This window comes from Felis catus, chromosome B4, assembly GCF_018350175.1.
Source record: "Felis catus isolate Fca126 chromosome B4, F.catus_Fca126_mat1.0, whole genome shotgun sequence".
NCBI classification, from domain to species: Eukaryota; Metazoa; Chordata; class Mammalia; order Carnivora; family Felidae; genus Felis; species Felis catus.
Genome location: NC_058374.1, coordinates 132,751,435 through 132,807,616, shown reverse-complemented (window position 1 = coordinate 132,807,616; position 56,182 = coordinate 132,751,435). Strand labels below are relative to the sequence as shown.

The 56,182-nt window shown below is 53.0% G+C and overlaps 1 protein-coding gene and 1 long non-coding RNA gene across 4 annotated transcripts; one reads left to right on the top strand and one right to left on the bottom strand.

Annotated features, from left to right (window-relative positions):
• Positions 1-1,683: 1,683 nt before the first annotated feature.
• On the bottom strand, positions 1,684-34,347 carry TAB1 (TGF-beta activated kinase 1 (MAP3K7) binding protein 1). 3 transcript variants are annotated; one of them, XM_003989272.6, is made up of 11 exons: positions 34,225-34,347; positions 19,784-19,920; positions 19,275-19,428; positions 13,213-13,299; positions 12,533-12,671; positions 11,614-11,727; positions 10,909-11,020; positions 8,611-8,755; positions 6,824-7,046; positions 5,611-5,773; positions 1,684-3,502 (listed from the first exon to the last, which is right to left on the bottom strand). In XM_003989272.6, exons 1-11 carry the CDS (start codon positions 34,255-34,257, stop codon positions 3,295-3,297), a joined length of 1,515 nt encoding a protein of 504 aa, XP_003989321.1. In that variant the 5' UTR covers positions 34,258-34,347; the 3' UTR covers positions 1,684-3,294. The 3 variants fall into 3 exon arrangements, with proteins under 3 accessions (XP_003989321.1, XP_006934115.1, XP_044918323.1); XM_006934053.5 differs by having other exon boundaries at positions 5,611-5,767; XM_045062388.1 differs by lacking the exons at positions 1,684-3,502; positions 5,611-5,773 and adding an exon at positions 5,799-6,635.
• Positions 34,348-34,356: 9 nt separating this feature from the next.
• LOC123386745 lies at positions 34,357-37,291 on the top strand. Its single transcript, XR_006601136.1, has 3 exons — positions 34,357-34,490; positions 36,084-36,261; positions 36,601-37,291. It is a non-coding gene; the product is annotated as an uncharacterized LOC123386745 (long non-coding RNA).
• The last annotated feature ends 18,891 nt before the right edge of the window (positions 37,292-56,182 follow it).

Here is a 56,182-nt window from a genome sequence, read left to right as displayed (position 1 = left end):
AAAAGATGCATCGTGGAGTTGGCTCTGCGGTCCAGCTGCAGGGCCAGTCGGTGAGAACTCGAGGGACCAGATGAAGGCTGGAAACAGGAGAACAAATCCTAGCGAGGATGGCCCAAGACAGTCCACGGAGCTCCTGGTGTTGCCAGGTGTCCCCACTGCCTGCTCACCTGCTTCGGGTCCCGGGATGGACGGCAGCTCGCGAAGGCCTAGCTCTTCTGGTCTGATCCAGGCCAGAGCCTCAAACAAGCCTCAGTTCTGTCCTGTGAGGGGACCAGATGTCTTCAAGGGACAGGTGGACACAGGCGGTGGCTGGGCTTTCTCTGGTTCTATTTGATCCAGGCCCCAGGGAAACAGTGCTCTCCCCAGTGAGGTGGTGGGGGGATGGTTAAAGGTCAAGGCTGGAGGGAGGGGGGGCCCTGCTGGCTTGGCCCAGCGCCGGCCTTGGCCGTCTGCCTGCCTTGTGCATCAGCGTGGGCCTGTGGCCTCGCAGCTTTGCCTGGCTGCCCTGGTTCTCCTCCCGGAACTGACCCTTGCCGTTTCTGAAATCCTAAAATTCCTCAGCTACCCCTCTCTGCTTCATGGCTTAATCCACCAAAGGGAACCAGGAGGCTGACCCGGTGCCCCTTTCGGCCCCAGCAGGCAGGCTCAAGTGGACTGAATGACACCGAGGGTGGGGAACAGGGAACACAAAGCCGGCAGAGGGCAGTGCCTTGCCCCCACTCCTGGGACGGAGCAGGTGCTTCGAGAGACCCAGGGGCCTAGGGCTTGGCTAGGGCCACTTGTGGCAGGGATTATGCCCACCTGTCTGTGCCTCAGTCGCTCTGAGAGAAGGTACACACACCACCTCCCTCTCAGGGTGCTGGGCTGACACCGGCCTCCAGAAGGACTCGGGGGCCAGCAGTGCTACGGGCCTCCCGAGGGACAGCTGGAGAAGCCGAGGAGGGGGAGAGAGCCTGGAAGACGGTTCTGCAGGCTCTCGGCCCAGAGCCCCTTCCCGGCAGAGGGGCGGGGGCACTGGGAGCCTCAGACGCCACCATCCAAACCCTGACCTTTTGCTTTTGTTTCTAAGCAGACGCTCTTGTTAGAGGGGGAAGTTCTTAATTCCTATAAAGCAGGAAGAGGCCAGTATTTATGGAAAGTCCTCCACCCAAACAAAACCAAAACAAAGCAGAGCAACTCCCTGGATGTCCACAAACTGCTGACAGGGGGAGGGCAGTGTCCTAGTGACCTGCAGGTCTGTCGGCCACACCACTGCCCACAGGGCCTAGAGAACTATCACCCTCTCCAGATGTGCGGGGACAGGGATGCCGGACAACCTAGCGCTCTCCCCTTGGGCGGTGAGGCTGGCAGGCTGGATCCCACCAGAAGGCTGGGCCTCGCATCCGCCCAGCAAGCGAGCTGGGGCCTCCGGCTGCCGACGGGGACGGGGAGGCTCCACCTCCCGAGGCCGCGGCGATGGGAGGCCTCAGTAACTGCACTTTTTTTTTTTAATTTTTATTTTTAGAGAAAGAGAGGGAGGGAGCAGGGGAGAGAGAATCTCAAGCGGGCTCCACGCTCACCATGAGGCCTGATGCAGGGCTTGATCCCACGGCCCTGGGATCAGGACCTGAGCTGAAATCAAGAGTCAGATGCTCTACGGACGGCGCCAGCCCGGCGCCCCCGAAGCACTGTGAACGCACGTTGTGCAAGACCACCAGTTATCCTTCCTTTATTGCAGTAAAAAAGTGATTCTATTTCTAGAACCAAACAGCATCACAGAGACATTCCTAGGAACCTGACAAGAAAAGAACGTTCTTTGTTCGCAAGCCCTTGTGTCACCTGCGCAACAGACACAGCTCCATGGTCAGGGTCCCCGCCAAGAGGCGCCGGTCCTCCTCGGGCACGGCCCCCTCGGAAACTGTCCCCCGCCCCCCAGCGCAGCACCCTGGGCCCCGCTCGGCCGCGGGGAGCACCGCAGAGCGAGCAGGGCCTCGGCACTGGCCTCCGATCATCCGGAGTCTGGGCACCCTGGAGGCCGCACGTGGCGGTGGCCCCTGGTGAGCTGGGTCTGGGGCGTCATGGGCCAGGGGCCTGGGAGCCGGGGCGGGGCAGAGGGGCCCAGGGAGGCCTCAGACCCCGGAGAAAAGGTCTGAGTGCGGCTCCATCACCCACTGTGGGAGTCAGGCGGGCTATGGGCCTCCTGCCTCCTCTTCCCCAAGCGGGGGGCGGCACTCCCGGCCCACAGCCCTGGCGGCGGCCTCTGCCCACCGACAGCAGAGAGCACGTGTGATACGGTCTCAGGGCCTGGGCCGGTCTGCTCCTGTCCCCAAGTGTATGTCAAAGCGGTGCGTGTCTCTGAAGCCCTCGGTCACCCGTGACAGCTGGTATCCAAAACCTCTTCCCTTCTGGAAGTGTTCCCCACTGTTCTTTCAAACGAGCCCCCAGGCCTGACTCGTGACCTGTTTTTTCCTTACAGCCGAAAGAACTTGTCGTTGGCGGTAAAGCCGGCTAATTTTAGCAGCTCCCCGGTCCGGGGCCTTCCTCGGCCCGGGAAGGGAGACAGCAGAGCCAGCTCACCCCGACCCAGGGCCTCCCCGTTCCTGGAGGGGCCTGACGAGAGCGGCCACCGTCCCCGCTCGGTCTGCGCGCATCCTGCCCCCTCTGGGGGGCTTCTGTTGGATCAGTTCCCTCTCGTTCCTTTCCGCTGGACCTGCCCCTGTGCAGGCCACCCCAGGCTCCCGGCGCTTCCCCTGGTCTCCCCGAACATTTGCCGCTAAAAACCACCCGGGCAGGCCCAGGGACGGGGGCAGGCTTTGAAGGTGCAGATGCCAACCAGGGTTCCACGCCGGAGGCTGAAGAAGAAAGGGGGGGGACACCGCCCACTGGTGAGGGGGCAGTCGCAGTGGCCACGGGCTCTTCCAGGGGAAGGTGGTGGCCTTGAGAAAGCCATGGCTGCCGGGCTCGTGGCATGCAGGGTCGCAGGAGAACTCCCCACGCTCCGTCCCAAGTGGCGGGCTTGCGGGCCAGCGCGGTTCCTGCACTGAGCCAGTGTTCTGAGACCACAGTGGTCCTGAGTCTGCCCGAGGAAGTGGCCTCCGGCCCTCTGTGCGGTGACAAGTCTGCACTGGTGCTCTCTCAGAGAATGTTCTCTGCAGCACCAAGCACTGTGGGCTGAGAGTATGGTGTAGGCTCAGGACCGGGCACACCGGCCCCCACGGGCACAGGCAAGTGGTAGGAAAAGGCCCATCCTGCCCCAGCGCTGGGCCCCCTTGTCCCCATGCAAGGTCCTGCGTGGGCCACATTCCGCGGTCAGGGCTATGGCGCCGTCATCACACTCTGCTCGCCATGGTCCACGCTCCAGAGACGGTAAAACTCGGCAAAGTCCACATAGGGCTCGACCCGGCCATCCTCCCCGGGCGGGAGCGAGTGGGCAGGCCGGGAGCGGAAGAGGCCCCCGTCTGAGCTGGAGCTGCTGCTCTGGGTGTGCGTGTTGGTGGACTGCAGGGTCAGGGTCGGGCTCTGGCTGTGGGGACAGGGGAGACTCAGTCAGGGACCCTGGCTTTTACCCTACGACAGAGAGGCCCCTGCCTCAGCCGGCCCCTCAGGCCACAAGAGCCAGACCAGCCAGAGGTTCTTAGGAGCTACTGACAAAAAAAAAAAAAAAAAAAAAAAAAAAAAAAAAAAAAAAAAAAAAAAAAAAAAAAAAATCAAATGTCTTTTCCAAGCTCTAGCTATAGGCGGCTACTTAAGTTAACTAGAATTTGGGGCACCTGGGTGGCTCAGTCGGTTGCGGGTCTGACTTCGGCTCAGGCCTGATCTCACGGTTTATGAGTTCAAGCCCCAATCAGGCTCTGTGCTCACATCTCGGAGCCTGGAACCTTCTTTGGATTCTGTGTCTTCCTCTCTCCCTCTCTCTGCCCTTCCCCCACTCGTGCTCTGTCTCTCTCTCAAAAGTAAACATTAAAGGGGCGACTGGGTGGCTCAGTCAGTTAAGCATCAATTTCGGCTCAGGTCATTATCTCATGGTTCCTGACTTCGAGCCCCGCGTCAGGCTCTGTGCTGACATCTCGGAGCCTGGAACCTGCTTCAGATTCTGTGTCTCCTTCTCTCTCTGCCCCTCCCCCACTCACACTGTGTCTCTCTCTCTCTCTCTGTGTCTCCGTCTCTCTCTCTCTCTCTCAAAAATAAACATTAAAAAAAAAAAGTCAAGTTAACTAGAATTTAATAGAATGGATCACCCGGTTCAAGGGCTTGATGGCCATGCACCCTAGTGGCTCCCGTATAGGACACGGGACATTCCCACCCTCAGAGCTGCACTGAGCTAGAGGGGGTCCATTCCAGCTTCTCCAGATCTCACTGATCACAGCCAGGAAGGATTCTTCTCCCAAAAAACTCACTCACTCCTTCTCTCCCTCACACTGGCTGGGTAGGGACAGGCCCCTGTTGTCAGAGCTCCCTGGGCACCCCCCCTCCCCCCCGTTACAGAACGCCTAACAGCCGGGTATCACCTGCCCACCCGCCCTCCTGCACACTCCCAGCACTGCCCAGCCCCCAGCACCAGCCTGCCCACAGTGGGCCCTGACTAGTGCTCAGATGCAGGGCCCCGAGGAGTCAGAGGTGCGGAAGGATGGCTGGCTCTCCCGCCTGCCCTGTGACCACTGCTATCACACTCTGCCTCTGTGGGCACCGCTCACCCTGCAGGGGGGGGGGGGGCGCTCCAACGCACTGCGATGCCTGCCGCTCAGCAGCCCAGCAGGACCCCTGGGCGCACAGGGGTGGGAGCCCAGGCACGTGGGGGCAGGGAGATGAGAAGGCCCCCTGGGAGGCAGTGGCCACTCCCTCCCAAAGGGCCTTTCCGATTGGCCACATCCTCCGAGTGGGCTGGCTGTGGCATCCCTGTTATTCTGTGCCGGGCTGGAATGTGGAAACCGGAGCCCTGGGTCCCCTGGCGGGGTGAGGGGTGGGGGGGTGGACATTCCACGGAAGTAGAGGGGGGGGGAGGGACACCAGACCTGTGAGGCAGGTCTGGGGTGAGGAGGGGCCAGCCCACTCACTCCTGGGCTCCCGGCCTCCCGCTGCCTCCACCGCTCCCCCTGCTTTCAACTAGACAACTCCCTTTAAAGCTAAAATGAGACACTTCAGTCAGAGCACCGGCTCTGGCAAGCAGCAAGCCGGGACAGGCCAGACAATGTCCCCCAAGCACGACGCCACCGGGGAGGCAGACCTGCATCGCGTGCTTCAAGACGGGCAAAGATGAGAAACGAGAAAAGAACAGAACCTTCCCATAAGTGAAAACTAATCTGTGGGACCCACAGGAAAACACGACCAGCGGGCTGCCTGCATTGGCGGCCCGTCTCCTCCCAGCCCCCCTCATCTGCTCTGCCCCTGAACCTCCACCCCTCCTAGGCCCGGCTTCAGTGAGCTGTGGGAACCCGCAGGGCTGCGTCCTCCGGCCTCTACATCTGGGGGAAGCCTGAGGAAGGGGCCGGGGAATTTGAGAGGGACGGGGCACTAGCGCACCCCACCCAACGTGGCTCGGCCGGGACTCGGCCCCACGGCCGTTCGTGTCCAGGTCCGAGGGTCCTCCCGGGAGGTGGGCCCGAGGGTGCCCGGGGTGAGGTGAGGGCTTACTTGGTGAGGGTGGGGGTGGCCTCATCCAGGGTGGAGGCGCTGTGGGCCCCATTGACCAGCTGGCCCTGGGAGGGCATGACGAGGGAGAGGGTCACGCTGGTCTTGCTGGTGCTCTGGGCGCTGGAGTACGGCACGGACACGGGATACACGCGGCCTCCTGTAGCTCAGGGAGAGAGAGAGAGAGAGAGCAGTGGGCTGCAGGCAGCAGCTGGGGGGGGGGGGGGGGTGGTCCCTGGGGTGGTGGGAACAGGGCTACTGCAGGGCCTAACAGGGACAGCGTCTGAGGTGCCGAGGAGGGAGGCATGGTCCTCTGCCCCTTGGGACAGCGAAGGGACGTCTGTCTCACGGCAGACTCTTCTAGGCGGGCAGGGAGATCCTCTCGGCAACAAAGCACGGCCGCTGCTCAAAGCGGGAAGAGTGAGTGCCGAGCAGGCTCAAGGAAAGGGTTACTGCCTGGCTTCCCACGACGCTTTCAGCCAAGGGGTAGGCTGAGGTCGGCCCAATGAAAATATGGTTGCAATAACAACAAGCTAGAGAAAACTCCAGTAACCCCAGTGTCCGTGGGAGAACAAATCCATCTGTGCTGCCTGCGCGCTAAGGCTGGCTCGTTTGAAAAAAGAAAAGGAAGCGCAGCCCCTAGGAACCGATGGTCGTGACACTGAGCAGCACTGGGAGAGACACAAAAAAGAACCATCGCCCCTCTTCCCGAGCAAGCCGACTGCGGAATTACAAAGGCAGAAAAGAAAGCGTCTGGCCCCACCCCCGACACTATCCAGGGTCAGAGCCAGGTTTCGGGGTACCCTCTGACCACAGGCCTGACCTCGCCTCTGTCTCTTCCTTCTAGAACCTCAGTTCTTCAGTAGAAGGGATGCCATCTGTCTCTAGGGTTTTAGGGACTAAAGGAACTACATGGGTAGAGTGCCAGGCACACACCAGTGGCAGCCGTCACCCCTGTTATGTGGCTTCGAGGCTTGGCAAAGTGCTTGTCCACACACTCAGGTCTTTAGGAGGTAGGTGGGCAGGTGCTATAATCCACATTCACGGGCAAAAGGGAAAAAAAAAAAGCTGAACTCAGCTCGGAGAGGCTTAAAGGCAGAGAGCCCGGATTGTAGCCAGGCCAGGCCCCTGGCTCCGTGTCCACTGCCGGCAGCAAAGCCCCCCACAGCCCCGGCCGGCTTCCTCCCACGGCCTCCTGTCCATGCTGTGCGCATACCTGGGGCCGGGGACGCTGCGGGCTGGCTCATCTCGCCTAGTGGGTAGCCGAAGTTCCTCACCAGCAAGGTCATGTCCTCGTGCCTGGGGCAGAACTTGGCACGCTCCCCGCCACTGGCAAAGGTGTCACCGTGGATGCGCTTCACCCGGTCCACCACAGCCTGGGCCACCGCATCCAGGGAAGTCTGCTTGGCGAACTCAGTGTCGATCATGGCGGCGATCTCCTGGAGGAGGGGGGTGAACCTGGTGAGGAGTGGGGTGGGGCCCCTGGACTGTGGGCCACAACTCCAGAGCCTAATCAGGATGCTTACGGGGCATCAGCCAAACAGGTGAAGGAAGTCACCACCAGTCAAGCCTGTAAGCCGAGCTTTTCAAGGTATTCAGGATAATTCTTCTGGAACTTTCTCATTAGTAAAGGTGTGACCTTGTGATTTCTCCGAGTATTGGCCTCCACACCAAAACAATGGGGGCTAATGTCCACCTCGCTACGTTATTAAGGGAATTAAAAAACACAATGGATGGGAGGACATTCTGGAGACCACCAAAAAGTGCCGAATGAATTGTCGTTATTACTAAGCTTCCTTTCCTGGAACTTACTGTAGACTACGATATGCCGTTTATACTAGAAAGTGGGAATACAGAGTGAAGATGGGCCCTGTCCTCAGAGAAATCCACTATCCAGTTTTTTCTAGAACCCAGCAAAAGCCACTAGATAATTCTATGGCAAAAACCAAAACTAAAAAATCACACTGACAGTAAGATCACAAACACAAACTCCTCTACGGGATGGCTGGCCAGAATCTCTTAGAAGTAAAGTAGGGGGGCTGGGGCAGGTCACAGGAAGTGACTGAGCCCCATCCGGGGTGGGCTCGGCTCTGTCGCTGTCACTTCAGGCAAGACCCTGAACTCTGTGAGCCCCAAGTTCCTTACCTCAATGTGTCAGTGAGCCCCTGCCTCCTGTGTTACAAGGCTAGTGGCAGGGACGATAAGATAAAACAGGTGAAAGATCTTGAACACGGGTTATCAGGAGACAGGCATAAGTTTTCCGCGTGATTTTTAATTAGAAAGGACAAAGTAGAAAAGGTTACCTTCCTACAGGAATTACAAATGGAAGGAGAAACACAGCCTGAATTTACTATCCAAGGTCAGGTAAAGGCAGCCTCCCTGCAAAACCATCCTGAAGTGACTGTCTCAAAGCCATGCTTTAGTGACAACTATCTGACACGTGTGTTCCAAGTGCAGCGAAAATAAGCAGCTCCCGCTGGCTGGGGAACCTATCACACCTGGCCCTCAACACAATCCCCAAAAGCTAGGTGTTATCACCCCATCTCGGAGATGAGAAGCAAACTATAATCTGGGGGCACAGCTCAGAGGGGAGGGAAGGGGAGGGAGGGGAGGGGGCCGAGGGAGGCTGAGGCACAGACCACACCCCTCTGGGCTCTCGTCCTCCGTCCAGGGCCCTTCCTAGACAGACTTCACAACAATTTGCCCAAGGACATTCGCTTCCTTCTCTCCCTCTTCCCTTCCGGCTGTGCTCAGCGCCGTGGGGACTGACCCTGCTTCAAGCCCAGAACAAGCACAGCTTTGGGTGGGATGGGTGTTCTTGGAGCTCTGAGCCTTTTCTCCCCCCGGCTTTGAATGCAGAGAAGCTGTCCAGGGCTGGCATTCGAGAGCTAGAGCTCTGGGTCCCGAAGCACTTTGGAGCCAAGCAGAAGGGCTGGCTGGGCCCCCGGGGGAGCTTGCCACCCTGCGGGCCGGCTGGCAGGGCTCTGCCCAGGCCCGGCTCACCTGGTTGGCCTGCCCAGGCCCGTGGGCTGCCTCCAGGGCCTTGTACAGCCCCTCCGACATCAGCACCAGGAAGCCGGTCACCCCCTCCAGGGGCTGTGCACCGTGGATCTCGGGTTCTGCAATGATAGGCTTGGACTTGGCGGCACTGTAGGAAGAGGGTTGGGGGAGAGCCGTGCTCAGAAGGGCCCCCAGAGGACATTTTTCTGCTAAGGGCCAGAATCTACCCAGAATGTAAACTAAAACGCACATCTGACAAGAGGAAAAGAAACAGGAAAGAGAAAACCAGGAAAACAGACCTGTCTCCTGAGGGTGTCTTAAAGGAAAGCTCTGAGGGCCAGGAAGCGAGTGGGGCAGCTGGGTCAGGACAGCGAAGGTCGGGCACCCACTCCCAACCCTGGTCGACATCTCCTGTCCACAGAGCCTGTGCAGTGGCAGTGAGGACGGCGAGAGGGGGTGGATCACTTTCAGAAGCCCACTCCTCCTGGGCTCTTCCAGAACAAGTTATCCAAGCCGACTCAGATGCCACGTACGCGTCCCCCCCGCACTGGGACCCTTAACGGAGGCGCTGGCAGAGTCAGCGAATGTCACAGAACTCTAACACGTGCGTGTGCGCACGGAGCCAAGCGGAAGGGTTCCCGGCAACAGCACTCAGAGGAGCAAAGTCTGGAAACGTACTGGGAGCCCGTGAGTAGGGGCCGGTGAGGTGAGCGCTGATGCAGCCACACTCTGGGACTCCGCAGCCCACACCCTGCCCTCAGGGACAGAGGAGCGGCACCCGTCAGGGAATAAGTGAGGTGTGGCACTCTGGAAAGCAGATGCCAGCACTTGTGGGTGCTTTAAAAAGGATGCTTTCGGGGCGCCTGGGTGGCTCAGTCAGTAGAGCGTCCGACTTCGGCTCAGGTCATGATCTCACGGTCTGTGAGTTCGAGCCCCGCGTCGGGCTCTGTGCTGACCGCTCAGAGCCTGGAGCCTGCTTCCGATTCTGTGTCTCCCTCTCTCTCCGCTCCTGCCCTGCTCATGCTCGCTCTCTCTCAAAAATAAACATTAAAAAGGATGCTTGCCCCGTCCATGCACACGCACACACACGCACACGCACACACACACACACGCACATGTGCACGTGGACACGATACACAAGAAACCAGCAGCATCTGGGGAAGGAGTCCAGCCTTGCGGCGGGAGGAAAACTTACTTTTCATTGTGTATACCCTTGGCGCTATTTGAATTGTTCTAAACTACATGTGTACCTTCCAATTAAGCAAACAGAACTCCTAAGCAAACAGAACCCCACAAATCAGAGACAAAAGTTTCCAAACTCAATTGTCTAAATTTGGTGAGAGTAAGGAGTTTTAATTCCTGCTTTCTGGGCCACGACGAGCCTGGCTCTGACGCCAGGGTGTTTGGTATGATTCCCCCATGGCTCCCCCATCAAATACTGCGATGGCAACCCACACACAAGCCTATTTTCCCAGTCAATGTTAAGGATGTTGCTCTGGATTCAGGAGGCCTGGGTTCGAGTCCTGCCTCAGCCCCCTGCTAGCCCTGTGACCAGGCAGACTACCATTTCCTCACAAGAACACAGCTTTGGGACAACAAGCTCACAAGACCTGAGTAGGGACTGAGTAAGAACGCACGTAAAGAGCTGGGCACAGGCTTGGTACAATGAAGGCCCACGGTCATCATCACGGCCCATCTGCTGCTACGAGCACTGGGTGGCACCCACAAGGGCAGTGTCCTCCGAGGGCTGTGTGCAATTTGTCTCACACCTCTGCCCCGGCCCCAGCCACGGACAGCACTGACCAGCAGGTCTTTGGTCCGTCCCTATCCACACCAGGCAGCTCGTGCCAACGCTGGCCTCTTGTGTCAGGCCCTGTGGCACTGGTCGCCACGCTTGGCTTTGACCCAGCTCCCCAACATGACCCAGTGTGATAACCCTGCTCGTAACCAGAGTCCGGACACCAAGATAATGGCCTGAGCTTAGGATTCCCACCGTAAGTTCCCGCTTTGCTGCTCCTGGCAGCACCTTTTAAAATAACCACTTAGAATTAAGGCTTCCAAAAGCAGTGACCTCCACCCCAACCACCTTGAAAGTAATAGGTGCTTGCTACCCTACGCTAGAACCCCAACTCCTGGTTCGTTGGGTTTAGGGCCACACGCCAACATCGCTGGGAGGAAGAAAGGTCTTCTTGGGCTCTGAATTACCTCAAACTACCTTTTGTCCCTAGAGCCTAAAGTCTGCTTTTGCCCAGGCCCTCTGGCCTTACAAACAGACAGGGGGCAGCTGGATGGGCCACCTACCTCAGTAGGTCGATGTCAGTGTAGCCGTACTTGACCTTGTAATCCCCGATGCGCCTGGTGCTCTCCTGCCCACAGATGACCCCCACTTGCTTGATCTTTCCTGCATCCAAACCTGCCAGAGGGAGGACAACAGGATCCCAGATCCTGTCCGTCATGAGAAACTCAAACAAGGGGATCCAGACACAGCCACAAAAACAAGGCAACGAAGACCCAGCGAACAGAGAATGAAGTCACGCCAGGACGCCCTGGAGGGCGGCTACCCCGAAGCGCCCCGGGGTCCCCAGAGCCCAGCCCCATCAGAACGCCCCCTCACTCAGCGGCCTGGGCTGCAGAGCTCCCCGGGAAGTTGGGGGGAGGGGCAGCTAGGCCGAGGTGGCTGCAATCCTGGGACTTCTCTGGCCTTTTAGTCTCCACCGGTCACAGTACCTACCGCACGTTCACTACTCTCGCGAACACTTTACACATACGGACTCTCGACCCTCACAACGCCCCAAGACAGGTGTTACTATGATTCTCATTACACAGATGGGGAAACTGAGGCACAGAAAACTTAGGAAATTCTGCGTATCACCAGCTAGTAAGGGGCAGAGCTGGGATCCACCCCCAAGGTTACGGCCCAAGCAAGCCCTTCACGCCTCTCTCTACGTGGACACCGGAAGAGGACGCAGGGGGAGCCGCGGAGGGGTCGGCCCGACCCTCGCTCACCCAGCTGAGAGAGGCGGAAGAGCTCGTCCTCGTTCTCCGTGGTGTGGTCCACATTCAGCTGGGTCACCTGCAGCCCGTCCACCGTGGATTTGCATAAAAGGGCACGGTTTGTACCTGCAGCGGAATTGGAGCGGCTGAGCAAAGTCTGGGTGCAGCGAGGGGCAGGACACGTTGAGCAGAGAGAGAAAAGTCAGGCATCTCACACAAGGAAATCCTTGAAACGAGCAAAGAAAATAGGCTTAGACCACTGGGGTGAGTCACCAGTCAGGGCGTGCTGATGATATTAAGGAATTAGGTTAAACTTTTCCAGTGTCATCTTAGGATGATTGGGATTTTAGTAAGAGACCTTTTCTCTAGGGAGACATACTGAAATATCTACAAAGAGAAAACGACATGATGTCTGGGGTTTGTGGGGACAAAGGGCTGCAGAGGAAATGAGACTGGCCCCAAGGAGGTGATCGCTGTGGCCGGGGTATGGGCACACGGGGGTTCGCTACGTGCTTATCTTTTTACATTTTTTAATTCTGTCCACAATGAAATCCAAATGTCCCTGTGGGCCCTCACCCAGCCCGTCTCGCCGCCCTTTGTGGGATGCCGAGTGGGTGTTCTAGAGCCAGGCAACCTCTTCCTGAAGAGGAAGCCACTGAGGCGACCCAGAGAGGGGGCGCAACTCGCCCAGAGTCAGTTGGGGCAGGGCGGGGACTAAAGCCGGGACGCCTGCCTCCTAGCTGGTACCTCCAGCTCCCCGGGCTGGGACTGGGACGCTCCTGCGGAGAAACAGGGAGACATACCCAACAGTCTCAGGAGACGCGGGCTGGAGGGCTGACGTGTCTGGGAAGCGGACAGTCCAAAGAACACACAGACCTTGAGGCTACCTCTTGCCCAGCACTCCCCGCCCGGGGACGGGTAGGCGGCTCACCGACATTGGCGACATAGAGCCTGTTGTTGAGAAGGACCGCCACAACAGCCATGGCTCCTCCCGAAATCTCCCTCTCCAGTGCCTTGAGTCTTTCGAGGATCTTCTGGTACTGAGGAAGCAGCTGGTGCTGAGGGACACCCTACAGGCCGTCATCAGGGGGTCAGAGCAGGCCGGGTCCTCGGAGACCATCTCACCAGCCACCCCCTCCCTTCGAAGGCAAGGATCTGAGGTCCGGGCCAGGATGAAGCCGCACTGTAGCCCCAGGCAGGCTTCTTGCGGGAAAGCCAGACATGGCCCGACTTGTGCCGTCAGTTCTGAAAGTGCCGGTGGCTGATGTGAGCGGGTGGGTGACGAGGCTATGCACAGGGTGAGGTCGGGGACTGAACCGGAAGGGCCTTTCCTCATATTCTTCACTGCCCGCCCCACGCTGGGCCGGAGTGAAGCTGCCGGCATGGGCCAGGGAGGCCTCTTGCAAGGGCCCCTGCGAACGCATCGTCCCCCAGTCCCTCAGGCAGGAATGAGTCTGTCACTCAGTCCCCTGAATCCTGCTGCTCTGGCCCAGTCGTGTCAGTGGCCTGACAGTGACATGGAAGGTAAGTCCTTGCTCCTAGCAAAGCCAGGCCTTGGCGGGTGTGCTCCCCCCCCCACCCCCCCCGCCGGGGAGCAGGCCGGGGGATTACCTCTGGCAGCTGGGACTGGAGGCTGGCCTTCTCAGCCAATGCGTCATCGATGGACTCCAGGAAGCTCCTCTCCACCACATCAAAGGCCTGGAGGCAGAGGACAGGGAGGGGTGTCAGGGCACAGGCCAGTTCAAAATATCACCGTCACCAAATACTGAAATGCGTCCTATTAATAGTGACAAACTCTGTATTAACTGCAGGTGGTCACGTGATGCGGGCTTCACAGGGGGCTCTGCAAGGCTACGTCTCCTAGAGAGCAACCTCCGGCAGAGACATCAGCTCCACGGGGCTGGTCGCTGCTAAGGTGGCACCGTGGAGACCAGAGAGGCAGGAGGCGGCGCAGGAGTTACCAGCAAGGCTGGGAATCCGGTCACCGGGGGTGAAGCCCACGTCCCCCACCCGCCCGCTGGGCAGTCTCCACCTCCTCGTCCACATGGGAGGCAAGCGCTACTCTGAAGGTGACGGAGACAATCCACCCTGTGTCCCCAAACCCCGGCTCAGGGTAAGTCTAGATCAGTGCCACCTAGTATCGCTACTACGTCCTGCCAGTCCCTCGACGCCGGTCACATGGCTGCCTTTGAGGGGGGGAGGGTGCAGCCAGAGTCACTGGCGCGGGGCCCTGAGGCCACGGAGGCCTCTGGCCCAGGTGCTGATGCTGGAAAACGGCCGAGAACAGTTTTCGAGGAACAGGAATCCATCCTTCTCGTCTTAAAGTAAGTGCCTCTGGACGAGCTTCCAACAAGAGGTGCCAGGAACAAGAGCTCCAGAACGGCCCACAGACACCAGAACCGGCCAATGAGCACCCGCGAGGAGCAGGGCCCAGCGGTGCCGGCAGCCACCGGAGACTGAGCCCCCGAGCCTCACCTGGAGGAACGGGATCGCCCTCGGTTACCCTGTTTCCGCCCGAGCTCAGCCCCCGCCCACTGCACCCGTGGGTCTGAGGCTGCATCCCTAACGCCCCTCCCCCAGGAGCATCTCCTCCACAGCCCACCCTGCAGGTCAAGGGGAAGGACCGCAGCTGGCCGGCTGCCCGGTCCTGCGCTCTGGGAAGGCGGGGAGCCCCTGTTCTCATAAAACAACTTTGTCTTTCTGAGTTGCTGCCTCGGCGTCTGACAGTGTGATAACCCTGCTCGTAACCAGAGTCCGGACACCAAGATAAGGGTCTGAGCTTAGGATTCCCGCCGTAAGTTCCCGCGTCGCTGCTCCTGGCAGCACCTTTTAAAATAACCACTTAGAATTAAGGCTACAAAAAGTAGTGAGCTCCACCGCGACCAACCTGGAAGTAATAGGTGCTTGCTACCCTGCTCTTTATCTCCCGCTGGCTCTGGACTCAGGAGGGAGGACTGTCCTCCTCCCCAGGCCAGGGGCGCCCCCTTGCTTCGGGATCTGTAAGTAATAATAAATCTGTGACACTACCTCCTTTCTGGGGCGGTACTGAGACTGTGCCTTCAATCAAAACAGCCCCCACGGGTCTCACATCCCCAGAGGGGACATGTGCTTGGATGCTGAGGGAGCTACCTGCTGACCCCGTGTCATCAGGTTATAATCTACGTAATCTTAATTCAATATCCCAGCTCTGGCTTCTCAATACCATTGGTGACAAGGAGAGGATCTCCTTTTTTGTTTTTTTAAATTTAATTTGAGAGAGAATGAATCTTAAGCAGGCTCCATGCTCAGCACAGAGCCCAATGCTGGGCTCCATCCCACAACCCTGGGATCGTGGCCTGAGCTGAAATCAAGAGCCGGCCGCTCACCCAACTGAGCCTCCCAGGTGCCCTGCAGTCTGTACCCTGTACGATGCCTCGGGGCTGTGAATGGCTCACAAACTTCCTCTCCCAGACGGACAGGGCTCTCTGGGAAGGAAGCACTGCTTGCTGGCAGTCCGTGGCGTTGCTTGGCACTGCCTCTGGGTGTTGCCACAAATCCCCACCCTAAGTTGTTGCGCTGTAAAAGATTGGACTCCCCTGCAGCGGCCGACCGGCAGGCCCCAATCTGAGGTGGCTGTGTTTCCCATTAGTCTCTAAATGAGACCCCACTGGGTGTCTGGTCTGGAGGTGACTGGTTACCATCGCACGCAAAAGCTGAGCCACAGTGAGCTAACTAGGACAGAAGGACTCTGCCTCCTTCCCAGCAGGGGCGCAGGCCGTATGGCCCTGGAAGCCAAAGAGAGTTCCCCTAGGTTAGTGCTGGAAAGGGAGGCTGGCGGCTGGGGCCACTGTGCTGGTGGTTGGGGCTGGGTGTTAAGCTTGGGTAGCCGGCCCCAACCCGTGACAGAGGCAACTCCACCAGGGGCATCCCGGCACCCCGGGCCAGCGCCTCCGGTGTTGCTGCCTTCCCTGCCGCTGTCGCAGATCATCCCCTAACCCCACGGGATACTGGCAGTCCCACCCCTGGTGTGGTAGAGCAAAACGCACCCTCGCTACAAGCAGGACCCCCGAGCACACGGTCCCAGCTCCTCCCAAGTCCCCAAAGGAGGTTGAAAATCGACTAGACTCTTGTAAGAACCCCGCTCACGTGGCTTGCGCCTTACTGGGCACAGTGGCATATTGCACCCAACTGCTCTTGCTACATTCCCGGGGCCGGGGGCCTCTCCCAAAGGCACTGGTGAGCGCTGCGCTGGTTGAGGTGGACCTAACTCCCGGGAGATGTACCGGGGCACCCTAGGGCAGGACGCAGCAGCCCCCATCCCAGGCGCTCCCTGCTACCGTCTGTCGAACTGAGATGTCCAACAACGACCAGTGTGAACCAGAAATGGAGACAGGGGACTATACCACGCTAGCAGTGCAAGGTTTTCTAGAAAAATGTGCCCAAAGTGGGGAGGAGAAGGGTGCTGATTGGCTCTTCTGGGACTTTGGAACAGGCTCCCACCTGCTGTTTGCGGCGGCTGAGATGCGCCAGTTGGCTGGGTGGCCCAAGACTCTACAATTCATACTTCGTTAAAAACACAAAAACAAGATAAAAAAACCCAGGGTATTGAGGACCCATTTCATCAGAGACACCCTGGAGGACCCCTGGACTTGTCACCACAGCAAGGGGGCCAAATGTGTCAGGCCACAAGGGCAGGAGACAGACGAAATAAAAAAGGGGGTGGGCTCTGAGGAAGAGATCCCCGCAAGCCTGCAGAGCCCTTGGAGATAAGGAGAAAGAAGGTCCCGTGTCCTGACTCAGATTTTGGCACTGGGCCTATCCCTCCGTTGACATCAGAGTTCAGGCTCACCGTAAGCGGACAACCCTGGATGAGACACCTCCTCTCAGCCAGAAACCGGGATGGGTCAGCGGGTCCGTCATTTTGCTAAGGGGTATGTTTCCACACTCCCTGACCGTGTCCAACCCAGAGGAGGCACCCCGGGGGCCAGAATCTCAAGAGTTTTACTTAAAGGGTAAGCCCCCCCCCCCAAAGGCCACGCTGTTACAACTTATCGAAACGTCAGATACAGTACCGCAGGCATTAGGTGGTACCAATGCCGTAGCTGGACACGAAAAAGAATTTTTCTGAAGCCCAAATCTCGTTTGCCGGTAAAGGTGAACAGGCCCCACTCCTCCTACAGCCAGGAACCCGACGGAGGGGCCCTAGGGGATACAGGGACTTCTGGGCCCCTTTTAGGTCCCCACTGAGGGGCGGCCTGCAACGCGGCTCCCTCCCGTACAAGATGACCCACGTGCCTCTCCATACTGGCAGCTCTGGAGATCAGGGACCCTGACGACTTCCTCTCGGGACAGCCAGGACCCAAGTTAGAGGCCTCTGCTCAGGTGCCGCAGACGCCGTCACCTCTTGGCATGGCCCAGCCCCGGCAGCAGGATCTGGGTCCCGTACCCTGACTTCTGAGAGGGGCGGCTACAAGGCCCCTGCCCAGGAACCCAGCAGTCTCCTGGAGCCTGTCCCTCCTCCAGGGGACAATTACCCGTATACTTCTCTGATTACCCACTGGGACACGTAAAAGAAATTTTACCGCTCTTGTCGATGCCTTCTGGGAACCCCTCTAAACATCAGTGAGGGGCACGCTTTAAATTACAAGGCGTATAAGGCAGGCTACGGAAAGCGTTCGACCTCCATTGGATGTGACCCACCCGCAGCACAGAGGTTGGGCTATCGCCCCACATAAGATTCAAGGGCCGCTCACAAGTGTTAAATTTCTGGGCCTCAATTGGTCCTCTGAAGGCTGGGAAACTCCACTTGAGGTTAAACACGAACTGTCAACGCTTCAGCCCCCACCATGCTGCGGCAAGCCCGCCACGGCCTTCGCACCGCGGACGCATACCTCGCTCGCCACTACCCTCTCCGCAGCCACACACGGAGCCCCCACGCTTCGGCGGGGAGGAGCCCAACAGCAAGCTCTGTAGCTGGCACAGAGGTCAACTCATCAGGCCCGCCAGCTCCTTCCTCCAGGTGGAAGCGCTGGCCGCCACGGACCACGCGTCCCAGGACTACGGCCTAACCGCGGCTCCCCCTGGCTGCCCACGGGCTTCCAGACCGGAAGGCTGCACTCCACAGCCACCCGCTTCACCCCCAGAACATCGCAGTCTGGCTCCTTAACGGGCTTTGCTAGAAACAGGGGCCCTCGCCGACCGGAGCTGCCATCCTCACACTTCTAATCAGATCGCGGGCAAGGGACGGCTCCCCACGTGGCTCCGCGCAGCCACAGAGGCCCATTCCCGAAAGCGGACAGGGCACCCCCAGGAAGGGGCTGACTCTGCGGAGGCGGGTCTTTCCGGAGGGCAGGAGGACATGGCTTCCGAGGTCCTCGGCCCCCTGCCCACGGGCCGTGAGGAAGTGGTGACGGAGGCGCCCCCAGCCCCGCCTGGGCCTCTAGCAGGCCGAGCCAGCCGCCGCTAAGAGCGGGCGTGCGAGAGGGGAGTCCGGCTGCTCCGTGCACCGCAGCGCCGCCACCGTCCGTGGCAGGGCGGGGCCAGCTCAGCTGGCTGGGCTCACGGCAGCACAGTTGGCTGTGTAGAGCACTGCTGCCCGTGGCCGGCCTCTTGTCCGTGTCTCTGCTGACTCCCGGGCAGCTGCTGACAGGCTCGCGGTCCGGTCAGGCCGACGGCAGGGGGATGATTTTCACATCCCGTCTGGGGTGCTCCGTGTGGAGGGTACCGGGGCAATCAAAGCCTTTCGCACTTCAACACGAATGCGACCTCGAGGTGTTTTCCCTCGCCCGAATCCCAGTCACCATACACTGGGGGCTCTCGACCGGCTCCACCCACCCCTCAGCCCCCCGCAATCAGTCTTCAGCTCCACCGCGCCAGCCTTTCTTAGTTACCGCTTCTTCACTCTTTATTCCTCGGTCTAATGCTCCCCAAAGGTCCTCTGTCTCTTTGGATCACGGGGTGGCTACCGCCACAATGGCCTGGATGCACTGGGCGCAGGGCTGTCCTGCTCTGGGGGCGCCTCTCACAAAATGCACCGCTTTGAATCGCAGATGACGTCCCCAAACCAAACGCTGGAAACTGCCGTTCTTTGGTCCCGGGAGGGGACGAGCCTCTTAGCTGCCGCCAGGTTGAATTCACTGGGCGGCTCCTTCCCTCCGTCCCCACTACCCACTTCACTATGACTTGTGTGATACTCGCACTGGTTTACTGCCTGCCACACCCACCCCGAGCACCTCTGCGGGTAGGAGCCTCCCTGTCTTTCTTTTCTGAGTACACCCCGCTCCCATTCAGGCCTCCCAACACCACGGACTCGGATCCTCAGAGCAAGGATCTCATTTTACTGCCCAACAGGGCATCCGGTAAACTTTCATTTCGGCCACAGGCCTCTGGCATTACTGGATACCACGGTGGACTTTGAGAATCCTCGCTCCTTAAGTTCCCGGGCAGTAGATGGCTCCTACGTGGACTTCCTCGCTGCCAGGGTCACCTGCCACTTGAAATGCTAAGCCCCGTGGCCACCGCTCTCCTCACACCCGGCCGCCGGGAGAGGCTCCCACCGCTGCTCTGCAGGAAAGAAGGTGCTGGCAGCGTCTTCAGACCAACCCCGGCTGACCCTGCACTTTGCAGTCGCAAGGCTGAGCTCCCGGGGGAGCCGACCGGCCGGGGTCACGGTCGGCCAGCCTGACCCCCGCTACCTGCAGCAGCACACGCCGCACGTCCGCCTCGGTGTGCTCTGCGCTGAGCTGGCCCAGCAGGAGCTCTGCAGACAGCCGCTGGGCCACGAAGCTGGTCACCCGGTTGCCATCATAGCCGTTGAAGACCCCGTACAGGAAGCAGTTGTTCTCACTCCTGACAGAGAAGGGGGAGCGGCTTGAGACGGGGGGCTCACAGAAGAGGGATGCCGGTTCCCAAGTGGAGGGGAGGAGGGAAAGGACTGGGGGAGACCAGAGATACAGCAGCGGTGGCTTCGGATGCCCACCGGGGTTCCCCCACTCTGACCATCATTCCACCCCGGCATGGCCTTCCAGGACACTCCCTGACACCACTGTAGCAGGCCCTCGGTCGGCCTGAGGTCCAGAAGTGCAAGGGACAGCAGGAGATGCCCCCCCCCCCCCCCGTGGGTCACAGCTCAGTGGCAAGCCCCATTCGGGACGGGTGCAAACTTGCCTCCGAGGCTCAGGAGGGCACTGCCAACAGCGCTCACCTGAACTTGAGCCAGCTGTCCTCCGGTGGGTGGCTCTCGGTGCCCTTGCCATCAGCAGAGTAGCTGCGGTTGGAGGCTGAACCCACCCCAGAGAGGTGGCAGAGCGGCAGGTCGTCTGTCCAGCTTGGCTGCTGCTCCTGAGGACACCAGGAAACCAGAAAGTGTCACCTCCTTCATGAGGACGGACCCCACCTCACCTTCTTTCTCTTCCCCAACAGAAACACAGCAGCCCCGGAGCCCCACAGACAGTTCTGCTTCCTTCCGGAAAACAGTGCTTGGATGAACAAACACCTGCAGAAGGGTTTGCATGTTTTTATGGGTAGTCCACAATGCCGTTCCCCAGGAAACCTGGAAAAAACTAGAGTTCCCAAATTCTAGGCTCAGCAGTGGTTTCTAAGCACGAGCTGTGTTACGAAACATGAGTGAGACACACAAAAGAAGCAGTCTCTTGGGAGAAAGCTCTTTGGTGGCTCCCCACCGCTCCCTGCCGTGGCTCTGACTCCCACCCCTTGGGCACCAGTTAAAACTGGAGATTTCCAGGCCCAACCCCCAGAATGTCTGGTCCTGGTGGGGCCCAGGATGCCTGCGTCGCAGGCAGCTCCTCCCAGGTGGCCGATTCGGGAGGCCCGACGGCGCTTGAGAAACTGCCTTTACGAGCCAGCTTCAGTCATACGCCATGCCCTTGGCATCTCTCCCCTCGGTCCCTGCTCTGCTCTGGCACCCTCTCGCATCTGCTCCGTGCCACATCCCTCTCTCCCAGTACAAGTGCCTGCAGCACCTCACTCTTTTCCCTCTGCGAGAATATACTCCTTACCCTTGTCTAGCAATTCTCCATGTCCTTCAGAACTCTGGCTCAGGAGTCACCACCTCCAGGAAGTCTTCCTTCAGGAAGACCCCCTCCCAGCCCTTCTCATGCACTCCTCCTACACCTGGCTCCCCTACTCCTGCCTGCCTGCGTCTGACTGCCTTTCTACCCCTTGGATCTCAAAACAGGCAGTCCAGCTTTAAACCTCACATACACGCGTGAGCACTTATGCAGAGCCGTCCAGGCCCAGCCCAAACACAGGTTCTGAATTTCCGAAATCTCCTAGGAGTGCACCCCGAAGTCCCAGAAACGGCTCTGACACAAGGCCCAGGTATGAGCCATTCTTCTCACTGAAAGCCTCCCCATACCAGGCCCCTATCTGAGAGCTGTGCCTGGTTCCCAAGAGCCTTCCCAGGACCACCCGGCCTGGAAATGATGGGGAGCGTCGAAGGTCAACTGCAAAGAGGGTACCACTTGGATCGAACTGAACGCTGTACTGAAATATTCAACAGGCACGTATCCTGTGCACAATTTCTTGTAAGGTCGTAGTAAGTCTTCAAAAAAGGATGTGAAAACCACTTCAGCAGGCTCTTGCAATCAGATATGCAAATGGCCTGTGGTTAGCTTTTGTGGCAAATTTTATCTTCTGTTTATTTACATACTGACAGTGAGTGCCTTTATGGCTTTTTAAAATTGCTTTGATGCTGCATTGATTCTAGCGGGTTCGTTCTGTCTTGCACCCTGGAGCAGCTTCTGCAGGGTGCAGGAGTTTATTTTTATTTTTAAATTAACATATAGTAAAATGGACCTTTTTTTTGGCATGCCGGTCTATGAGTTTTCACACGTGTTTTGGGTGATTGCCGCCACAAGATCTGGGAAGAGCCCCATCATCCCAAAACGTACCCGTGAGTTGCCCCTTCGTAGCCACCCCTCCCCTAACGCCCAACAAGTAGACTTGTGCTCGATCACTACGTTCGCTGTCTTTTCAAGAATCTCCTAAGTGAAATTAGGCAGTATGCGGCTTTTTTTCTTTTTATTGTGATGAAACACACATAACAAAATTCACCATCTTAACCGTTTTTGAATGTACAGTCCGGTGGTACTAAATACATTTGGCGTTGGGCGGCCAGCCCTGCCATCGTCCCCATAGCTCTTTCCCTCCTTTCGTAAATCTGAAACCCTGTCCCCACTAAACACAAACTCCCCTCACTTCCCCAGCCCCCGATGCCCACCACCACCACACTCCAGGTCTTGTAAGGCATAACCTTTCAAGACCGGTTCCCCTCACTCCGCATGATGCCTTGGAGACCAACCCCCCCCCCCCCCCCACCAAGTCACTGCGGGCGGCAAGTCTGTCCCTTCATCGCAGAGAGCCTCCCGTCAGATGGATGCAGAAGCCTGTCCACTCATCCACTGCAGGGCATCTGGGCTATTTCCAGTTTTCGGCAATTATGAAGAGAGCTGGCATAAACGTTCACGGGCAGGTTTTGGTGTGAACGTAACATTTCACGTCTCTGGAGTAGGGATGAGACTGCGGCTTAATTTTGTAAGAAGCTGCCCATCTGTTTCCCAAAGCGGTGTACCATCTGCATTCTCACCGGTAGCGCGCGAGAGTTCCAGGTGCTCCACACCCTCGCCCCGCCGTGGTCCTATTAAACGCAGACATTCTGAGAAGTGTGCAGCCGATGCCATCGCGCCTTTGATTTGATTTCCCTAACGGCTAATGACGGTGTTGAGCATTTTTTCATGTGCTTATTTGCCATCGACACAACTCTGGAGAAGAGTCTGTTGTAAGTCTTTTTTTGTTTGTTTTTTAGAGAGAGCAAGTGCTAGTGGGGGGAGGGGCAGAGAGAGAGGGAGAGAGAATCTCAAGCAGGCTCCGTGCCCAGCGCAGGGCCTGCCGTGGGGCTCAGTCCACCGTGAGATCATGACTTGAGCCAAAATCAAGGGAGATGCTGAACCGAAGGAGCCACCCAGGTGCCCATTATGCCAATTTTTCAATTGGGTTATTTGTCGAGTTCTGAGAGCCCTTTGTGCTTTTTGGACCAAGTCCTTTGTTGGACACGTGATTTGCAAGTATGTCTTCCCAGTCTGTAGTTTGTCATTCCATTCACTTCCTGGTACCTTTTGCGAAGCAAGAGTTTTTAGTTTTTATGAAGTCCATTTTATCCGCTTTCTCTCTCATGGCGCACACTTCTGGTGTCTTAAGAATTCTGCCCAGCCCCAGAGACCTTCTAGGTTTTTCTTCAGATAGTTTCACGGTTTTACATTTAGACTTGTGATCCATTTGGGGTTAATCTCTGCATAAACCAGGAAGTTTCGGTCTAAGTTGTTTTGGGTTTTGTTTTGCACATACAGATAGCCAATTGTTGTAACACTGTTTCTTGAAAAGACTGCCCTGTCTCCATTAAAGTACCTCTGCACTTCTTTCAAAAATTAACTGGCCATACTTGTGTGGGTCTGTCTCTGGACTCTAGTCCGTTCCATGGATCCAGGTGTCTATCCCTCCACCGATTCCATGCTCTGGATTATCATACCTTTATAAATCTAGAGTTTAAATCTGTATATAAGTCTATATTATAAAATCTACAACTTCTTTATAATCTATATTATAAAATCGGGTAGTGGGTTGCCTCTAATTTTATTCTTTTTCAAAACTGTTTCAGCAATCCTAGCTCCTTTGCCTCCCACGTAAATTTTAGAATTGGCCTGTCTATATCTACACGGAAGACTTGCTGGGATTTTGACTGGAATTGTTTATAAATCAATTTAGGACATCTGACACCCTCACCGTGCTGAATTTTGCAATCCACCAACATGGTATGTCTTTAAATTTACTTACGTCTTCTTTATAGGACATCTACACAATTTCACCACAAGGGCTGAAAAGCCACTTGAAAACAAAAAAATGTGACCAAAACCTAGCCATAGAAAAGAAACAGCAAGAGCTGAAATTCTGTTCAGCTCCTGACGACACCAGGCACTCAGCACTTTTAGGTCAAGTGACATACGGGAAGAAAAATTGTCACAGTAACGCAAATTGTTTCTAGCTGCAATCTCGACCTGTCTCATTTGAGAGTGATACAAATGTCTCTCTTAATATAAATGTGAAATTAATTAGGTCTTTGGACTCCACATATGACATTATACAATTATAGTGTATTCAATTAATACCACCATGTATTCAATAAACGTCTACTGGGCATTTATACAAGGCTGACATCATTCTAGGCACTGGGGCCCCAGTGCAGGACATAATTGAGGGTCCTTGTTTGAAGCCTCCTTTCTAGGGAAAGAGAAACTTCCAACATGTTAATATAATAAATATTATATTACAATACAATATTACAATACAATACATATTACAAAATATTTCAGACAGAGATATGAGCCACAGAAAAAATAATTAGGGTAAGGGGACAGAGAGTGATGGTGAGGGCTTTTAGATGAAATGGTCAGAAGAGGCCTCTCCAGGGGCCCCTGGGTGGCTCAGTCAGTTGGGCATCTGACTCTTGATTTCGGTTAAGGTCATGATCTCACGGTTCATGAGATGGAGCCCCACCTTGACTCTGCTCTGATAGGGTGGAGCCTGCTTGGGTTTCTCTCTCTCTCTCTCTCTCTCTCTCTCTCTGCCCCTCCCCTGCTCACTCTCTCTCAAAATAAATAAATAAACATTAAAAAAAAAAAGAAGAGGCCTCCCTGAAGAGGTGACCTCTGAGCCAGACCCAAGTGATCAGAGCAGTAGCCCTTTCAGAAAGTGGGAAAGGGGCCTTCCAAGCAGAGGAAATGGCATGTGCAAAGACCCTGAGGTAGCAAAACAAGTGTGTGAGGTTTAAGTAAATGCAAGAAGGCCAGCATAGCCTCTGCAGTGACCAGAGGGGAAAATGGCTTGCTACCGTGTTCATATATATGCGTGCGCCCATGTGCCTAGGTGGGGACAGGGTAGGGCCTTCCTTCCATGCCACTGAAAAGAGTTCACTGCCAAGGAATTAATTATTTTTCAACGAACTGCTTTGTTGCCAATTATCGCTTAGGTCTTAGGTCTGGTTAGCATGCCTCCACTGTCAGAGACCTCACAAAGGTTGGGCAACTTGGCAAATGAATTTCCCAAAGAATCTTTTTCTAGGGTCTGTCTCCTGCCTGCAACTCAAATGAAACTAAGCAAAAGATTAAGCACAAAAGCATCTCCCCAGTCTGGAGTGTCTCAGGTCCTCCTCCTGAAAAGATGGGTCGAGACCACTCTTCAGCACCCTGAAGCGCCACAGCTGTTTCGAAGCATGCAGGAGAAGATGTTCATTCATACTTTTTAGAATCCTATCTGTGATTAAAAATGAGATTAAGACGGGGTGCCTGGGTGGCTCAGTTGGTTGAGCATCAGACTCTGGGTTTCGGTTCAGGTCACGATCTCACGGCTTCCTGGGTTTGAGCCCCGTGTCTGCTTGGGATTCTCTCTCTCACCCTCTCTCTCTGCCCCTCCCCTACTTGCGCTGTCTCTGTCACTCTCAAAATAAATAAATGAACTTAAAAAAAGATAAGATTAAGAGGGACTGAACTCGACCTCTAGTAGGAAATGAACAATACAAATGTGTCGCCCATGACGCAAAACCTGTCATCGATGCTGCAATCACGAGACTCCCTCTGCCATTCCCTAATTCCCATGAGGGTCAGACACAGGCTTCCAGGGACTCGAATCTTTACAACAAAGTCATACTTTCCAGCAAAAAGTAACTATTACCCGAGCAACGTATGGGCCCCACTTGACACTGTGAGATACACTCTGACAAACACTAATGAGAGAGGCTCTTTCGAGGAAGGAAGGAAATGAACTAGACTAGGTGACTGAGGAGCTCACCACCTGGGTGTTTCAAGGCACAAAAACAACTCACTCGCCCAACGGGCGCCCGTGACACTGCTCTCAGGGGCGGGCTGGTACCGCGCGGGCTGCCGCAGCCACGCTCAGCTCGCACGGAGTAACAAGCTGTCCCAAATCAGAAAGACTCCAGGACGGTGGTCCACCTCCTGACAAGCACCCGGTTCTTCAGACAGGATTGATGACTAGTGCCCGGACACCCCTATGATGTTAAGTGCTCTTCTTTTCAAAAATGATTTTCATGTTTTTAAATTTTATTTTTGAGAGAGAGAGACAGAGCACGAGCGGGGGAGGCACAGAGAGAGAGGGAGACACAGACTCCGAAGCAGGCTCAGGCTCTGAGCTGTCAGCACAGTGCACGCACGGGACTAAACCCATAAACCGTGAGATCGTGACCTGAGCCGAAGTCGGACTCTCGACCGACTGAGTCTCCCAGGTGCCCCTAAGAGCTCTTTTTGAAATGTGATTTTCATAATGATGAGCTAGTAATATTTTGGAAATATAGTTGACTCTTGAACGACACGGGGGCTGGGGCACCAACCTCCTGTGCAGTCAAAAGTCTGTAACTTTTGAGTCCCCCCAAACTTAACTATTAATAGAGGCTACCTTCCACTGGAAGCCTTACCAATGACATAAACAATCAACACATGTTTTGTATGTTACATGTATTGTGTCCTGACTTCTTACAATCAAGTAAGCTGGAAAAAAGAAAACACTAAGAAAATCATAAGGAGGGGAGCCTGGGTGGCTCAGTTGGTTAAGCGTCTGACTCTTGGTTTCGGCTCAGGTCACAATCTCACGGTTTGTGAGTTCGAGCCCCATATCCGGCTCTGCACTGAAAGCAGAGAGCCTGCTTGGGATTTCTCTCTCCCTCTCTCTCTGCCCCTCCCCTGCTTGTGCACTCTCTCTCTCAAAATAAATAAATAAATAAACAAACAAACAAACATTTAAAAAATTAAAAAATAAATAAGAAAAGAAAATCATAAAGAAAAGAACATACATTTATTTACAGTACTATGTTTATCGAAGAAAAAATCAGCACATTAGGTAAATCACTGTAGTTCAAACTCATGTTGTTCAAGGACCAACCACATATTATTTCATTAGCTGGCAACTGGTGTTCAGGTCAATGGCTGTGGATTCCAGTGCTACTGTTTATTTAAGGAGAGTCTTTGTCCGTTGATAATAACACTCAAGAAAACAGTACTCAATGGACACTTTCTTAACCTGCCAGTCGGTACTAAAGCCAGCATCTACTGAGCGGGGGAGACACAAGAGGCATTCTCGTTAAGATCAGAAACACGGCGAGGATGCCCACCTCCTCCGGTGCCTAACACTGAACTGGAGGCGTCAGCTCACGCAATTAGATAAAAGAGGCAGAGCTTAAGAACCGGAGAAGTACAATTCCCTCTATTTGCAGTTGATAGTATTTGGAAAACCTAAAGAATTAATTTGAAAACTCAAAAGAAGTCAGAAGGGTGGCAGGATAGAAAAATCAAGACACAAAACCCAAGAACCTTCGTACACGTAAAGAAGAGACTGGCATCTAGCCTCCGCGGGACAATTCCCACTGGCTGTTAACTAAAGTAACGGTCTTTTCCCCCTGCGGTTCTATCCAGGCGGTCTCCCCCAACCGCACTCCCATAGAGGATTTTTTTCAACCTGAATTGACTTTAGTGGGATTATACCCTACTGCTCTCATCTCAGCCTTCCAGCTTGCTGACATAATTTTGAATCTCACCCTTTCAGAGATTAACAATCTCACTCAGCTGTCTATCCTGTGCAGCCAAGGCCTTCTACACAGCGTTCTGCGTGATCTCGAAAAACCTGTGACCAGAACAAAAGGAGTGGGAAGCCAACCGACTTCTTGCAGGAGGGTGTCTGCACCAACACAGGAGGGAAGTAACACTTCCCCCAGAGGTCTGCTCTACTTGAAAGGCCAGAGGTATTCTGGGGACCCCAAATGAAGAGGCTACTGACCCCAGAGGTACAGTCGCACAAACAAGCACACACTTCAGAACAAATCGACTATTTATAAACGCGAAACTTGCTGAGCAAAGTCCTCCTTATTTCACACAGGCACTCTTTAAACATAAAGTTCCTAGCCACCTGAGTTTGGGTGGCTATTAAAAGATTACCCAAAAGTATCTTAAAATGTATCCACAGTGAGTGAGGCAAGGCCTCCCCTTTTCTGTCTTTCCCAGCCCCCTCCACCTCCAAAGGCCCTGCTCGAATCCAACGGGAGCCATAGGCCCGCGTTTCCCAAACCTCCACCAGCCACTCACTACCTTCAAGAAATAATCTGCTCTGTACTTTTTCTTTAACCTGCCACATTTTCTTGGGGCGCCTGGGTGGCTCAGTTGGCTAAACGTCTGACTTTGGCTCAGGTCATGATCTCATGGTTGGTGGGTTTGAGCCCCATGTAGGGCTCTGTGCTGATAGCTCCGAGCCTGGAGCCGGCTTCGGATTCTGTCTCCCTCTCTGTGTGCCCCTCCCCCGCTTGTACGCGTGCCTCTCTCGCTCTCAAAAATAAATAAATAAGCTTAAAAAATAAAATAAACTGTCACATTTTCTTTTACTCAAGTGACTTCATTTTGAACACAAACTTTTTCACTATTATAAGCAGAAAATGAGTATTACTTGCTGTATCTTGCAGATAATAAAAAATGAAAACAAAACAAGGTTATTAGGTTCCAGCTGAACCTACTGCCTGCTGTAGACTCTGAGTTGGAGCCCTGTTCTCTCTGCTTAAAAAAAATTTTTTTAACGCTTATTTATTTTTGAGACAGAGACAGAGCATGAACAGGGGAGGGTCAGAGAGAGGGAGACACAGAATCCCAAGCAAGCTACAGGCTCCAAGCTGTCAGCACAGAGCCCGACGCCGGGCTCGAACTCACGGACTGTGAGATCATGACCTGAGCCGAAGTCGGACGCTTAACCAACTGAGCCACCCAGGCGCCCCCTCTCTGTTTAAAAAAAAAAAAAAAAAAAGCAAGGGTAGGATGCCTGACTAGCTCACTTGGTGGAACATGTGATTCTTGATCTAGGGGTTGGGAGTTTGAGCCCCATGTTGCATGTAGAGATTACTTAAAAAAAAAAAAAAGCGGGGGGGGGGGCACCTGGGTGGCTCAGTTGCTTAAGCGTCCAACTCTTGATTTCGGCTCATGTCGTGATCTCCCAGTTCATGAGTTCGAGCCCTGCGTCGGGCTCTGAACTGGCACGTCATTAGGATTCTTCCTCTCCCTTTCTCTGCCACTCCCCCCCTCGCAGTCTCTTTCAAAATAAATAAATATAAACTTTTTTTTTTTTTAAGTGGGGGAGAAGACTTGCAAGAATCAGAAAGGTGCTGGGGCACCTGGGTGGCTCAGTCAGTTAACTGTCCAACTTCGGCTCAGATCACGATCTCACCATTGTGGGTTCGAGCCCCGCGTCAGGCTCTGTGCTGACAGCTCAGAGCCTGGAGCCTGCTTCCGATTCTGTGTCTCCCTCTCTCTCCACCCCCTGTTGCTCCTGCTGTTTCTCTCTCTCTCTCTCTCTCAAAAATAAACACACATTAAAAAAAAAAAAAAAGAATCAGAAAGGTATTAAGGATATATCAGGACCAAACCAAGTCTTTCTCCTGACATCATCAGTGTGTGAAAGAGAACAGAAAAGCACATAACTTGTGTGCTATATAACAATGACTTTCATGCCAGCACATACCAAACCTCCTCACTGTATGTGTCCCAGACTCAGGGACAATGCAGCCCAAGGTGCCAGGGTCCCTTCCCTGAGAAATCTATCCTGGTGGCTCACTACACATACTGGTTATTAACCATTTGGCCTTCTGGCAACTCTCATGCTATAGCTTGGTACTGTTGTGTTGTTGTTGTTTTTTTAAGTGTATTTATTTAAGTAATCTCTATAGCCAACGTGGGGCTTGAATTCACGGCCCTGAGATCAAGAGTCAGGTGCTCCACCAACTGAGCCAGGCAGGTGCCCCTGTTTTATTGTGGTTTTTGTTTGTTTGTTTTTGTAACCTGGTATTGTTAATTAGCCACTGATTCCAAGACATATATTTTCTATCTTTTAATCCCTGAAGTTGGTGTGTTTCAAGTTAATTGGCAGTGGGTTTTCTTTCTTAGTGGTACATAAAATAGTGATGGGTCCTTATCATTAATGGTGTCTTAGATCCAATGACCTATGGACCATTTCTCATATACTTGTGAGCATTCCTTGAGAGGAAGGACCTGCTTGGAATGCAGTGGCCATAGGAACTCAGACATTCCATGACAAGTGGCCAGAGAATTCCAGGAGTTTGTACCCACATAGGCGTATGAGAGTACCTGGTCTTCCCCGATTTCAGCAGTGGCCCCGAAGTCCCTCTGACACTGCTGTGGCTGGGTGAGCTGCCATCCTGTTGTCCCAGCTCTGCCCACTCCACCGGGGATTAGCCATGCCAAGCATCCAATGCCGACTCCACCCCACTGCCAACTCTCTTGCTTCCTTCCTCCACACGCCTGAACAATTTTCGGAAAGGCCGCCTATTTCCTATTCACACAAACCGCCCCCTTCCCCACCCCCGCACACACTGACGCATACCTTCTCCATGCCCACAAATGCCAGGTCTGCCAGCACCAGCGGCAAGGGGTGCCTGGGGAGCCAAGACAGGGTCCCCCCACGCTCACACAGCCTCATCACAGAGCCGCGTAAATACGCACCTCGGAGAGCGTGCACCCCTGTAACTCTTCGGTGGGTTACAAGTTAATTTTTCGGAAGAAATTTAACACAAAAGGCAGTAAGAAAGAAGTCTGTTTCAAAAAGCCTAATTTTGACTTGATTGTGTGAGGGAATTCCCCAAATTCGTATTCTGGCATGAAAACTTTCTACAGTGATCCAGTTGTACGGACCCGGTGAAGGGTGTCACAAACACCTTGTGCACATGTATGGAAGCCGCTTCATATACATATGTTACCGCGTCACATAATAGGCCAGCAAAGTCCCCACAGAGATTCATCTCAAACTCCTGGGCAGCAGAAGTGGATAAAGCACGGTTCCAACTTCAGGCCACAGCTTGAATATCAAATTATGGTATGAAAAGGCTGAGTGTTTTTGTGGTGAAAGCACCCAGATTCCTTGGAGGCAAAAAGGAAGCTCAGAATGAGAGAATAATGCCCCCAGGAAGATGGCTGGTGGGGGGGGGGGGGGGGCAGCTGTTCTTTCTCTCCCAAAAGCTGAAAATACCCGGTGCCTCCTGCCATCTCTCTTTCTGAATGACCCCCTTTTCCTTCCCCACTTCTCTGGGACCAGCTCGACCCCTGCCCACCCCCCCCTTTCAGCAGGCTTTTCATCAAAGGCCCTCTATGTTTTCATCACAAATATAGTCCTAATACATGCTTAAAGGGGCTGCTAATAATTGTGGGGCAGTTACTGTGTGCGGCAGCAGCTGGGCCACATTCTGACGGTGGAGGGGACGACTGTGGGTGATGGCCTAATGGATGTTTTTATTTTAATGGGTGCGTATTTATTATGGATGTTAGAAAAAATATTTAGCCAGCACCTGTGACCTCATGGATGTGGTCGCTCGAGTGATGTTTCTAAGTGAAAAAAAAAAATTAATTTCAAGTCGATTTCCATTTTATGACTAAGTACAGCAAAGCCCAGGCAGAAACCACACTCTTGATTCTCCCAGCCCCAAATGCGCTCCAGGGTCCCTCATCTCGGTGAAGGGCACCGCTGTTGTGCCAAGTGAAACCCTGTAGTCCTTCTTCCCTCTCCCTCTGTCACGCACCCCACATCGGATCCAGCAGCAAATCACACCCGCTCGTCCTCCAAAATACAGCCAGAACCTGCTACTTCTCCCCACTCCTCTGCCGTCGCTCCTGCCTGGACGCCCGGGAGCGCCACGCAGCAGGTCCCAAGCTTCCACTCTCTCTCCACTCAAACCTGTTTTGACACAGGCTCTTTCTCCAACCACAAACCAGATCGCGTGCTCCTCCTAAACACTGCCAAGTTTCGGGGCGCCTGGGTGGCTCAGTGGGTTAGGCATCCGACTCTTGATTTTGGCTCAGGTCATGAGCTCCTGGTTCGTTCGTGCAAGCCCCGCGTCCGGCTCTGTGCTGACAGTGCGGAGCCTGCTTGCAATTCTCTCTCTGCCCCTCCCCTACCTGCTCTCTCTCCCTCTCTCAAAATAAAGAAACAAACATCAAAACCAAAAAAACACCAGCAAGTTTCATAGTACACTTAGAATAGAGCCTAAAGAAGTCCACGCCAGGGTCCCCAAGGCCCCTTGGCCCTTGGTTACTACCACTCCCTCAACACGCTCTACTCCAGCCACGCTGGCCTCCGTGGTGCTCCCCAAACACACAAGCCTCTGCATCCCTCTTCCCTCAGGCAGGAATACCCCTCCCAAATCCCCTACTGCATCCCATCAAATGGTGGGAGGTCTCATCCAGTCTGTCTAAAATGGACCCTCTGCCCTTCTATGAAGCACCACCTGACGCTATAGATATTATTATATCGTAATCTGTATTTATTCGTTGTTACGGTCTCCCTTATCAGAACACAGGCTTCACGAGGGAAGTGTCCCCCATACCCACACAGTGCCTGCCACAGAGTAAGAGCTCAGTGACACTTGAGTGTTCAGAACTGAAGGTGGCACTTCACGGCTGGACTGTGACTACACTAGGCTAGGGACTGTAACGTGTGAGTTCATTTAATTCTAACAACACTCCTGGGAGTCCCTTCGGCTGGGAACCAAGGTTCGGGGATGTTAAGTGACTTGTCCGAGTCCATTCGAAACCTGTGCTTTTTGTTAGGCCGCGAAGGACCCAAGTTCCTCTGAACACACCAAGCTACCTTCAAAAGCTCTTCTTCTGTTCAAAAGACCTTTTAAGGGACCACGCTGCCTGGGGACCTCTGCCATCTGGATACCCGTGAGGGTATCCTTGGGTGACAGCTACCCGACCTTGTGTGGTAGCCCTCACAGCCATCTGCTCAATGACGGTATCTGAGCTGATGTTACCACAGGACAGCGGAGAGCCGGTCAGCGAGCCACACACACTGCCCGGACACTCAGACGCCCTGTGAACAGGGATGTCTTGATCACCATTAGGATGGGAGGGCTCTCGTGTGGACATCACTGCCACCCCCTGGCCTTTCATCACGAGGCTATGTGCTTAAAGCTGATCATCCATCTTCCAAAGATCCCGTTACCACCCAGGAACACGTTCCGGAGCTGGCAAAGCCTGGCTTCTGTCTAACCTGAGTCCCCTGGGCTCCATCACACCTAGAAGAGGGGGAAGCTGGAAGGCACCCTCTTCAGTAAGCCGAGTCCCTCCAGAGCAGTTACCGCTTCCAACATTCGCCGGTCCAGCCCAGATGTCTGGAATTTTTACAACAGGGAAATTTATACAGGGGCCCCGCCCTCTGGGAGCTTCCAGAGCAGAGGGCCAGGCCCACTTAACTCAATGACAAGGCTGACCTGCAGAGCGCCGGTAAAAGAAAGGCGCAGCCAAAGGTGTGTAGGGGGAGAGAGCAATCCCCACAGGGGAGCCCTGAGAATTGCTGTCCCAGAAGAGCAGTTTCAAAGCCCATCTACACAAAGCCTGTCCTTAGTATACAGCACTGAAGGTCACCCTTCCCCAATTCTTATGCTTTAAGTCCCTCAAGGGCAGGGCCAACGGCTGCTGTAAGGCCAAGGCCAAGCACTGGACAGGGCTACAAATGCTTTACTATTTTACAAATATTTACTGAATGCCTGGCACCTAGTGGTGGAAAGAGCTGGTGATACTATTCACTGTGGATCACAAGTACAGGAGGCAGGCAAATCCGCAGGGCAAGTACGACAGCTTGCCACATCTGGGGTGGACCCAGGGGACCAGCACCCTACGGTGGCAGGTCCGATGGGGCTCATGATGCCAAGATGTGTATGCATCCATGTGCACGTGTCAGGAGGAGGCGGGGGCTGTAAGACACCAGCGACAAATCCATGAAGGTCCAGACTGGGGGTAAGGGTGAGTCTCGGGACCATCCTCCCCACTGCCTGCTTTCACCTTACAGTTAAGGAAACCGAGGCATGACCAATTAGAGCCAGGACCAGGACCCAGGCTGCCACTCGAGTCATTCCTCCGGTATCACCTGGAGGTTAACCCCGTTCCTGGAATCAGGCAGTCTGATGTTAACCCTGACTCTGCCACTTACTGGCTGTGTGGCCTTGAGCAAACGACCACCGTTTGTCCTCATCTGTGCCTCCGTTTCCTCATCTGTCAAACGGGAATAAGAGTACCCACCTCCCAGGGCTGTGATGAAAATTCAGCTTATAAAGCAACTGGCGGAAAACCTGGAGGGTGATGAGCGGTACACCACGGGCTGCTGCTGCTGCTGCTGCTGCTGCTGTAACTGTTATTACCGCACGGCTGCTCAGCGCCCGGGGTGGGCTCACCGGGCCCCGACTATCTCCACCACCGCGCGCCACGTTCCCTTCCGGCCCCGGGACGCTCCCCACCCTCGACGCGCCCCTGACGCTCGGGGTCGCTGCGTTCGCGAATCCCAGCCCCTGACCGCCCGGAGGCAGCGCGCACGCGCGGGCTACGCGGGGCCGCACGCGCCGCCGACCGCGGGAATGGAGGGGGGGGCGGCCCCGAGTCGGGGGGGGGGGGAGGGCAGCGGCTACACCTCGTCAGGGAGAAGGAGGCTGCCCAGCGGCGGAGAGGGAGCCGCGCCTGCACCCGACAGGCCGCCCCCTGGGGTCCCAACCCCCAGCCCGGAGAGCGGGTCGTTCCTCACACTCTGCAGCAGGCTCCTCCTCTGCGCCGCCATCTTGGAGGGACCCCCGCGGGTGAGCCCGCCTCCCAGCAGAGCAGGCGAGAAGGGCGGCTAGAGCGGCCTGAAGGGGGCACGCTCACAGCGCCACCCCACGGCCAAAGCGGGATGGGGGCCGTGCGCTGTCTTTCCCTTTTTCTGTCCTGGGAGGAAAAAAGGGAAGGCCTCCTTCCCTACGTGATTGCGTCTCGCCAATTTTATTTGCGCATTTTCTCCAGGATGCTTTTCAGGTGGGGCTCCTAAGACACCAGATTTGGGTTCTTCATGCACTCGTTGGGCGTGGGGTCCGGTGAATTATTCATTCACTCAATAAATATTCGTTGGGTGACCATGCCTGGCCCAATAGAGATAAAGCAGCCAGCAAGACACCCTCAGAAAGCTCACCTTTCAGTTGGGGAGGACATCGTTTGCGTACATAAATCATTTCGAGCCGGGCTAAATGCTAGGAAGAGAAGTTTATGGATGTGGCATAGGAGCGTAGGGCGGGTCAGGCAGAGGGGACAGCTAGCGCACAAGGCAGGAGAAAAGGGAGCATGTGAGTGTGGGTTCAAGGAAGCATGCGTGTCACACTAGGTCTCTCTGTGGCTGGAACAGAGATGGAGGGGGAATGAGATGAAGGGCCCTGGGGTAGGTTCTGACCTTGCCCAGCCCTGGGCAGGAGTTGGCCTATTCATGGGGAGGACAAAGGAAAGTTGTTGACTTCTGAGCAAGCCACAGACATGATCCCATTGGTAGAAAGATCCCTTTGACTACTGTGTACAAAACAGATGTTATGGGGGTATTGGAGTGAAGACCAATTAAGGGAATGTTGTGCTAGCTCGAGGCAAGAGATGATGGTGGTTTGAGTCAGCTGCCCCTGCCAAGTGGATGGATTTTATTTAGGAGACGCAATTGTCAGGGCTTGATTTGTGGATTGGTTGTGGTTGATGATGGAAAGAGATTTGTCAAAGATGCACCCAGATTTCTGGAAAGAACAGCTAAAAAATCTTGGGATGGGGGGAGAAGGATTGAATGACCTTGAGTTCAGTTTGGGCATGTTGAGTTTAGGTGCTTTTAAGACCTGCAAGAAAAGAAGTCCAATCAGTCCTGAGATCAAGAGGACTAGAGAAGACTGACGAGGTTTTGGGGTGTTGGGTTCAGAGCTGACAGGCAAGAAAGAATTCTGGAAGACGTCTTTACTGCAAAAAGATGATTTTATTCAAGCACAGGGACAGGACCCGTGGGCAGGAAGACCTGCATGGGGTCGTGCAAAGTGACTGCTTATATACTGTGGAGGTGGGGGAGGTAAAGGCAAAAGAAGTTTCTTAAAAGGATTTCCATTTGCTAAAGAGAATTTACAGATTACTGGAGGCCCAGCTGTTGTCAAGCTAAAGTTGGTTTTCCCTCTAGCAAAGCATTATCATTAATAGTAGGGAGCTCCTGAAAATTAAGCTGTTAATGGCATATTTGTAAACTGATGCAGACTCTTAACAAACAAATTTAGCCATTTGTTTTCTGCCCTCTCCTTTGTCTTAGGCATCCAGGAATGCCTGAGGAATATCTCATATCCCACTTTGTGTGTGGGGGGGGGGGGGGGGGAGGGGGCTGGCTTCCTGGCGTAAATTGCCTTATGCTCCCTCATCAAAGGCAACAGCAGAGGAGCCCCTAGAGAGGTTGGGAAGCAGAGGCCAGGCCTGGAACCCAGGATGAGGAGTGCATGGGTAACAATGTAACATGCTTTGGAGAGATCTAGTTAGAAGATTACTGAAGGAAGTCCCTTAGGTTGTGCTCCCCAGAGGCCCTTGGAGAGAAACGGAACCCAGATTGAATGTGTTTTCTTTTAGGTTGGGAGAAACTGGGACCTATTTAAATGCTGAAGAAAAGGCTTACCAGAGAAGAGCTGACGATTCAGAAGAAGGGACGGGAGGCAATCTGGGACTGGGATGGTGACATACCATCGTCTACCAGCATAGCTCCACGTGGCCCAAGATGACCGTTTGAGCTACAGCGATTTTGTCTGAGGTCAGCCAGCAGGAAGGAAAGAGGAAGGGAGGAAGATGTCATTTCTCTTTCTCTCTCTTTCTCCTTCTTTAAAAAAAATTTTTTTAAATGTTTATTTACTTTTGAAAGAGAGAGAGAATATGAGTTGGGGGAGGGAAAGAGAGAGAAGGAGACACAGAATCCGAAGCAGGCTCCAGGCTCTGAGCTGTCAGCACAGAGCCTGACGCGGGGCTCGAACCCACCAACCGTGAGATCATGACCCGAGGCAGAGTCGGACGGGCGACTGAGGCCACCCAGGCGCCCCTCTTTCTTCTTTTTTTTTAAATTGAACATTTACTTACAAGCAGCCTTCCCTTTTAGGCGACTTCCAGAAGCTCCCCGTGACGCTTCTTAACATCTCAGTGGCTATACCTACCCCCATGGCCACATCGGCTGAAAGGGAGGTGAGGAAATGCAGGCTTTGGACAGAGCTACAGTTTCTGTTACTAAAGGAGTAAGACATAGATACCAGGCCGTTAGGAACAGTCTGTGCCATAAAGGGAAGTGGGAGGGACCAGGTGGTTTGTCTGTTGAGGTAGAGTCTGGAAAGATTCAGGCATTGGAGCCCAGTCCACTGCATTCTAATCCCTACCCATATCCTGTCACCTGTGTGACCTTGAACAAGCCCACGGGAGCCTTTACGGTATCCTCTGTAAAATGGGAGTGACAGTCTACCTGGCTGAATGACTGCAAGACTGAATGAGATGCGGTGGAAGGACCTGACCTGTGGCAGCCCCTTTGTTACATGTGTGTTACATGTGTGTTACATGTTTGTTACATTTAAACTACAATTTCTTTTTTTTTTTTTTCACGATGAGAAACACGCCCTGAGGACCTGCTGTGTTCATAGTATTTCTTTCTCACTCCAACCAGCTATTACGATCATCCTTACTTTGTCAAACAGGAAACTCCAGTTCAGCAAGTCACCCAACAAATAGACGCTAGGATTTGAATCCAGGTCCTGTGACTCTGTGATGTTGTGATACCATGAGAAATATACATCCGGCCTTCATCCCTGGTTCTTGGCTTCCAAATCCTTGGGTGATAGGGGTTCCAGCAGCATCTTTTGTTATGATACTTGGTCTCCCCTAGCTTCCACAAGGGTTTTGGAACTTTCTGAGTGATAGAAGTGATGGGAGTATCTTCAGTTATTCACGAAAAGCCCCTTCGGCCATCCTGGAGTTTATGACATGGCTGGTGGCTAGAAGTCCCTAGATAACTTCAGGCAGGAACAGGTTGCAAGAGGGTCCAATCATGGGATTAGAGGGTTGAAACTTTCAGCCACTCTCGCCCCCACTTCTGCTGGGGTGGGGAGTGGGGAGGAGGCTGGGGATTGAGTTAATCACCAACGGCCAACGAGTTCATCAATCATGCCTGTGTAATGGAATCTCCACAAAACCCTAAATAAAGGGGTTTGGAGAGCTTCTGGTGAATGCATCTGCATGCCGGGAGGTTGGCTCACCCCAGCCTCTGTGGGCCCAAGCACTCTCTGGACCCTTCCATATCTCCTCCTATGTACCTATTCATCTGACTGTTCATTTATATTTTTTATAATATCCTTTTTTAAAAACATTTAATGTTTATTTATTTTTGAGAGAGAGAGAGAGGGCGAGAGAGAAAATGGGGGCGGGGCAGAGAGAGAGAGAGACAGAGAGAGACAGAGACAGATCCGAAGCAGGCTCCAGGCTCTGAGCTGTCAGCACAGAGCCCGATGCGGGGCTCGAACTCATGGACCACACAAGATCATGACCCAAGCCGAAGTCAGACGCTTAACCAACTGAGCCCCCCGGGCGCCCCTTTCATAATATCCTTTTTGATAAATCAGCAAAGTAACAAGTACTTTCCTGAATTCTGTGAGCTGTTAGAGCAAATCATGGAACCTGAGGAGGGGGGTCACTAGGACCCCCTGCTATGTAGTCAGATTGGACAGAAGTGTGGGTAGCCTGGGGACCCACCACTTAGGACAGGATTCCGAAGTAGGGAGCAGTCTCGTGGGACTCAGCCAGTAACCTGTGGGGTCTGGTAATACTTCTGGTAGTACACACAGACGTTTGTCGTCAGAAGGATTCCGCTCTTGTAGATAAAAGCACCCTGGTGGTAGGCTCCAAGGCCTTTGCTGGCAACCCTCCCAACCCTTCACAGCTCAGCCTCTGCCAAGTGCTTGGAGGCCCCCGGACGACCATGTGGTCCCTGCATCCATCTGGCGGCTGCTGTTTCCACATTTGACCACGCGGTGACCTTCTACTCATCATCAAGGCTCCTAGCGAATGAAAGCCCTTCCGAGAAAACTGTTTTGTTGTTGATTTTTACAGAGTTTGTTAATGTTGACTTGTTTTTGAGAGAGACAGAGCAGAAGTGCAGAGAGAGATTCTCTCTGCAGAGATTCTCTCTGCAGAGAGTGCAGAATCCAAAGCGGGCTCCAGGCTCCGAGCTGTCAGCACGGAGCCCGACGTGGGGCTCGAACCCACGAACCGCGAGATCGTGACCTGAGCCGAAGTTGGACGCCCAACTGACTGAGCCACCCAGGCGCCCCTGTTTTTGTTTTTTTAATTCACATCTCAAGAATTACTCTTTCGGTCCATTTCAATCACTTAAAATCATAGCTCTTGTTTGCGGAGACCCTCCTCCCTCCCCCCCTCCCCCCCCTCCCCCCCCCCCCCCCCCCCCCCCCCCGGGAGACAGGGACTATGGCAGTTCAGCCCTGGGTCTCCTCACAGGCTCCAGAGAAGTTGCTCAGCAAATGTGTGTGACAGCATATTGGTCGAAGAGTCAGAGATTAATAGATACCTTGGTGCATGAGGCAGCTGGGGGACAGGCCATCTGTGCCGAGGTCCCCAAGTGATTTAGAGGGGGGAGCCGGGACTATGACTTGGGGCTTCCCTCCCCCCCACCGCCTCTTTCCACACCTGACCGCCTCCGTAATGCGCGATGGTGAATCCTCCTTCCCCAATTCCTCCGGCCTGGTTTTCCAGGCAGCAAGAAGGCACTGAGTTCATCATGGCGTCGGGAATAACGAGCACAGTCAATGCTTCCTGTTTGCAGGACCCCGGGCTCCCCAGGGGAGGGCGTGGAGACAGATCTGTGGGCAGGCCCCCTTCTCCTCTGGGGACGGCGTGCCTGGGAACCCTGTTGCGGTATAGATCCTGTTTGCCCCATCACACCGGGGTTTGCACTCAATCCAAGACGTGCCAGAGGAACAAACATACCACAACTACAGCCCTTGATAACCATTCAAATGGCCAGAGAGAGCTCCAGGCCCTATCACCGAAGCCCAGATGGAAGGGCTGTCTGGCAGGGACCCGGGTCCCAATGCACATGAAGCGCACACGTGGCCCAGAATATCAGAGAACCCCGTGCCCCTGCATTGTGACCTTTCCAAACCCCAGCCAGCAGAAGAGAAAACAGCCATGAAGCACATCGGCCCCCTTCTGGGAGCCGAGAGGGCTGGGCACGGAAGGTCAGAGAGGCCCCTTGTCATAAGGTTTGCTCTCTAGGCCTCCAGCCATCTCCCGGAGGGGCCTGCGGCTTCCATCGAGCCTTTGTGCGGCTTCACAGACAGCCGCCGCGGCAAACGCTGGTTGGCAGACAGCAGCTTGGAAAGGTGGCTTTAAGGACACCGAAGAATGTTTTGAAGGTATCCTACCACCCTCAGGCTCACCTTCGTCTGCACCTTCTCCCTTCTGCCCGGGAACCCAGGCAGGTGAACCCCGGCTGCCAAAGGAGAGCACCGGGACCACCTTGCACCGAGCTGTTGGCCTTTCTGGACTTTTCTTGGCACCAGCATTCTGCCACGTGGCGGTGTGGCCTTTGCACGGATCATCTTAATGGATGCGTCACAGCCCTTGGACCGGATACACTCACATTTTCGAATGTTCGCTAATAAGCCTGTTTCCAGTTGGGGGCTGTTTACAAATAGCTCGGCAACAAACAGCCATTTATGAGTTGAAAAGCCGTTTATTGAATTTCTTGGAGAAGCACAATGACGTATATGGGGGGGGGGAGGGGAATGATTTGCTTTATTTTAGCAAAGAGAAGAAGGAGAGCTGGGACCAGGGGGACAGAATCTGTGTGACCTGGGCTGGTGGGCATACGGAGATTCACGGTGCTGCTCTCCCCCCCCCCCCTTTTTTGGTATATGTTTGAGATCTTTCATAATAAAAAAAATTAAAAATAGAAATGCAGACATGGTCCCTGTTCTCAGCTCACAGTCCCATGGGGAAGCAGACAAGAAGCCCAGGCAGAGCAGTGTGACGAATGCCAGGATGAGGCCAGGGGACCCAGAGGAGGGCCGCTTACCTCTGACTTAGGGAATCAGGGAGGGCTTCAGGGAAGAGGGGACAGTGGAGGAGGTGGTCACGTGACACTGAAGGGAAGGGGGCGCTAGGCAGAGGTCCCTTCGGGAGCAAAGAGCAGGTAGAGAAAGAAAGTGCTGCAGATAAAGCCTGGTGTGACGGACCATCTGGCCCGAGCGGAGGTGAGGGGGAGCCAGAGCCGGAGCAGAGGACGCGAGGGGCGGGGGTGGGGGGCAGTTCAGTGGCATTGCGTGAACCTTAGTGGCACCCAGGTGGCGTCCAGGTGCCGGGCAGCTGGGGGACCAGGCCATCTGACCTGAGGACCGTCACTCCACTCAGATCACCACGGCTTCTGAAAGCAGGACAGATTGCAGGTGGCGGAAGGGGGAGTTTGCAGCTTTTTGCTTCTCCTGAATCACTCCTCTGAGATCGTTTCCAGAATGCTCATCCCCCACCCGGTGCCCTCGATTTCTTTGCTATTTTTAGCCTACCTCTTCCAAGAGGCCATGACCTCTTTGAAGGCAGGGGCTAGGTTCTACTCGTCTCTGCAGCCCCAGCGTTTAGCCCACAGCAGGTGCTGAATAAACGCTTGTGAACGAGTGAACCTCCATCGCGCGTTTACTCAGAGCAAGACACAACTGTCCACGCTTTACATGCATTGCTTCGTACGCCAGGGCTTCCTGACCACCCTCATGGAGGGTGTTACTGTCACCCCCTGGGTTAGTTCAGGTCCTCCAAGACAGGATTTGGGGGAGGTACCTGGAGGAGAAAAGGAAGGAGGGCCAGCGAAGGCGGGTCTGACTCCTATGGGAGGGTTGGGTGAGAAGATTCTCAGAGGGCAGGTAGTGCCGTCCTAGGAGCGTCAGAAAATCATCCAATCATTGGTTAGGGGAGTCCGGCACCCCGCCCCGTGGGAGCCGGCCAGCGTAGCTCCCCTTTACTCAGGCCCCAGCTGGGGACAGCCCCATTGCTGCAACCTTGGCAGAAACCCCAGAGTGGATCCAGAGGAGCAACAGCTAGAGCCGGCTGTCAATGTCACGCACAGTCCCCATTTTGCAGGCGTGAAGACTGAGGCCTGAGAGGTAAGGTCACTTGCCCACGGCCGCACAGATAGGAAGGAGTTGAGCTCCTTTGCTTCAGAGGCCATCTTTGTGACCCCCCCCCCATTCCGTAACAGTGTTGTTATGCATTGGATCGAATTGTGCATTGAATTGTGTCCCCCAAATTCATATGTGGAAGGCCCAACCCCCGGTGCCTCGGAACGTGACCTCCTCTGGAAAGAGTGTCGCTGCAGACGCAATTAGTTACGATGAGGTTGCACTGGAGTGGGGTGGGCCCCCAATCCAATGTGACTGGTGTCCTCATGGAAAGGGGCGATTCGGACACAGAGACCCACACGGGGAAAATGCCATGTGAACAAGGCAGAGAAAAGGGTGATGTGCCCGCAAGCCAAGGGACGCCAAAGACGGCTAGCAGCCCGCCAGAGCTGAGAACGAGCCTGGGACAGGTCCTCCCTCGGCAGGAACCAACCCCACTGACCCCTTAATCTCAGGCTTCTGGCCCCCAGGACCGCGAGACAACACATTTCTCTTGTTTAAGCCCCCCAACTTGGGGTAACTTGGTTACAACGGTCTTGCCGAACTAACACAGCGTGAACCTCCTTGGAGGCAGCTAATGATGCAGAGATGTGCGAGCTGGACTCCCGGGATGTGCTCCGCCCTCCACCCCAGTAGCATGAACCAGGATGGGATCCTTCCCAGACGTGGTTCCAGCCCCCATCCTTGGTCGGCTGTGCTCCTGGCTGATACGCTGTCTTTTGAAAATCCATTCTAGTTTATCTCCCGTGGCTCGAACCTCTAGAGGGTATCCGTGCAGGGGACTCTTCTGGCCAGCCATCCCCAGGCCCGGCTGTGGCCAGCCTCCTGTCCCCTCAGCTCTGTCTGTGAAGGTCCCCGCTTCCGAGCCCTCCGAGGGAAGCAGGTGCTTCCCGCCATCTGCCAGGCAGCCTGCTTCCCCACATGGTAGCTCCTCTTTCCAGGGACTCCAGACCCCACCCTCAGCTCCTCTAGGCCCCCGCTGCCCGCCCTAGGCTTAGGAGCCCAAGGAAAGGGGAGTTTGCTGGAAGATGGCCAAGAGCTGACAAAGAAGGCAAAAGATGTCTTTCCTAGGCACCCAGAGAGCTACAGAAAAACCAAGAACAGAGACTGAATCTCTTGCTTCAGGGCTGCAAGCTGTATGTCCCTGCATTCAGCCATTCATTCAACAAATTCTCGGCTAGTGCCTGCGATGCAACAGACCAGCACATGGGAAGGGAGACGAGTGTGAATCAGTGATTACTGAACCCATCGTAGGTTCAGTATAGATGGACTGACACACTGGGTGGGGGTTGGGTGGAGAGAGAGGCAGAAATCCAAGAAGGCTTCTTGGAGGAGGCAACCACCTTGGGCAATTTACGTAACTTCTCTAAGCATCTGATCAATTATTTATTTTCTTTAGTAAGTAACTCGTAGGCAAAACTGTAGGGGTCAAAAGCAGGACAGTGGCTCCCAGGGGCGGGGGGGAAGGAAGGTAAAGGGCCCCAAGGGAACTGTTGTTGTTGTTGTTGTTATGTTGGGAATGTTCTATGAGTCGGTGATGATGGTGTTGCCACAACTGTATATTTTTGTCAAAACTTACCAAATTGTACACTTAAAAGTGGTGAGTTTTACTGTGTGTAAATTATACTTCAAGAAAACTGATTAACAAAATGGAAAATAACATTTTATTTTATTTTATTTTATTTTATTTTATTTTATTTGAGAGACACAGAGAGAGTGTGAGTGGGGGAGGGGCAGAGAGAGGGACAGAGAGAATCCCAAGCAGGCTTCCTGTCACCAGCTTAGAGCCCGATGTGGGGCTCAAACTCACAAAACCATGAGATCATGACCGGAGCCGAAACCAAGAGTCATACGCTTAACTGACTGAGCCACCCAGGCGCCCCAAATATAAAAGAACTTTTAATGTGGTTTTATATCTTATAAAAATAATACACGTTTATTATTTTTTTAAGGTTTATTTATTTTTGAGAGAGAGAGAGAGAGAGGGGCAGAGAGAGAGGGAGACACAGAATCCAAAGCAGGCTCCAGGCTCTGAGCTGTCAGCACAGAGCCCGACGCGGGGCTCGAACTCACGGACTATGAGATAATGACCTGAGCCAAAGTTGGACGCTTAACTGACTGAGCCACCCAGGCACCCCAACACATGCTTTTTAAATTAATTAATTAATTAATTAACCAATTAATTAATTTTAATTTAATTTAATTTTATATTTTTTTAATTCTTAAATTTATAGCCAAGTTAGTTAGCATATAGTGCAATGATGATTTCAGGAGTACATTCCAGTGATTCCCTCTCTACATATAACACCCAGTGCTCCTCCCAACAAGTGTCCTCCTTAATGCCCCTTACCCATTTAGCCCATCCCCCCCCACACAACCCTCCAGCAACCCTGTTTGTTCTCTATATTTAAGAGTCTCTTATGCTTTGTCTCCTTCCCTGTTTTTACATTATTTTAGCTTCCCTTCCCTTATGTGCATCTGTTTGGTATCTTAAACTCCTCATGGGAGTGAAGTCATATGATATTTGTCTTTCTCTAATTTCGCTTAGCATAATACCCTCTAGGTCCACCCACGTAGTTGCAAATGACAAGATTTCATTCTTCTTGATTGCCGAGTAGTACTTCATTGTATATATATATATATATATATATATATATATATATATATACCACATCTTCTTTATCCATTCATCCATCGATGGACATTTGGGCTCTTTGCATACTTGGGCTATTGTCGATAGCGCTGTTATAAAATAATACATGTTTAACGCAGAAAATGAAAAAAACAAGAACAGAGAAAAAATATTAAATCACCCATATCCCAAGGCTACTTGGATATAACCACTATGATTAACATTTTGGTAAATGTCCTCTGAGACATTCATGTATATATCAACATGTGTATCTCATGCTTTTACAAAAATTAGATATCACTATACATATGATTTTATAACTGAATATTATAATTTTGATGTTTCATTTCACTATTCTTCTACAATACAGTTTTTCTTTCCCTCATGGTATCCTGTTTATAGTCACAGCCAAGTTTAATTAACCAGTTTCCCTTGTGTGATGCCTCTGTATGTTCTTTCCTGGTTTTCGGGATTACACTCAAGTTGGTATTGGGCATCACTGTAGACCAGAATTTCTTGAACTTCTCTGTGTGAGAATGCTTCTGGCCGCCTGGAAAAGCCCCCTCTCAAAATAATATTTTAAAACAGTATGGAGGTTCCTCAAAAAACTAAAAATAGAACTACCCCACGACCCAGCAATTGCACTACTAGGCATTTATCCACGGGATACAGGGGGGCTGTTTTGAAGGGACACAGGCACCCCAATGTTTATAGCAGCACTATCAACAATAGCCAAAGTATGGAAAGAGCCCAAATGCCCATCGATGGGTGAATGGATAAAGAAGATGTGGTACATAGACACAATGGAGTATTACTAGGCAATCAAAAAGAATGAAATCTTGCCATTTGCAACTACGTGGATGGAACTGGAGGGTATTATGCTAAGTGAAATTAGTCAGCCAGAGAAAGACAAAAATTATATGACTTCACTCATATGAGGACTTTAAGAGACAAAACAGAGGAACATAAGGGAAGGGAAGCAAAAATAATATAAAAACAGGGAGGGGGGCCAAACAGAAGAGACTCATAAATATGGAGAACGAACTGAGGGTTACAGGAGGGGTTGTGGGAGGGGGGGTATGGGCTAAGGGGGTCAGGGGCATTAAGGAATCTACTCCTGAAATCATCGTTGCACTAGATGCTAACTAATTTGGATGTAAATTAAACAAAATAAAAAATAAAATAAAAAGATATTTTAAAATGCATAGAATTATATACCAACATTTCAAAGGAAACCAATTACAGTATATTAAAACCTATTTATCGGGGCGCCTGGGTGGCGCAGTCGGTTAAGCGTCCGACTTCAGCCAGGTCACGATCTCGCGGTCCGGGAGTTTGAGCCCCGCGTCAGGCTCTGGGCTGATGGCTCGGAGCCTGGAGCCTGTTTCCGATTCTGTGTCTCCCTCTCTCTCTGCCCCTCCCCCGTTCATGCTCTGTCTCTCTCTGTCCCAAAAATAAATTAAAAAAACGTTGAAAAAAAAAGGAAAAAAAAAACCTATTTATCAAAATATATTTAAAAAATATTTTTTAAGTTTGAGAGAGAGATGGAGTGCACGTGAGTGGCAGAGGGGTAGAGAGAGAGAGGGAGAGGATCCCAAGCAAGCTCTGAGCTGTCGGTGCGGAGCCCAATGTGGGGCTCCATCCCACACACCATGAGATCACCACCTGAGCCGAAATCAAGAGAACGCTTAACCGACTGAGCCACCCAGGCGCCCCTACCAAAATATAGTTTTTAATTTGTGCCACAGAGATCCAAAGGTGTGAGACACGTGGAGCAGAGCCACCCCAGCAGACCCACACCTACAGTGAAAAGCAGAGCAGCCCCGGTCCCACCGACCCGCAATCAGCCGAGCCCCACAATACCGGCAGACGGGTGGTCATTGTTTTAACCTACTTGAGTGTTGGAATCGTGTGTTTCACGGCAAGGCTGTCTGATTCCATGGGGGATGGGGGGGAAGTAGCCTTCCCGCGGAAAACATCCCCTAAGGTTATAGCTAAGCCTGGAGCTGAAATGGCAAATAAACATACGAAAAGAGGCTCCCCATCCCGCGTCAGCAGCAGATTGCAAATTGAACAACAATGAGATCACGACACACCTATTCCCGTGGCTAAATTCCAAAACGGGGATCACACCAAATACCGACGAGGATGTCGAGTGACAGGCATTTTCCTCCGTCGCTGCTGGGAATGCAAAATGGCACAGACAGCTCGGAAGTTTGGTGGTTTCTTACAAAGCTAAACATAGTCTCACCGTATGGTCCGGCAGTTGTTCCTCTGAGTATTTACCCAAAGGAGTTGAAAGTGACATCCACACAAAAAGCTGCACACAGATATTTATGGAAGCTTTATTTGTGCTTGCCAAAGCTGAAGGAACCAAGATGTCCTCTGACATCTGGATAAGCAACTGTGGAACGTGTGGGCAATGGAAGAACATCATGGATGAAAAGAAATGAGCTATCAAGCCATGAAAAGACATGGAGGAGATGTAAATGTGGACTGCTAAGTAAAGGAGTGAATTGAAAAGCTATGTACTGTATGATCCTAACTATATGACATTCTGGGAAAGGCAAAACTAGAAACAGTAAAAAAAAAAAAAAAAAAAAAAAAAAAGAGGGCGTCTGGGTGACTCAGCAGGTTAAGTGTCTGTCTTCGGCTCAGGTCACGATCTCCCGGTTCGTGAATTCGAGCCCCGCGTCGGGCTCTGTGCTGACAGCTCAGAGCCTGGAGCCTGCTTCACATTCTGTGTCTCCCTCTCTGTCCCTTCCCTGCTCACACACACACACACACACACACACACACACTGTCAAAAATAAATTAACATTAAAAAATCACAAAAAAAAAAAAAGAAAGAAAAGAAAGAAAACCAGTGATCCTAGGGGTTCAGGAAAAGAAAAGGAGGGGTGAATAAGTAATGCACTGGGGATGTGTAGGGCAGAGTGCCTACTCTGTATGATACCATATGGTGGATACATGGCATGGTACGTTGGTCAAAACCCACAGAATATCCAACACCAAGAATGAACCCTGATGTTCATCATGGCCTTTACTTAACAGTAACGTGTCACAATTGGCTTATCAATGGTAAACAACGTCCCACACTAATGCAGGATGTTACCTAATAAGGTAAACTCCGGGGGCAGGGAGACAGGAAGCATATGGGAACTCTAGTTCCTGCTCCATTTTTATGTAAACCTTAACCTGATCTAAAAAATAAAGTCTATTATGGAGTGCACAAAAAGAAAAAAAGGGGGGTGGGAGAGCTTCTCTTCCCTGATTCATGTAACAGCAAGACCTCATAACTTTGAAACGGTAACGAGGGAGGGATCGAGATCGCCACTGGGATCCTGTGGGTGGAAAAGCCACAGGTACTGCTGATTCTCCCGTGGTTTGCTGCCTACATCCGCAAGTGAAGGAAGTGCTAAATCTCATCTCGAGGTCTCTGAAAATAAAGGGGCAGTGTTTTTGCTCCCCCATCCAGCTTCACGGATCGCTTGTCGTACAAGCAGTTTTGCCGGGTCGGAGTGTGCGCACTTGTAAGATTTTGCTGGCAGTCGGGGAAGTGGTCTTCCAATTGGCAGGTGCGGTTTCCAGTCGATGGGGGAAACGAAGGCAAAAGAAACAAATTAGATTTCCTTGCAACTTACAGCCCGTTGACAGGTTGTTGAGACAGGCAGAGTGGCCTTCCTCTAGGAGCTAAGCTGCCTGGAGGATGACACTTTGCTAAGGGCAAAAGGCAATCTTAGCTTAACGTTATCCCAGCCCCCGAGATCCTGTTTTAACACGTAAACATCCCTTTGGGAGCCTCATCTCTGTCTCCCAAGACGTATGTCGCCTATCACCCTCCAAACATATGGCCCACTGATATAAGTCTGAAGGGTCTCATGATTGGGTTTTTACTAACCAGTAATAAATGACCTTTTCCTAAGGGCAGCTAGACCCTCAAGGTCCTAGAAACCTCCTTTCCAAAATACCTTGGAGGCTTGTGCTGTCCCTAACCCCCTCCCAACTTCAAAGTATATAATCAGCCACTCTTCACAATCCCCAGGCAGCTCTTTCTGCCCACGGGTCCTGTCCCTGTGCTCTAATAAAACCACCTTTTGGGGGCCCCTGGGTGATTCGGTCGGTGAAGCGTTCGACTCTTGATTTCAGCTCAGGTCATGATCTCACAGTCTGTGGGTTGGAGCCCCTCATCGGGCTCTGCGCTGACAGTGCGGAGCCTGCTTGGGTTTCTCTCTCTCCCTCTCTCTGCTCCTCCCCTGCTCGCGCGTGCACTCTCTCAAAATAAATAAACGTTTTAAAAAAAAGAAATACGAAATAAAATACAGATATCTTTTTGCACCAAAGATATCTCAAGAATTCTTCCTTGGCTGTCGGCTCTGCACCCCACAGTCACCCAGCATTTAAAGCACCTGCTCTCCTATCTCCAACCTGCAGCTAGGGGTCCTCAAATTCTTCATCCCGGGGCCACCCTGCTCTTTAACACTCAAATGGAAACAGCCTGAGCGGCTCTTCAGGACACCAGGATCTCACAGGTTTGCCTCCCCAGAGACCGCAGAGCAACGCTTCCTTGCCCTGCCCTGCCCTGGCTGCTGCCTGGCACCCTGGCCACCTCCCTTTCCTCTGGATCGCCGCCCTGCTCCCCAGAAACGGGTCACCTCCTGCCATCTGGTGACATGTCCAGGCTTCAGCTCCCAGGATGGCGTCCCTGGGCTCAGCACCCTCCCAGAATTCCCTGAAACACGGCTACCCCCGGCCTGGGGACATTTACTGCAGGTTTGGGGCGAACAGACGGACGATTTAAACTAGAGGTCGCTGCTACCAAAATCTGCAATCTCAGATTCTCCACGGGGGGCACCCTAGCTGTCTCTTTTCTTAGCCCTCCTCCGCCTCAGTACAGGGACTCACTGGTCCTCTACAAGCGTGAATCCTCTTGACCGGGGCCTCCCCGGAGTGTGGACCTCCGCAGCCCCCCACCCCAGGGGGAGGAGAAATCAGGCCTCCTGTCCGAAGCCTGCTTCCGCTTCTGCTCCCACAGCTTTGACCGTGGGAATATTCGTTCTCTTCGGGGGCAACCCCCATCCTCCTCAAGAGCCTGGACAGGACAGACCATCACAGCATATGGCTGCACACCCCAAGGTCAGGCCGGCTCTACTGCCTGTGGTCGGACAGCCGAGACCAGTGGCTTAAAAAAAAAAAAAAAAAAAAAAAAAAAAAGTTCTTTAACAGACTCAGCTTACATAACTTCAGAATACTCAATACCTTACTTCACAGGCCGATAAAGAAACTTACTTAGCAGCTCTTACTTCACAGCTGCCTGCCCAAGAGGATCGATCCATGGAGGTGATTGTTCCAGAACAATCCAGAACAAAGAGAAGATCGTCTCTGCAAGCAACTTCTCTCTCCTGCCCCAGAATGTAAAAGTTGTTTGTAATCTTTTTAAAAAAAAGTTTATTGGGGCGCCTGGGTGGCTCAGTCGGTTGGGCGTCCGACTTCAGCTCAGGTCACGATCTCGCGGTCCGGGAGTTCGAGCCCCGCGTCGGGCTCTGGGCTGATGGCTCAGAGCCTGGAGCCTGCTTCCGATTCTGTGTCTCCCTCTCTCTCTGACCCTCCCCCGTTCATGCTCTGTCTCTCTCTGTCCCAAAAAGAAATAAACGTTAAAAAAAAATTAAAAAAAAAAGTTTATTTATTTAAGCAATCTCTCCACCCAATGTGGGGCTCAAACTCACAACCCCCAAATCAAGTCAGTGCACGCTCCACTGACTGAGCCAGCCAGGTGCCCCTATTTATAACCTGTAAAGTGGCAGTTTCTAGCATCGGCAGTTTCAAGATGCATTTAACAAAATTATTCTATCGTGGGGTGCCATGATAGAATAATTTGATTGAAGTGAATATTTGATAATTCGGTAGATTAAAAATGGTACCTCAGGGGCGCCTGGGTGGCTCAGTCGGTTAAGCGTCGGACTTTAGCTCAGGTCATGATCTTGCAGTTCGTGAGTTCGAGCCCCGCATCAGGCTCTGTGCTGACGGCTCGGAGCCTGGAACCTGCTTCGGATTCTGTGTCTCCCTCTCTCTCTGCCCCTCCCCTGCTCATGCTCTGTCTCTCAAAAAATGAATAAACGTTAGAAAAAAATCTTTTTAATAGTACCTCAGTTTGATTTAATTCGCATTTCTATGATTATTTGGAAAACTGAACTTTTTTGGATATGTATATTGGCACGCTTGTGTTTCTTATTCTGTGAATTGTCTGTTTAGATCACGAACCTATATCTCTGTCTGTCAGCTTGCTGGAAATGGTTTTCCCAGTTTTCCATTTAGTTTTCCACAAACTAAACATTTACATTCTGACTAACCAAGTCTCTCTATTTTCCTTTATGGTGTCTGTCTTCTGTGTTATGCTGAGAAATACCTACCTGACCCCGAGGGATGTAAATACTCACTTAACCGGTCAGTGTTGATTCCATTTGGAGTTTAATGCAGTGTAAAAGATCCAATCTGATCATTTCCATAAACATCAGCCAATTTCCTCTGGAAGCCTTTTATCAAATAATCTCGTCTTTCCCCCACTGCTTTGAAGTGCTGCTTTTATTTGGTTTGTAAACCTTATGTCCCCGGTTCTTTGTTTTTGAAATCCCTACCTCCCAGGGATATTACCAGGATTAAATGAAGTAACATCTTCAGAGTCCCTAGCATGGGAACGTGAAATCCTCTCCAAACATCTTGGTTCTCTTCCCTTCTCCTCTTCTCCAGACCATTACTCCCTCCTCATGCCATATGCTTCTACTGTTGACCTTGGGATTCTGGGAACAGTTCCAGCCACACAGAAGGTGCTTACTCGGGCTTTGCCGTTTGGCCCCCAAACTTCTTTTTGGCCTGTTAGCACCTCAGCCAAGGTGACCTTGTTCTGGAGGGCTGGATGGGTGAGCCGCCCGGGGAAGATGGTAATTACACAGTGCTGAGTCTGTGGTAGGGGTGGGGGGAGTCAGGGGAGACGTCCCAGGGGGAGGTGACGTTGGAGCCGGGTCTAGGAGGGGAGAGGAACTGGCAGGCAGAGAAGGGAGAAAGGGCATCCGTGGCCAAGGGAACAGCGTGATCCAAGCAGGGGAGTGTGTGGGGGCGATGGCAGAGGTCAAGAGTGGCAGGAGGCTGGGGATGACAAGTCAGGGAGGGGTGTCTGTGCCCGGGAACGGGTAGGGATTCATTTAAGGGGGAGAGTCCCACGATCACATTTGTGTTTTAGGAAGATCAGCCCAGGCCAGATGGCGGGTGGGGAGACCGGTACTAGGAGGCTGTTGAGAGAGCCCCGGTGCAATGGGGGGGGGGGGGGTGGCCAGGACCAAGATAGTGGCCTTGAGGATGAAAGGAAAGGAGCAGTTTTCAAAACCATCCAATTAAGTGATAAGAGAGAGACTGGCAGGGGGTTGAAGTGCAAGAGACAGGAGGTGAGTAGGACCTCCAGGTTCCTGGCTGGAGGGGGGTGGGGGGGTTGGCTATGTCCGTGACGGAGGATTTACTGAGACAGGAGCACTGGTCGGGGAGCACTTTTGGGCTCAGGTTGGGAGGACAAGGGGATCAGTGGAAAGGGACGGGGTGGAGAGGACACAGAAAAATTCAAAACGTGCAAAACTCGATGTATTCTTGTACGCATTCCAGGCATCTGTTAAAGAAGGGCAGAGCCAAGGGGGCGGCAGAAGGGATGATGGGAAGTGGATGGTTTGAAAAATATTTAGGAAGTGGAGTCGACAAGATCTGGCAGATGCTTTGATTTTTTTTTTTTTTTTTTTAAGAGCAGCACGAATCTCGGATAGTACCCCCAGGGCGGGTAACTAACTGCGGGCTGAAGGTGCCTGTTTCCGAGACGGGGAACACACAGGGAAAGGAGGAGGCTTGGTGGGAAGATTAATGAACGCAACAATCCTCAGCTACTTACTCGATGCCAGGAACTTTGCATTTAGGATAGAGCAATGACACAATCTCTGCCCTTAGGAGACTTAAATTCAGTGAGGAGGGCTAGACAATAAAGAAACAAACAAGTAAACATATGTCAAGTGGTGAAAATTGTTATGGAGGTAAATAAAGTGGCAGTGAAGTCCAAAGTGTTTCAAACATATTTTTATTTCTAAGTAAGCCGTACACACCATGTGGGGCGGGGACTCACGACCCCAAGGTCAAGAGTCACGTGCTGTACCGATTGAGCCAGCCAGGCGCCCCTGGTTCGCAATGTTTTAACGATATGACCAGCGATGGTCCCACTAAGAAGGTGTCACATGGGCAGAGACTTGGAGAGAGGGGGAAGAGCATTCCAGGAAGGGGAAACGGCAAGTGCAAAGGCCCTGAGGCAGGAGCATGCTAGATATGTTCTAGGAACAGTGAGGAGACCAGTGTGGTGGGACAAGGAGGAACAGTGTGGTAGGGGAGGAGTGGCCGAAGATGGGATTGGAGGGGAAGCAGAGGCAGATACGGTGGGGCCACGTAGGCCATTGTAAAGGCTCTAGCTTTTATGCTAAGAAAGCCATGAAAGCTCTCTGGAGAATCTTGGGCAGAAGAGGACCCTGAATACACTGAATTTTTAAAGGCTTAGTGAGTAAGAATTCCTTGGTCTTTAGGTCTCAGTTCTACCACTTTCCAGCTAGGTGACCTTGGACACGTTATTTTTTTTTTTTTAATTTTTTTTTCAACGTTTATTTATTTTTGGGACAGAGAGAGACAGAGCATGAACGGGGGAGAGGCAGAGAGAGAGGGAGACACAGAATCGGAAACAGGCTCCAGGCTCTGAGCCATCAGCCCAGAGCCCGACGCGGGGCTCGAACTCACGGACTGCGAGATCGTGACCTGAGCTGAAGTCGGACGCTTAACCGACTTGCGCCACCCAGGCGCCCCTGGACACGTTATTGAATTTCTCTGTGTCCTCAGCTTCACAATCTGTAAAACAATAAAATCAATCACTCTGTATGGTTATCGTGAGGGTTACATACAGTTAAAATGAAGAAAGCACTCAGAACCGTATCTGGCACTGTAGGCCGGGAGCAGCAATTATGATCATTATCATCAAGGCTGCTGGTGTTGAGAAGAGACCGGAGGGCGCCAGGGCGGAAGCAGGGACACCATCCGGGCAGCCCCTGCAGTGGCCCAGTGGTCCAGGAGAATGGCGAGAGTGACCGGGACCCGAGTGGAGAGAAATGGTCAGAATGAGGGAGAGCTGATAGCATCCGCCGGTGGGTCACATGTGAAATGTGAGAGAAAGAGGGAGTTATGGTGGCTCCAAGGATTTTGCCCTGAGCACACGGAGACTGAAGTCGCTGTTCGCTGGGAGGGGAAGGAACATCGGGAGTCTGCCTTTGAGCGTGATATACAGGAGACGCCCCTGGATGTCGCAGTGTGAAGGCAGGCAGTTGGATATACAGGTGGCCCAAGCTGGGGGCATATGCTTGTGAGCGGTCAGTATACAGTGGATGCTGAAAGCCATGGGACCAGATGGGCTTACCAAGGAAGCGAGCACAGATGGAGAGGAGGGCCAAGGATGGGCCTGGGAGTCTGCCGTGTTGACAGCAAGGGCTCAACGGATGCCACCACCCAGCTGATGTCATTTTTGAAAAGCCTGCAGACTTTTGAAAAAGCTTGAGGGAAAGGTTTGGGGTTTTGTCGGAGATCTCTCAAATGTTTGAAGTAGCATTTCTAGGACACATAATTGGGACAGGCTTGGGAAGACACTAGAGACGGGTAAGCACAGAGGGGGAAGGACGGGGGGTCAGAGTTGACGTCTTTGCTGATCCAGAAAGCAATTTTCGTGTAAAACTGGCTTGAAGCGTATGTGAATCACCAATATCACCATATACTGGTATAAAAATAATGTTTTTTTTTTTTTTTTTTGAAGGAGAGAGAGAGAGAGACAGAGCATGAGCAGGGGAGGAACAGAGAAAGAGGGAGACACAGAATCCGAAGCAGACTCCAGGCTCTGAGCTGTCAGCACAGAGCCCGACGCGGGGCTCGAACCCACGAACTGTAAGATCATGACCTGAGCTGAAGTCAGGCACTTAACCGACTGAGCCACCCAGGCACCCTGGTATAAAAATAATTTAACAAGAGGCAGTGGCTAAGAGCACGGATCTTTTTTTTTTTTTTTTTTTACTCATTTATTTTTTTTAAGTAGGCTCCACGCCCAGTGTGGGGATCGAACTCACAACCCTGAGATCAAGAGTCACATGACCTACTGACTGAGCCAGCCAGGCACCCCCAAGAGCATGGATTTTGAAGGTGACTGTGCTATGGTTCTTCAGGCTCTGCCCAGTGTGACCCTGGCTGTGCACTTCTCTAGCTCAGCCCCTCATCTGTAGAATGGGTTCAGTTTAGTGTCTCCATCACAGGCTTTGAAAGAACGAAACAGAAATGCCGGCAAAGTGCTTAGCATAGCTGTGGCCCTACAGAAAACCACACACACACTTTTTTTCTTCTCTACTACCACTCGCACCAGCACTTCTGACACCAAACGTGGGTTTTTTCTCAATTCAACCATTCTCTGACACCAGCTGGATGTCCTACAGTTCCGTTCAGTTCTGACATTATCGACCTAGAGTTAGCGTCAGATCCCACAAGTTAAGGGCTCAGTCCCGAGACTGCCCTCACTTCAGATGTTAACGGACAGTCCCAGCCTCCCTTATGTCTGATCTGCCAGCTATAAATCAGGGGTTCCCATGACCCCTTCCCCCAATAAGTCAATAATTTGGTAGAGAGGCTCACAGAACTCAGGAAAGTGCTTTGCTTTCTAGTATCTATTTATTTAAAAAGATAGAACTCAGGAATAGCGGGATGGAAGAAATAAGTAGGACAAGGTATGAGGAGGCCGAACACAGAGCTTCCGTGCCCTCTCTGGGAGCACCACCCTCCCGGCACCTTGATGGGCTCACCAATCTCGAAGCTCTGTGAATCCCTTTGGTTAGGATTTTTATGGAGGTTCCATTACGGAGGCATGCTTGATGAAATCACTGACCATTGGTGATTGAAGTCAATCTCCAGCCCCTCTCCTCTACCCACAGATCAGGCGGTGAGGAGGCTGAAATTTCCAACCCTCCAATCACGTGGCTGGTTTCTCTGGCACCCCCCCTCATCTTTAGGGATTTTCCAAAAGTTACCTCAGTAATATACACGCACGTTTGACTGAAAGGGGCTTGTTATGAACAACAAAAGGTGCACCTCTAAACCCTATCATTCAGAGATCCCCAGGAATTTCCTGTGCCAGGAACCAGAAATGGATGAAAATCAAATTTATTGGGTTATAATTATAGCCAATATGATGGGTCCACAATCAAGTGTTGCTATCTAATTGACAAGGATACTAAAAGAAAAAACAACTTCGAATAGAATGAAGGGGCAGTGGAGAGGGGGCTGGGATCAGTATTCCGGGCAGGGCTGAACTCAGAGGCATGTGACCGGTGTAGTTATAGAGGCTTCCCCCGCTCTCAGGAGGGACCCACTTCTTGGTTTAACGCTCTGCTCTCACGGTCTTGAAATTCGTAATAATTTTCTCCTTGGAACTGTGTTTTGTAAAGGAAGTCCAATGGGACAGCGAAGCATGTGTGTGAGCAGGGAAGGTACACCGGGTGGCAGAAAGCGGGGTCCGGGCCAGCAATATGGCAGGCGGCGGGCAGCATGAGTGTTGAGCAGTTGACCTGGCCACCCAGTGTGCACCCACATGGCGGGGCAGTCTGGGATCCGTGCCCAGACTGCCAGCAGCAGAATATGGCTGCAGTCCACCAAAGCCATGGTGAGAGAAGGGACCCCACGTGGAAGGGCCCATCCAGGAGATCCATGCAAACGTGAGCTCTGCAGCCTAAGTCTGGGACGGGAACTGCCAGCATTTGGGCAGAAAACGGTCAGTAAATTATGAC

Coding starts and splice junctions, on each gene's coding strand:
- TAB1 (XM_003989272.6), bottom strand. CDS start 34,257: ATGGCGGCGCAGAGGAGGAGCCTGCTGCAGAGT. Junction 19,921..34,224: donor GGAGGAGCCTGCTGCAGAGT/GTGAGGAACGAC, acceptor TGGTGTCCTCAG/GAGCAGCAGCCAAGCTGGAC. Junction 7,047..8,610: donor GGCCTGGGCAGGCCAACCAG/GTGAGCCGGGCC, acceptor CCCCTCCTCCAG/GAGATCGCCGCCATGATCGA.